The 54,834-nt window shown below is 32.3% G+C and overlaps 4 protein-coding genes, 1 long non-coding RNA gene and 1 other non-coding gene across 9 annotated transcripts; 1 reads left to right on the top strand and 5 right to left on the bottom strand.

The window, feature by feature from the left end:
• Positions 1-6,116: 6,116 nt before the first annotated feature.
• LOC116402556 lies at positions 6,117-7,580 on the top strand. Its single transcript, XR_004214993.1, has 2 exons — positions 6,117-7,056; positions 7,439-7,580. It is a non-coding gene; the product is annotated as an uncharacterized LOC116402556 (long non-coding RNA).
• A 451-nt stretch (positions 7,581-8,031) lies between these two features.
• LOC101207038 (auxin-induced protein AUX22-like) lies at positions 8,032-9,301 on the bottom strand. The gene is made up of 2 exons (NM_001288603.1): positions 8,818-9,301; positions 8,032-8,449 (listed from the first exon to the last, which is right to left on the bottom strand). Exons 1-2 carry the CDS (start codon positions 9,297-9,299, stop codon positions 8,365-8,367), a joined length of 567 nt encoding a protein of 188 aa, NP_001275532.1. The 5' UTR covers positions 9,300-9,301; the 3' UTR covers positions 8,032-8,364.
• Positions 9,302-14,048: 4,747 nt separating this feature from the next.
• LOC101209232 (auxin-induced protein 22A) lies at positions 14,049-14,721 on the bottom strand. Its single transcript, XM_004149803.3, has one exon. It carries the CDS (start codon positions 14,628-14,630, stop codon positions 14,067-14,069), a length of 564 nt encoding a protein of 187 aa, XP_004149851.2. The 5' UTR covers positions 14,631-14,721; the 3' UTR covers positions 14,049-14,066.
• An 11,211-nt stretch (positions 14,722-25,932) lies between these two features.
• On the bottom strand, positions 25,933-31,442 carry LOC101207532. Its single transcript, XM_011653219.2, has 5 exons — positions 31,227-31,442; positions 29,583-30,675; positions 27,327-28,216; positions 26,956-27,012; positions 25,933-26,346 (listed from the first exon to the last, which is right to left on the bottom strand). Exons 2-5 carry the CDS (start codon positions 30,559-30,561, stop codon positions 26,101-26,103), a joined length of 2,172 nt encoding a protein of 723 aa, XP_011651521.1. The 5' UTR covers positions 30,562-30,675; positions 31,227-31,442; the 3' UTR covers positions 25,933-26,100.
• Positions 31,443-31,588: 146 nt separating this feature from the next.
• TRNAQ-UUG lies at positions 31,589-31,660 on the bottom strand. Its single transcript has one exon. It is a non-coding gene; the product is annotated as a tRNA-Gln (tRNA).
• Positions 31,661-32,927: 1,267 nt separating this feature from the next.
• Positions 32,928-45,985, bottom strand: LOC101207279 (coatomer subunit beta'-2). Of its 4 annotated transcripts, none has more exons than XM_011653220.2 (25): positions 45,737-45,985; positions 45,160-45,180; positions 45,006-45,067; positions 43,944-43,998; positions 43,783-43,819; positions 43,337-43,662; positions 43,114-43,245; positions 42,875-43,023; positions 40,479-40,547; positions 40,049-40,199; positions 39,894-39,959; positions 38,786-38,974; positions 38,007-38,147; positions 37,843-37,917; positions 37,492-37,668; positions 37,302-37,393; positions 37,093-37,209; positions 36,332-36,446; positions 36,120-36,191; positions 35,842-36,038; positions 35,640-35,733; positions 34,498-34,604; positions 34,140-34,263; positions 33,612-33,765; positions 32,928-33,387 (listed from the first exon to the last, which is right to left on the bottom strand). In XM_011653220.2, exons 1-25 carry the CDS (start codon positions 45,737-45,739, stop codon positions 33,353-33,355), a joined length of 2,760 nt encoding a protein of 919 aa, XP_011651522.1. In that variant the 5' UTR covers positions 45,740-45,985; the 3' UTR covers positions 32,928-33,352. The 4 variants fall into 4 exon arrangements, with proteins under 4 accessions (XP_011651522.1, XP_011651524.1, XP_031739285.1 ...); XM_011653222.2 differs by having other exon boundaries at positions 32,928-33,368; positions 45,737-45,925; XM_031883425.1 differs by having other exon boundaries at positions 33,547-33,765; positions 45,737-45,924.
• Positions 45,986-54,834: the final 8,849 nt, after the last annotated feature.

Raw genomic sequence — 54,834 nt, 5'->3', positions numbered from 1 at the left:
CTACGTTTAGGTTTGGTATGACTATTTTTTTTATTATACAAATAATGATCCCTTATTTGATTAGTCACATAAATTTAATTAAACTTATTTAATAATGTATGCCTAAGTCAATTGATTAATATATTTTCATTAAAAGAGATTACAAAATATAGGAATACCAATTATTGAAAATTGGCACAAAGCTTGCAAATTTATATAGGTTTTTGGCCCTTAAACTTTTAGTTAGTTAGTTAATTCTGCTTAAAACGTGAAAAAAAATGCAAAAAAATGAGAAAATGAAAGGATATATTTGATCATGTTTGAAGACATGAACATAAAGAGAGAGTTGCGTAGTCTGGCTAAGAGTTCTAGTTTAAAATTAAGAAATCACCCATGCAAACTTCGATCATAGGGATTTTAATTCTTGACAATTGCAAGCACATAATTTGATCAATGGAGAAATACCGAATTAAGCCTCCTAAGTACTTAATTAAGACTTATCCTAATTAAACTCAGTGCCTACCAATTAGAGACTGTAGTGCATTCTTAATTAATTAAAAACTACAATTAAGATCTAAGAAAGTACTGCGAGGATCAATTAATAGGTAACACCTGTTTAATTAAGCAACTTGTTCTTTAGTCCCCAGTTCAGTTAAGTCAAATGAGTGCTTTCTCTAACGTCGTGTAGGACACACATCCGTTAGATTTTATGTAGGGTTTGCAATGAATATGTAGTAAATTATGTTCATTTAAGAACGGTAAGAGTTTATAGTAGATGAATAATGTTGGATGTTTTATGTTAATAACACCATGGATACGTTCCACTTAATAGTTACATGTGATGCAATCCAAATCATTCATAGGGAGACATGTTAGTAGAGATATATCCTATACAATGAGTTTACATCAGATTGGACCGCTAAATAATTATTCTCTTTTTTACTCTGTTAATCGATGAGATCAAGATGATCATATAGAACTTAATATTAATCTTAAATGAGTTATGAACTCTTTCGTATAAGGGTCATCCTTTAATTTGCATGGGCAAGAGTGACTAAAGTCATTGACTTAATAAACCTACCATTTTGAGGACTTGATGCAAGAGTGACTAAAGTCATTGACTTAATAAACCTACCATTTTGAGGACTTGATTGAATAGAGAGTTGAAAATGTAATTTCACAAGATAGAATTCACGTTACAAAAAAATGGACATCTTCTTACATGCAAAATCGTCGAGAAATGTTCAAAAGCGTGTTTGGATTATATCAACCTCTTACGAAGGAATTGTTGTTAGGAGCTTCGTCGGGGGAAGCTTGTTGTAGAAATTTTTTTGACGGTACAAGGGAAGTTGTCAAGAGTTACTAACTCTAGACGATGCACATACGCTATTGAGGGATATGAATTTTCGATGATGCATATACGTTGTTGAGGGATATGAACTTCCAACCTTGTATACACAAGAGACATTTCAATTGTTAACGCACTCATTAGGAGATATTTTGTAACGACTCAACTGTTTATACTAAGCTGAGGTCACTATCTTAAAGATAAATAACAATTTTGACAATTTCTTGAAAATAGGAAAACTAAATTTTCATTATGAATACCATGAAAACATGTTGTAGCGGGTTTTACAATTTTAAAGATAATAAAAATAAATACATAAAAATGTTTAAGCTAAAAACACTGAAACAAACAATAAAAAGCGGAAGCAGAACTAAGTCCCCATATGACATGTCACGGATCCTTCTTATTGCTTGCCAACTTTTCTCTACCCTTACCTTTACTTGAAATATTAAATATAGAAAAGAATGAGTATAAACATATACTTAGTAAGGGACCCACTACTAGTCTCGTTAGGTGTCTGTTAACTTTTCATTAAGGTTCTGTAAGAAAGTACCCCAAAACTATCGTGCTCCCGAACACGCACTATCCAGTGATCCCGTAGGGGCACATCTGGGCTCTTGGTGAATCGAAAGAAAATACCCTAAGAGAGTCGGGCTGTAAGTAACCCTATCAGACCACTCATAAAACATAATATGACAGACTAGTAAGTCCCATTAAACTTACACCAGTCATAAAAAGCTACATATCATGATAGTTTAGTGGTCCTGTCGAACTTACATCAGTCATAACATAACATGACAGACTAGTAAGTCCCGTCAAACTCACATAAGTCATAAAAAGGTGATGATTTCAAGGGACACTCATATGGGTACGCCCCTAATAGACAAAGCTAACCGAACACATATACATAACATGTAGCATATCATAAACATCATAACATAGCATGAATATCAATCATAGCGTCATTATCAGGTGATTAATATTTCATGCATCATAACATAGTCATATATTAGTCATATATGTCATATCATTCATAACATATCAGTCATCCATATTGGTCACATTATGCATCTTAGCTACATCAATTTATAATGGAAAATACATGCAAACTTTTAATTTTATTTTTGAAGGTTTATTAGTACAATCTCTTACGTTGAGATTAGCTAAAAGAAATGTAATTCTCTCGTAATAATGAATTTCCAATTAAAGCAGATCCTAAACAATAAGGATAAAACATCAAATATCTTAATTAATAAAATTAACAGTTGACTTTCATCCAAAATTTTTCCTAAATTAAATTACCCAAAATTGAAATTGAAACTGATGAAAAGAAAATAGACCCAAATAATAATATTTATCAATATTATTTCCTTTTCCTTTTAGGATATATATATATATATATATATATATATATATATAATACCAATATACATATATTTTTATTCTCATTATCTTTCCTTAATAAATTCCTTAAATGTAATATATAATAAACATATATATTTATTTTAACTATTATCCTCTCTCTTAATTAAATTTATCATATTTTCTCGTCCAATCAAATTAAATAGAGCACATTATTACAACATTTAAACATTCTAGGGCTCAATGAAACACACAAAAGTTTCATTCAAAACTCCAAATTAAAATAAGTAACACTAATTAAGTTCAACCCACCCCTCGTAACATTCAACTAAGTTCAACCCAAGCACATAAAATACAACCCGTCCCTCACAACATTCAAATAATTAAGCAAACCAGTCAATCAAACACACAAAAACCTCATTCAAGGCTCCAAAACAAGATTAGACAAATCTCAACTTGCCCCTCACAACACTCAACCATTCAAAGGTTCAATCGTACAAACAAACAACCAAATTAAAAAACAAAGTATTAACCTAGAGATGTTAAGCTAGAACCAACCTACTGACAAAGTAAGCAACACAATGTACGACACACTCCATCCCGAAGCACTTCCTTACTAGGTATGAGATGTGGCATGAAGTCGACCGACATCGTTCTTCTAACAATGCTTGTCCACCTTCCTTAGCTTGTAACTTTTATCTATATCTTTTTCCTTAAACTTAGACATAAAACGCGGAAAGAAAATTCTAACTTGAAAACAATAATTTAAATCTTTTACAAAACATCTTTAGGTTTACCTAACCTTTGGACAACCTGCTCAATAGACTTATATAGACAAAAAGAAGTTTAGTGTTCCAATCAGACAACATTATTTTCAGAATTCAAATAAAAGCTCTTATACTAGTTTATTACAAACAATGACAACTAAGTCTTCTATTAGCTTAATTACAAATCATCATGCATACATGAAATGAGTCGTACAAAAATCAAATCAAACTCCTATCAGAGTAGGTAGATGCTTTAATAGGTGCCGAAATTACGACCTCTACCTGTAAGGAAATTAAACATTAAAATAAAAGGATGAGCTATAAAGTCCTATGAGTGATAGCTTCTAAAAAAATATATATTTACTAAAATAAGTATGCAACACTTAAACCTTTATATAAATGCTTTTCTAGGTAAACATTTATGACAAATCAACTCATGACTTAGAATCAACTAGTTTGACTTTACTTTGTTGTGGTAGGGCATGCTCGATACCCCCAACGTCTTCCTTTCTAACCTTAACTCTACGATATAGTAGGCCACATCTAGTATTCCCATCATCTTACTTTCCAACTTTACTCTACAATGTAGTAGGGCACACCCTGTACTCCCATCGTCTTCCTTTCTAACTTTACTCTATGATGTAGTAGGACACGCCTAGTGCTCCCATCGTCTTTGTCATAGTGGGACACACTCGACACTCACAAGTGCATCGTTGTCTAATCTATAGTATATATAAAAGTATGGATGAGGAGAAACTTTTTGTTTCCAATTTTGTCCGTTTTCTTATCACATTTGTTTGTTTTCTAATTTGGTTTTATTGTAATTTGCTTTTTATTTATGTTTTAATTTGAAATTATTTATTAATAATTTTAACTTTTTCTCTCCAATTAATTATATCATTAACATTTCTCTAAAACCATTCATATCCACTCCATCTCCCATCTATTCACATTCTCTTATCTCATATTAATTATTTTGTATTTATTTCAACCTTTCAAATTCTTTCCCTTTTCAAATATTTAGCTATATATAAATATATCATTCTTTTTCTCTTCTATTCATGTTCAAAGTCATAACAAAAAGTTAGGGTATGAAGAAATTAGTCTTCCAACAAGTTCAAATGAAGATTATTGTGAGCCAAAGCTACAAGAGTTCACGAACCTTCGTCATATTTTTGCGATGTCTAGGAACAAACAATCAACCGAATAAAAAAGATGATGAGAATCCAAGGATGAGGGATGTAAAAGTGGAAGACTAAAGAGACAACAATCATAAGCTTCATTTTCAAAAAATAACAAAGTGGCATGAGGATGCCAAAGAATTAGGTTTTCCAATTTATCTAATTATTGCTTTTGTAATTAAGTACGCTTTTGATCATGTAAAATGTAGAATGTGTTTACCACAATAGTATATTATGGATCTTGTAATTGAGAGATCAAATGAAAAAAAATTGTCCCTCTATTTGTATTATTTCAATAATATATTTTCATTTAAATTTAATTATTCATTTCAAAATAATAACTAAATTATAATTCTGGAAAACTTTTTTAAATAATTATACTTCTGGAATACGATAGAAATACATAAAATATATTAGAATTAGCACAAATGTCCAAATAATAATCAAATTAATGTCAAAATTCCAATCCATTTAAATATTCGATATGTAATTGATACATATAAAAAAACTCTACTTATCAATCTAAAGTTTGTTGAATTGATTGTTTCATAGTCATATTGTCAAATTCATTATATCTTTTTGCTCATTCGATTTCTACACGCATATAACAAGTCTTGAGTAAGAGATCTCTCTAGAAATGAAGCTGAAAAATGTATTTCCAAAAATCATTTTAAAAAATCAGAAGTAAATAAATACAACTGTGTGAAAAATTAACGTGCACAACACGTGCTACCCACTAGTAGATATAAAAGTCACCAAAGGAAGAATGCAAAGTTGTCATGCCAACAAATAATAAAAACAAAAAAGAGCATTTAACAAGAACTTCCACAATGTGATTAGCTTTTTTAGTGAACTGAATAACCTATTAACAATACCTTTATCGACGATTATACAAAGGGAGGAAAAAGAGAAATTAAACAGAACAAAGACACGGAAAAAGAAAAAGGCATAAAACTCATAAGGAGAAATATCATCTCTCGATGAGATCGTTGAAAGATTCAACATAAAAGTCTTGATCAATTATGTGCATGCATATTTGCTAACGGTTGAAGAAAGCCATCGACGAATGCCTTATCTGTCGACTGTTTTATACTATTGTCATGAGATAACAACTGCGCAGGTCGTATTTGTAGCGTCGACAGTTATATGAATCTACCAAAGGCCTACTGTAACACCCCAAAACTTTTAAGTTAATTTTTAATTTTGATTATGTTGAATTTTGAGTGTTATTGGAGAAATTGTTTGAAATTGTGCAAATTAGGTATTTCTCAAGGTTATGTAATTAATTTTTGAAATTGGAATTTTATTGTTAAAGTTTGATTGTTGAATTGATTGGTATTGGTGAACTAAGTAGTTAAAGTTGAAAGTTTCATGGTTAATTATTTATATATTATATTAAGTTGTGGAGGAATAAGAATAATTATATTATGGAATAATACAATTATTAAGGAAAATGTGTCATATTGTTGGAAAAAGAGAAAGTTTAAAGGTTATGGAATGAGTTATTAATTGAGGAGAGAGAAGGAGTTATTATTTTATTTGGAAAAAGAAAAGGAAAAAAAAAATAATGATAACTTGGAGACTTAACCTCATTATCCTTCAGGTCACCATCTGCCATCACGTAGTCATCGTCGGAGACTCAACTTGTAGCTAGTCGTCGCTCGTTTAGTCGAAATCTTCTCGTTGATTGCTGAGTTGAGCATCTCTTCTTGTCTTCAAAATCACTTGAAATCGGTCGTCCCCTCCTTCATCAAAATCGTCGTCGCCCGTAGCCCCCTCCTCCGTCGAAACCGTCACCGATCGTGGTCTCCATTCGCACAGTGTCGCTAGCCATCGTCGCACTTGACGATCAAGGACGCAAGCCGAGTCGATCTTCTTTTTGTGAGCTACGCGTCCAAGCCGTGTTAGTCTGAGTTGCATCCCCTTCACCGAGCCGTGTTAGTCTGAGTCGTGTCCCCTTCACCGAGCCGTGTGAGCCACGATCTCTTATGCGAGTCGTCTCCGTTTTTTCGAGCCGCACGCATGCTTCCTCCTCCACAAGTTGTGCGCCTGAGTGCCCTGCCGAGTTGTCCCCTATCTTGGAGTCACGTTTGGTGAGTTTTTGCTTAGTATTGATTGAGTTTGGTACTTCCATTAAGTACCTATTTTGTCCTAAATGAGTTAAGTTATGGATTTATGTTGATTTATGTTTGGTTGAAGGTTAAGTATAATTTAAGAAAATGAGGCTATGAATTTTTCTAATTAAGGTTGAGTTGGATTCAACCTTAATCTTGGGGTAAGTTTTAATAAGCTTGGTTGTCTAGTTAAACAGTAGGGTGATAGTTGACAAAATTATTAATTTTAACTTTGTTCATCTTTAAGACCGAGTCTTGGGAAGAGTTGATTGACAACCAGTGAACAATCTTTAGCAAATCTTCAGGTAAGAGATTTCCTATTAGACCCCACTTTGAAGCTACATATATGTCTGTATTACTGTATTACTTAGTAGTGTACTAAGGAAGATATAATATGACTATTTGAGATGACCTTATAGGTGGTTACTTCGATAACCATATTATGATTGAGATACAATATGAGTGAGGCAACATGCTATGATTAAATGTGCTATGTTTAAGTTATGTCTAACATAGCTATGATATTGATGTTATGATATATATATGTATAGGCTACAGTGTTCTATTAAGTCTACCTGTTAGAGTCGTACCATATGGGTGTCCCTTAGGATCACCACTTATGTATGCCTATGTGGCTAGTTTTGATGTGTGTTCGACGAGATCACTTACAGGCTAATTCTCCTTTAGGGTGATTCCTTCGGGTTCATTGAGAGCCCAAATGTATTTCTATGGAACTACTGGATAGCGTGCATTCGGGAGCACAATAGTATGAGGTACTTTATTATAGGACTCTAACGGAATAACTTTTAAGAATAGATTTAAAAGATCACTTAAGATTTTTTTGTTTTCTAATTTTATATGATTATATGAAATTTTGAACAACAATGTAACATGAAAAAAATTAGAGAGAAAATGTATTTCTTCATTTAAAATTATTAAAAAAATACTATAGTGAATCTTTTGAACCTATTTTTCAAAATTAAAAAACAAATATATTTTTTAAAATTTGAGAGATAAAAAAAAACTTATTCTAAAAACCTTCCAAAATAAAAGATAGAAATATATATTTTGAAAATTGATGGACAACTTTTTTTTCTTTTTGAACAAAATTTGTATTAAGAGGTTAAAAATTCAATTGTATGAAGTTGAAAGAATATATTACACTCAACGTACATAATTCACAAAACATTCCACTAAACACATATTATTTCAAAACTCAGTACTCTGTAGAACTAAAAAGCTAATTTTTCAATAATCATTTGAAAAGTTAAAAATAAAACTTCCTCAAATTTACTAATATTATTATTCCATATATATTGGATTGATTGGGAATTTGAACTACCGTACAATTACAAAAAGTTAATAAGTACAAATTAAAAAAAAAAATAGAGTAGTTGAATCATTTGAGAGATACATCTCTTCTACATAAATTACCTTAGCTAGTTAAGGTATCTATCAACCATCAATCTGAAATCTGAAATATTTATGGCAAATGAACCAAAAAAAAAGAAAAACAATCAAATCAAATAAACACAAAGAAAGAAAGTGCTTCTTCCCATGAGGCTTTGTTATTCTATGTTTTGAGATATCCTCTCTTGAAGAAGCTCTTTAATTTATTGGCTCAATGAGTTCATCTCTGATCCCTTGCCTTCTGTTTTCTTCATTATCCTCAATCTCTTGCATGATTCAATGAACATCCTACAAATATAATCAATTAAATTCTAAGTATCACAACCCAGAGTTTACATGTAAAACTTCAAATATAAATATAAATCTATAAGACCATAGCCTTTTCATTTAGGCTTTTTCTTATGTTTTTTGTTTTTTAAATTAAACTTATAAACTACTTCAACTTATTGATTCCATCGATGTATTATATATTGTTCATCAAATTTTTTAAAACCATTTTTTTTATAAATTTTGCTAAGAATTTGAGTGTTCAAAGAAGTTGTAAGAGAAAACAAAATATATACAATTTAAAACGTATAGATCATGAGTTCAAATCCTTAAACCATTGAAATGAAAAGAGAATTATTATTAGGGTTCTGATCAAAAGAGAGACTTACTTCCAAGGCACATCCCCAACCAACATCCAATCTCCATCTCTATCTTCATAAGTGACAGTATATTCATAGCAACCAATTGGACTCCCAAACAGCTTCTCCATTGCTCCAACAAGATCTCCATATCCTTTCACCATTCCCAAATCAACCTTCCTTAAAAAAGGTGTTCCTTCAAAGCTCACTTTCACATACATCTGTTTCTTCATCCCCATATTCATTATTTCTTCACTCTCACACTGCTCTCCCTTTCCCTTGAAGCTATTCCTCCGTCGGTATGAGCACACTGGTGGCCACCCCACCACCTGCTTCCTCCGTCCCTCATCCTCACCTTTGCTCCGACTCTTGTCTTCTACTTCCACCTCAGAGAAAACCCTTTTCTTCTCATTGTTCTTACTCGTCGAAATTAAACTGCAACAGTCGCCTGGAAGTCCTAGCCGAAGCTCGGTGATCTCGAGGTCTAATCCCTTAGCTGCCACCTGGGTCATCCTTGAATTTGGATTTGGTGTAGTAAATATTATGAAGTGTGATGATGTTTTTGTATGAAACTGAAGAAGGGATATTGTTTATTTATACATATGGAGGAGAATGGGGAATTTGTGGAGAGGAGAAAGAGGGGAAACAATAGAAGTTGTAGGGTATAGATGGTTAGAGAGATGTGGAACAGATCGGAGGGCTGATAGTTGTTTGAGATTTTGGTGGGATTTGATCACTGCCGTTTGGTTAATTATGTCTTGCTTTTTTTTAGCAAACCCCATGTGATTTTGCCTTGTTGTGTTGGTATTGTCCACACGGTTTACTGTTTTCTTTAAATTATATATGTGTGTGTATTATGAACAATTTATTTTGTATCTTGCTCTCTCTTGTTTGTGTTTGTGTTTGGTATAGAATAATGGACCCTGTTGACAGAGAGGATGAGTTCCTCCTCTCTTGATCTGTCAAGAACAGAAACTCCCATCACATCAAGATTTTATATCTTCGATAGGTGTTGAAAAACTGTGTTCGTTATCTTCACAAGATACATGAGTTATTCCGTTTTCCTTTTTTTTTTATCTATATATAATCTAAGAAAGTGTCAGAGTCTATAAATCAAACAGGAATTCTGTAGAAGTTAAAATAAAATTTGAATAAAAAAAACGATTAAATTCTTTTGTATATATAATTTAGACTTCATGTTTGGAAAGTTTCTTTTCAATTTGGCGACCAATACTGATAATTTAGTCAAACCTCACCTATCATATTTACAGTTACCAACTTCACCTATTATATTTACACTTGCCATTTTTCATTAATTGATAGTGTGAATTATATTTATTAAAAATTTAGGCCCTGTACTGAGTAAAAAATTGGGGGAAAAGTGGGTAAGGAAGATATATGGGTTAGACACTGTTTGTGAAATTTAACTAAATTATAGAACCAAATAAAAATTAATTAGACCTCAATCTTGGAGACAAAAATGAAAAGCTTCCAAAACTTTCTGGACTTGTTGATTGTGAAGCAAAGTTATTATAGCTTAAATTACAAACTTCTAAATTACAGGGACTAAATTGAAACTTATTATAGGAACAAAATTTGACAAAATTGAAAAACTTTCAGAACTTTAGGGATTAGATTGTGAAGTTAAGTTATAGATTAAACTAAGACTTCTAAAATTTTGGGGCTAAATTGAAACTTATTATAGCTTTCATTTGATAAGAGATATTTGCTGTCTTATTGGTGGACTAATCTATTCATCTCAGTTGCTGGTTATATATTATTACAACTCATGCCAATTTGGTTACCCAATTAAGTTGATTGTATAGTAGGGACAAAAGATAATGAATATCTATAAAGTCATGGCTTTAAACCTTTGTGTCGTAATTTTTTAGTTCAGATTGTATAATTACTTAACCAGTTGAATTATATTAGTTAATAAAGTTTTAGTAAGGGTGTTATAGATATGGTTGAATTTGACCAAACTAATTTTCAACCGATAAATAAACTTTAAGATAAAGTATAACTATGTCGAGAGATTTACCTTATTCTAAGCTGACCATGAGATTGTCGGTCCTAAGTGAGTTCCTTTAAAATATATAAAAAAACAATTGGATTAGATGACCCAAATTGACTCACCTCGACTTCAAAGGTTGAGGTTGAGGCTGATGAGGTCTTATATGCAATAGTCCTTTATTTAGAACGACCCTATCTTTAGTCGCCCAATTCAGGTGATCTCAAGCATCCTATTTCCAAAATATTTCCAAACGAATAAAGGAGAATGAGTCCTAACCTTAAAAAGGATGATCATGAAGGCCCCTGACATAACTCTATTTAAGAACATGATAGTCCAAAATAAGGAAAGTCCTTCCCTCTACTCTTAGCCTTTGGTTAAATACTGACCTAAGTATTAAAAGTTTTGTGGTAAGCATCACATCGAAGTTTTTTCTTCTTCGTATTGTAAGTCGATCATCTTCACTCCAATTATAAATTTACTATTGGAGACGTGTGAGTCCTCTTGTCTGAATCTTATATGTGCCAATAATAGTTTATCTTATTTGCCATTTTACTTGGACTAGCAAATGATTATTTTACATCTATTCACATTATATGTTAAAGTGAGTTTTGTTAAGTGGTACATATGTATGACTTTAGACCTCACTCGCTCGTAGATGTGTAGATTTAGTAACCAACAAATATAAATATATAAATATGTATGTGTGCTCGTGGTGTGATCGCACACATTTTTCTGGTTTAAAAGTTATTTTTTATTTGGTCCCAAAGTTTTTAAAATGTTACCAATAAACTATAATATATTGCTATATTTGTAAAAATATTTAAAACAATTTCGTTTCGTACTAGTATGCAATTGGAAATACCAAAATAAGATGAGGAAGAAAAGAACTGGTTGTAATAAAAACAACAAATTTTAAACCACTCATTCCTAATAGATATGCTACAGCTAACTCAATTAAAATCTTGATAGATCAATGTGATCTTCTTAAAATAATTACTTTGATCACTTCTACAACATGAGAATCTTTATCTTTGTATTTTATATAAAATATTTCATACGATCTATACTTTGCAATTCTCCATATATTAATTAATTATATAATCTGCTAGCATGTGCTTGTGGAATATTTGCAATTGATATTAAGAACCTAATTAATTAGTTCCTTATATATAAATGACATATCTAGATTCTTCAGTTCTAGGAACTTGACCAAATATATTATTGAATTTTAATATATCCCTGCTTCTGTTTTGAACTTTGGTATATATAATAAATTAAGATTTTCTGTTTCTGTGATATAGCACCTTATCATTTGTTGCCTAATCTCCATGTTATGTCGTGCTTGCCTTATCACATTGCTATCATTTCAATCCTATGGAATAAAATTATTACGTACTTCTGTGGATTAGCCAACATGCCACTAATGTACTACATATAAATCTATGTATACGTTGATTTCTTCTTTATTTGATTTCTCTCTGTTTGTCCATTGTTTCTTTTGTAACAAATAATTTTATCCCATACTCTCATAACTTTTTAGCTAAAGAAACTTAAAAGAAGAGATACATGCAATTAAAAAAAACAAATAAAATAAAAAATTTAAGAACCAAAATTTAAAAGTAGATGGACAGAAAGTTGGTGACTAATGCTATGAAGTTCAATGGGTAGATCAAATCTTCAACCTACGGATGGAACTTTTAGCTAAAGGATATTTATATACGAACGTGAAGATTAATTATTTTTTCAAAAAAAAAATTAGACTAGTCAAAGTAATAACCATCTATCTTATAAAAATTGTGAGGTGTTTTTATCTTTTCAATATAAGATCTTCAACATGTCCCACAAAATAGTGCCCTTTCGGTTCTTAATTCTTGGGTCGAGTTTTATTTAAAGTGTGTTTCGTTTGGGTCGAATTTTATTTAAAGTGTGTTTCGTTTCTTCTTTGTCATACCTTCAACTTTCAATCGGTTTATGATAAATTGTATAAGCTATATCATATCTACTATCAAACTGATATGTAAACTGATATGTAGTACTATATGTATTCTAGTTTTAGTTTACTATCATATTATTCGATTTAGGTAGATGTCAATTTGTTTTTTTAACTAAATATTCGTTTAGCCTTTGGATTGCAACTAATACCATATTAAAAAACATGACATTTTTCCATTAATTATTGAGTAGGGAGGAATAGTCTATTTATCTCAAAGATTCACGAAAAGTTTTCTTCATCTTTATAACAAGGGACACTAAGCACATGTATTAAAATAGTACTGGACTATAACCCTCGAGGCAGATGACCATTTTACTTAAAATATTGTAGCCATTGCTTAACTTTTTATTCAAGGTAGATCACAAATAACAAACCACAAATTCCGTCTTAGAAAATAAAAATAAGTTTTTCTTCCTTTCCTCTTGATGATCATGACTTTCATTCAAGTATATATTGATTTAACTTTCTTGAGATTTAATTTATTATCTAGAGTTTTTGGATTTATAATTAGCTTTCCAAAAAAAAAAAAAAAAATTGTATTTATAATTTATTCTTACTGTGAATTTATTCAGGGGGGGCACCAATGAATAATGAAGTTATTGGTAGGCATATAAATGAAGGTAGTTTTAGATCTTTTTCACTTTTTGTTAAAGGCCATATTGGACCATCTTAATTAGTTGCTTGTTTGGAAAGAAAAAACAGCTTATGGAAACATCCATTACTTTGGCAATTACTCTTTTTCTAGTAAGGAAGGATATAGTGTTGTATTATCTAATTATGAGGGTGTTAACCAATTTCCATTAAATCAAATTGTCTATTCTTTAAAAGATTTAAATTAAAACCAAATTAATTATCAAACAACATCAATTTTTATTAAATTGATGAAGTATTGATTTAATTAGCTAGTTTTTGAGATGCAAAGAATTTCAAGACCAAAAATATTGGCAGCAAGATAGCTAATTAATTCAAAACCCTTTTTTTTATTATTGATTATTGTCAATAATTAAAACAGTTTACTTGAAATCTCAAGATTATGTAAGCTATAAATGTATAAATTGTATAAGAGAACTTCATTGACTACATTAATATTAGTGAATTGCAAAATTAGACAAGAACACACATCAACATTTCCTTTTTGAAGTTAGGGTATCATCAATCTGTTTTGATATATAGATATATATATATATATATATATATATATATATATATATATATATTATATGTGTATACATTTTAATTTCCATCAAAAGAACAAAAATAAAAATAAAATTTTTATAGTTCCTTTGAAGAACTACTACTTAGGGTTTCAGATGGGACATGAATCTCAAATCCTTTAACTTCCGTTCTCTTCATTATTCTCAATCTCTTGCAAGATTCAACAAACATATTCCATGGTACATCACCGACGAGCATCCAATCGCCATCCCGATCTTCGTAGATCAGCACAAAGTCGGAGCATCCGAGTGCCGAGCCGAACAAATTCTCCATCGCCACCACAAGATCTGAATACCCTTTATGACTTCCAAGATCAACTTTTCTAAGATAAGGAGCACCATCCATACTTATCTTCACATAAATCTTGGGAGTTTCGGTTTCAGATAGATCTTTATTGTTACCGCTACCACTACTCCTTCTTCGATGAGAGCAAACCGGCGGCCACCCAACAACCTGATTCCTTTTTGGGAATGGTTGGTCACCGCCATCATTGTTGGTACTGCTACTCTCACAGAAAACCCTTTTCTTCTCATTTTTTGAACTTGAGGTACGGCAACCGCCACTCCCCGGAAGCCCTAATCGGAGCTCAGTGATTTCAAGTTCAACTCCATTGGATGCCATTTTTGTTCTGTGAAGATGAGATTAAGTGTATGTGAGAGTTTTTGTTAATGGTGTAAGAACCAAAATGAGAGGTTATATTTATATATATATATAAATAGATGGAAGAGAAATTATATGGGGGAATGGGGATAATAATGAGATATGGAAAATGAATAGCATTGTGGTCGCCGGCCGGTCGGAGACAAGAGGAACAAAAGTGGGACTTTGTGTTTGATTTAATTAAAAAAAAGAGAGAGATAGAGATGGTCGGGTTTCTGATTTGGTGGGATTCTCCAACACCAACATGTGAATCCCCATTTTCTCTGTCCACCTTTGGATTATGGTTCTTTTACACCAATTTATTTCATTCTAAACACTCTTTATTTCTTTTATACTTTACTTCCTTCTCTTCTTATCATCTTCTGCCTCTTCTCTAAACCATTATCATATATTATGCTACTCAACTCAACTCAACTGATTGAGGTTAGAGGGCAACATCTTCAAATTTTCAATTATTTTTGCTTTTTCTTATTATAAGCTTTTCCCAATAACACATTTCTATTTTACTAATTTCTTCTCTAATAATAAATTTCTCTCTTCCTACTCCTGTTCGTAAACATATCTAACCTATGTTGTTAGTAGTCCACCCTAAATCTCAATATCCATTTTCGGTTGCTTTACTTTTGTTTGATATTCTATAACAAAGTAGTATAGCATTTCAGTTCTTGGATAGAGTGGTATATATACTTAATTATTTGAACTTCTACCACTTATTTTAATTTCTTCCCTTGTATTATAAATATTTGTTTTGGTTAGGTTAAGAGAATGTGGGCGCGTTTTTTAAAATTCAACAGTGATGGGGGACAAAACATTGTTTTTTTGAAAAATATAGTAAGATTATATAAATATAAATATATATTGGAAAAAGTGTTTGATTTAATAGAGGATATAATGTCAAGCACACAATGTATCTGGTGGAAGAAACTTTACTATATAAAGATTTTAGCAACTACAATCGAAATACTTATCTAAGAAATTCTCTCTTCTACAACTTCATGTATCCCTTGTTTTTCAAAGTTTCAACTTAGACTTTCTCTAAGTTTGAGTTTAATTCTAAAAATTGTTTCTTCAAATTTTATATAAGATTCTCTGAATACAATATGTTTACGCTTCCCCTAAGAGTGAGATCTTCTCACATTCACCATATTAGGCTCTCCCTAAATACTCTATCAAAATAAACTCCTTTTGAGTTTTACAATGATTACCATGTCATCAAACAGTCTCAATGACAAGTACAAGATTTTTTGTACCTCTTTTGAGACCTACTACAATGACTATCAAAATCTCAACCTTAACAAAGAACACAGCAACACTTGACAGCAATACATGAAGATTGAGGCTTACGCAAACCGTAAACTTAAAACATTCAATGTAGAGAGAATAAACATGATCTGCAGGAGAATAAAAGCTAAAGTTATGTTGGCCGTGAATAAACGCTTCGCGAATCTGCAAATGAATCTTTCATATATGAAAAAAATATGTTGTTGAAATAATGGTTCCAATCATGTTCTTCAAATTTTGCGTTTAACAAAATCAATCAACCAGTGCAATAATATGATTATAATTTAATTCAATTATATCACTAAACGTTTAAATATTTCATTTTAAGTTTTGATGTTTGAAGTTAATATTATGTGTGTATATATATATATATATAAAGACACATGGTGCAATGCATCATATGAACATCAAATAGACGTCGTTGTTGTCTTTCTTCTTTCAACCCCACCTCCCAATTTTTTATTCTTTCGTTTATTTGACTTTTCTTTAATTGCAAATTCATGTATTTAGATTTGTTCACTTTGTTAGCAACACAGAAGCGGATATAAATCTTTTTTGTGTCCATCAATTTAGTGGCAAAACGCCCCTCAATTACTTTGTGCATTGTTTTTTCCGTTTTTTAATATTAAACTTCAAAAGTTAAAATGAAGCTTTTCAAACAAAATCAACCCATACTTCAAAAATATAATGTTTTAATGAATCGAGTTATATTTGAAATAAACCATACTCGAAAGTACTTACAAATTGTTCGTGTTTGTGTTTTTTTTATTGTGTGATGGCAACATTCATTATCTTATAGATTACTGTAATGTTCTTTTTAGTGTATAGGTAATATCGATGAATCTACATAGAGGTCGAGGGTTAGGTGGTATATGTCTCCTTGCAACTTTTGTAATTTTAATATAAATTTTGATCACAATTTAAGTAAGGGGTTTTTTTCAAATATATATATATATAACAAACTGGTAGAACAATTTTGAAAACGAAAAAAATCCACATGCTACAATAAGAAATATAAAAAGTACCCCAATCAACACGTGATTAATCGACTACACATGCGCGCGAAGTAACACTCTCCTAAATTATTGTGTACTATAGTCTAAATGAATGATCTACGATCATTTAGATAGTCATGATACATGATTGTGTAGTTCTTTTTAACGATAGAAAAAAAGATTTCAAATTTAAACGATCATGTTGATCATGAAGAACAATCGTGTTTAAATTTGAAATATTTTTCCTTAATGATCGTGTTGATTATGATAAGTGATTGCGCAATCTAATGTAAATTATCATTAAAAACTTCATACCTAATGATCATGTTGTCCATGTTAAACAATCATGTTGACTATGGTAAGTAATCGTTTAGATTATTTCAACATTATTCTGTAGTTTGTTTTAAATGATGAGAATTAAAAAACTTGAAATTTAAACGATTGTATTGATAATGGTAAACAACGAAAATGAGAAAAGTGAAAGAAGAATATTGAAACAATCATTAAATAGGTTTTAAAGAAAAAGAATAAATTAATTTTAAATAGAAAGAGAAAATGTAATTCAAAATTAGGAATGTGATCCAAGGGGCTCACGGTTACTTAGTTGGCGACAGGTTTTAATTCGTATTCCTACCCTTTTTAAAATCTATTTCTTTCAAAATCGTGTGCACCATTTTGGTGGGTCTAACTAACCATATTTTAAAATAAATAAATAAAAGGGGTTTTGTAAAAAATATAACAAAACATAAAATGTTTATTCAAAATGGAAAACCCCAACCATTAATTGGCATCCACCCCTTGATATATATTTCGAAATCCATACTTTATATTTAACTATTCTTTTCTACACGATACATTACATTTTGGGTATTCTTTCTATATCATCAAATTTAAACAATTTTTTTCAAGTTTTTTTTTGTACGATCGTTTATATTTGATTGTTTAAATTTGGGTAGATAAATCTAATATCGTTTATATTTGAAAAACGATCATTTAAATTTAGTACATGATCATTAATCTTTAAATTTGGCTACCCAAATCGTTTAAATTTGACTTTTTTTTTTTTACACAATCGTTTAAATTTGTCTAATTTTTGTACGGGATCGTTTAGATTTGGCTATAAATATTCCAACAATTGTTTTTCACGATCTTTTTATTTTTGGAACAACCAAATAACAATTTTAAAATACATATTTTATATATTTGGTACACGATCTTGAACTAAAACAATAATTTGAAAAAAAAAATAAAAGAAAAACTATAGAAGAATAAAAAAAGATTACATAAACATTATTTGTAGGGCGCAAGTTGTAAAAACCACTTCTAGCAATACTATCCCTCAAACGTTCAGTGCATAACATTTGAGCTCTTAAAATTCTAAAAGTATTAAAATTAAATTTTGAAGCTTATTATAATAGTAAAAATTGAAGAAATTTGAATTCTCAAACTTACACAATCAATATAATATATATAATAATGTAAGTTTGGTGGTCTAATTTTAAATTTTGAATAAGTTTGAAGGCACAATTTTTTATTTTGAAAATTCAAGGGTATAATTGCATCTACAAAACCATATTTTAGGTTTTTTTCTTTTTCTTTTTTTGCAATTTGTCCTTTTTAATTGAGTGAGAGATATAAGATTAAAAAACTACAAATATCTTGGTACCTAATTAACATGTTCACGTCTTAGTGACCTAATGGTCATTTTGGCAATATTAGACGATTCAAATATTTATTAATTTGACATGTCTAAAATTACATTAGTGTGAATTTGTCTCGTTGCACTTAGAAGATATTATTGTCTCCCGAGATTTTCAATGTCAAATATGTTTGGTTGATACTCCTATTTCTCTTAGGCAAAAATTATTATAACTTTTTGGTATGTTTCTCATATATAGTACTCTTTGGATAAAAGTATATATCTCTCTTCATAGAAAAATATAATATAAGCGAATTACTTTTTATACATTTTAGTAGACAAAAAAAGAACATGGTATAAAAAACAACGAATGTACCATTGATTTCTTTGTTAACTCTCTTGTTTGTGTTGTACTTCAATGGGAAAAAAAGGATAAGAATGTGTAGTTCATATATGCTGGATTTGATGAATGTGCTTTAGAAGAAGAAGAAGAGGAAGAAGAAGAGGAGGAGGAGAATCAACACACAAATTTATTTTATTCGCTAACAATATATTGGTAAATACGTCAACCACAGGCTAGAGAGAACAATTTCATTAAAGAAAATGTTACAAAATACAAAATGATGGCGTTTGATCTAGATTTAGAGAGTTTATATAGTGTACTTCTCTAAACTCTAGAGTCATAATTATAAACAAATCAAGGTACTTCAAAGAAAGAATGAGATATAAATAAATTACTCATTTTGGTTGGAAATGATTTTAGATCGCAAGGATAAGTTACAATATATAAAAAAAAAAAGATAGAAAAAGAGATACTAAATTTACCATTTACCATTGGTCCAATTTACCATTGTAATCGTCCTAGTGAGGCCAAGAAGTTCAACTTTTGCATAACCATGTGGTGGGGCTAATCATGTTACGTATGATTCAACTAGATTATAAGAATACTAAATTTCAATACTAAATTTTATTCTTCATTTTATGATTCTACTCTCAACTTTCACATTTTTTTACTCTCTGACTTAAACACATTAAAAGCAAATGAAAGTGTGCGTATAAAAACTTATTAATGATTTTCACATAATACAAATGAAATAAAGAAAATGTGAAGGCAAAAATAGACTTTTTTGACGAACTTTATTTTAACTTAATTCCAAAAAATTACCAAATTTTTACCTATAAACAAGTGTACGTGTAAATGACTTGAGAGGAAAAATCTCTATGGAATGGAAAACATAAATGGAGGTAAATAATGAAGGAGAGATTGATGGCTTTCATTATTGGTGGTTATACGACTTTCACACTGTAAAAGACAACAAATCAATATTGTTTTATTCATATTTGTTGCAATCAACCAGAATTCTTTTTGCTTGATTTCATCCATGTGTTTTGTACTGATCAATATCTCAATTGTGACCAGATTAATTGATGAATCATGTATGTTATCATGATTATTGATATATGTTTGATTTTCTTTTACAAGAATTCATCTATTTACAGGTTTTTTTAAAAAAATTTACTGATATTGGTCACGCAAAGATTAAGTGCATTTTCATGTCCAAGTCTTTTGCATCAACATACTTCTCATATTTCTAGTTGATTTTTAAATTAAATTCATGTGTATTTAACATGATAATACAAGTGATCTTCCAATTAATATAGGAAGAATGTTGAATAATACTAATTACTAGTCACATTTATCTTCCATCAACTTAAACTTTTGAGGCCGTTAATGAATTAACATATATTATTAAATATGAGGATGGTTTGTAATCTTTAATATATATCCGTAGATCATATCATATAATGATCAATTTGTGTTCATATATTTGAAGACAAAATATACTAGACAAAATACACCAGATTTTGATTATCAAAATAAGAAAAGTGCCTTAGTACAGTCTTACTGTCGTGCTAAAGATATATTCTAAACATAAATAATTAAGGTGTATTATGTATATCACTTTATATTCATACATATATCTAACACATTAAATACAAATAATGCAATATTCCCTTAATCACATGCAAACTGATTAATCATTTGACAAGTTCTATATTAACTGTTTAATATCAGACTTTGGAACAAAATCAAATTAATAATGATCTCATTAATCTACCTTAGAATAAGATAACAAAAATAGATCTTTTGAAAGATTTGATTTAAGATGATATATATGATTGATCATCATTAATCGGAGTTTATGCATCTCTTTCAAATATTGATACAAATTAATTGAGCAAATTAAATGGAGTCAATGGAGCGCAACAAATAATAATAGACTTCTCACTAACTATGCCTAATTACAAAAATATTATCATTGAAATGAACTGTATAATATAAGATATTATTATTATGATTATATACGTGTATTTAATTGATAATTATAAATGTATTTAAAATATTTGATGATCTTGACTTATAGTTTTCTTTGGAGACATATGTATATCCATTATTAAGTAAGCACTTTATACTGTTGCCCAATAATTTTCTGTCGACCTATGATCGAATATAATTATATGATTATATATATATATATATATTATATATATATATCAAAGTTAGTTTGATATTTGATGATTAATAATTAACTTCATTCTTTTCTTACATAAAATAAAGATTTGACATATGATTTGATCCATAGATACTAAAATATGTACCATTTCACACTTTTGCACTCCATATTTTTTTAAAAAAAATTATATTGTCCCTTGTGTTAAATTTGGGTAACAAATTAAATTTTTTATGTCACACTTTAACCTTATATTTATTGATCACTCTCCCAATTAATTAACCCTATCTCAACCAACCCAACATATATTCTTATTGTTATTTTTTATTTTAACAATACCTAACAATGCACTACTTAAAATACTATATATAATGTGACAATACATCATTAATTTCATATAATATTACGAGTAGAAATTTTAACTTAGATAGACTCAAAATCTAAAACATCAACAACAAATTATATGTAAACCTTTAAATTATATTATTTAACGCTCTTGATAAATTTTTGGATGAAGATTTAAAAAAATTATATGTTATAGATAAAAGTTCGAGACATCATTTTTCATTTCTCTTTGATACATCCAACAATATAAAACTGTTAGTCACATTGTGACTGCCTCTTCTAATAATATCTTTTAATGTTTTTTCATTGATTTTTCTCATTATTTGTAGTGTACGCACACGCATACATGTAAACATAAAAGTATATGTGAAAGGGACGTAGGTGACCAAAATTTTAATTTTATAAAAAAAAATATAAAAAATAATAAACCAATGTTTCTTCCCAACCCAACACATGGTTTCATTAGTTTGAAAAAGTGTAATAAAAAATGGAGACAATAGACATGTCAAACTCCAAGGCTCACGTGGTAGATTTTTGTTTGAGAGAAGAGACCATAGGGTTGTTCCTTGTCTTTTGGGTTGTGATAAAACATAGACAAAAATAATTCTGAAAGTACTTCTGATCAACACACATTGGCAATGCCAATTCCCACAATGGCATCCGTCATTGAAACCTTTAAGTCGGTGGACTTTTTCTTCTCACTGTGTCGTTTGAATTCAAAGGGACATTTGGTAATTTAGTGGTTTTTTCATTTTGTTTCTCATTCAGATTCTTGTTTTCTTCGTTTATAGTTTCCAAAACCTTAATCTTTCTAAGAAGTAATATTATGAACAAGTTTGAAACAAAAGAGTTACACATGCCTCAACTTAATAATTACACAATATATTATTGTAACTTAATTATAATTGCAAAATATGTGTTCTTCACATCAAATTTCTAGATTAACCAAGCTAATTAAAACTATAAATTAGATTGCATATATATAACGGATAAAACATTGTTTTAGACTAAGTTTATAGAAATTGTGTGGAGGCCATCTTTAATTTTGTTCTAACTTTTAGACTTTAAAATATCATTATTTTTAGATTAAGGTTGATTCTCTTATAACTAACCATCTCTAAAAGAAATTGAAAACTAGAGAGCATTAATGTTCTCTAGTTTTAAAATATTTTATTGTTCTTTTACTTCTAAGATTAAATTAGAAAAGACATGTGGGAAGATGTTTAGGATCATTTGAAAATTAGTAGAGAAATGATTCACATATTTAAAACGGAATGATTTGGTGCTATTGTTTGAATAATTAACGTTGTGAAATCTCTTTTGAAAATGCACTATTAATTCTCTCAAAGAAGTGTGACTTAGAGCATTTGGAGATGTGGCTAGAAATGAAAATTTTCTTATTTCTTTAGGCACTTGTTTGGAGGATAAATGAAAAGGCACACTTGTTAAACTTTAAAACTTTCCTTTGAAATTTAGAATCATGAAAGCTTTTTTTTATTTATTTTACTTTTTTTACTTTTAAGTTAGAATCATTTTCTGAAAATACCTTCTTAACCACCTTTTTCAAAATATTAAAATTTATTTTTAATGATTAAAAGCAGTTTTTGACTGGTAAAAGTAGAAATAATATATAGAATATCTAATGTCTAAAGTTCATATATGTTTGAAGAGTTTATATGCAAGTTTGGAGTGCAAAATTGTTTTGTTTGAACTTATTTGTCAGTGTTTGAGTGTAGATCTTTGAGTTCATATGTTATAAAGGTAACGTTTGAAGTTTGTTTAACAAATCTTCCTAATTATTTGTGTTTTATGGTTACTATATTTTTGTTTTAAACTTTTTTTATTCAATAATTATACTCTCGTGTGAATAAAACATGATAACAATCTTTTTCATTTATTTTTAATCTTATTTTTAGCATTACTCTGTATTTTTATTTTCTTATTTTATTTTTTTTGTCATTAATTATTTTAATTGAATCTCCCTTTCAAATTCTTCAAATTTGGAGGATTAGCCAATAACAAATCATTATTTTTTATAAAAAAATTTCTGGCTAGAAAATGCTATCTATAGAAAACAAATATATAATTTATGGATCTTTTTTCTTCCTTTTTTTGCGTTATTTGTTGCTTTTATTTTGAGTTTTTGTTTTTGTTTGTTTTTTGTTCGTCTTTTGTAAAACTATTCTATTCGATAAATAATTTTTCAAATTCTTGACACTCATTTCACATGTGATTCATTCTACATATAGTTGTTGACTTAAAGTAGACAAAGTAGAATTATTTATCTAATTATCAACCTTACACTCTAACAATCATAGAACGTACGAGTGTTGAATGTGCACAAAGAAAAGGGTTGTATTTAGGGTTTATTTATATGTTCACAAATAATAGAGACCGAAATTGACCGTCTGGAGATTGGCACATGAAGATGGTTGTCAAATTGGTTGTCAGAGAGTTGTTATTAGAAGTGGTTGTCGAGCTGGAAATTGATCATCAGATCAATTGGTTGCGCGAAAGTGGTCGTCAAAGATGGATGTTGAAGCCCATAATCAGTTGTTGTAGTTGGTCGTGTGAAGGGGGTTAGTGGAGTTGGTCGTCGAAAGGTGGTCATTAAAGGTGCAAAATTGGTCGTTGAAGTTGTTCATGCAAAAGTGGTCACTGGAATTATCATCGAAGTGATTGTAGGAGCCTGAAATTGGTTGCCAAAGTTGGACACCAGAGGTGATTGTCGGAGCTCAAAGTTGATAGTTGGAATTGGGAGTACTGTGAAAGTGGTTGTCGAAGTTGGTTCTGAAAGTGTCACAATGGTAGTGGCCAAACAATGAGTTGATATACTATATCAACACATTTGTACTCATGTTAGTGAGTCAAATACACTTTTGGTGATTAAAAAAAAAGCGACATACATTAATTATTAATAGTTAGTAATAGTCTTCTATCACTTTTTTTATCGATGATAGGATTACCTATAAATTAGTCTACCATTAATCGTAGTCTACCACTAATCGTAGTCAATGATAGTCACAAATATCATTGTTTATCAATGATAAAAGTGATATACTTTTATGATTGACTATCATCAATTCATGTATACCTTCAAAATTGTATTTATTGTCAATTTTCTTAATTAGTTTATCTTTTTAAAATCAATCTACCATTCGTAATCAATAATGATATATTTTATGATTGTCTATTGGTTATAGTAAATAATAATCTTTTATTATTAACTATGGATAATAAGAAAAATGGATGTACATTTTGGTGATAGTTATTGAAATTGTAAAACAATCTTAAATATTTGATGACAGAATTAATTGTATATCTGTCCTTTTTTTTTCTTCTATTTCATCATTTCATATAAATGTTGTTTCAATAATTTTAAGTTTGACATGTGGGGGAAGTGTCAAATCAAATCATATATGTTTGATTAAGACATAAGAAAACAAAAATTACACGCAAAGCCATTAGGGCCATACCATCACGTGAACAAAATTAAACATGGAACGATCTTCCATAGCGACAATGAAGCATGATTTTGCTCAAGCTTTTGTTCGTTGAAGAAGAGCCCCCCCCACCCCCCCCCCCCCCCCCCAGTCTCTCTCTCTTTAAATTATTAGGCCTTTCAATTCCCTTCAACCATACAAACAAATGGTTGGATTCAAAAACAATATCCTTCTCCATGAACAAGACTATGATAATAGGGTTTAATTTTTTATGGTCCTCTCCCACATGGGTCCTAATAATTGTTTGTTATCAAATAGTGTGGGAAGTTGGTGATGATCATAAGGTAAATAATGAGATAAAACCTATGAACAATCTGTATTTTATGTTCAAAGCTCTTGCTATAATTATAGAACCATTGATGATCATGAACAAGAAGTCCCTACTATGGCCCGTTTTTGGTGGAGAAAATAAATTCAATTGAGAAAATATCTAGCTACGGCACAAGCAGTAATCAAAATCTTAATCTATGATCTTAGTCCTATAAATAGGAGTTGTATCCCAATTTGTAAGTCAGCAAACTAGAGTTTGCTAAAATAATAATAATAATAATGTCTCTAATCCTTTTGAGTTGACTTTCTTTCGCATAAACGTCTTATTGAAATATAAATTTATATATTATATGATGATACCAAAAATTTGATATGCAGAATGTGATATTAGATATGTGGCACATAAAATAGTTAATATTCACATTAACTATTTTCATAGTGAGATAAATTATTTTCTTTTTTTCAATTTTTCTAATTTTTCAATTATAGTCAATATTTTGTCTTAGTCCTTCAACTTCCCCAAAACCCCAACTGATATTCTTTCACCAAACCTAACTGAAATCAGATGTGCATCAGTCAGTCCTTTTGGTTTCATTTTTTCCATCAAACTAACATATCTTCTATAAATTTAGAATTTTCAATACAAGAAGCTCTCTACGTAACCAGAGTGTCACAAGTAAATGGAAGTATAAAAGACACATCAAATCTCTAAAGAATCAATGAAAAGAAACTGACTGAAGCTGAAAAACAACCTGCCAGTAACAACAATCTTTGGAGAAATTAAAGATATTATTCTATATATTTCTCACAGTAAACAACGGTAGCCAATGTGTTGCTCAAATTCTTCAATTTTACCAGCAATGAAAGAATGAGAAATCTCAAATTTTACTTTGTTCTCATACATTTGACAATGACCTCAACAAATTTTTTGTACATGTGCCGTTTTAAGTAAATTTTCTTTACCTTCTTTCTTCCTTCAGCTCCCATTTTCTCCCTTACCTGTGGATTTTTTAGTAGAAACTCCAAGTTTTGTGCAAGAACCTGAGTACCTGGACGTCCCAAAGGATGAAGAAGACCTGTCACATTGTGCTCAACAATCTCCTTTGTTCCACCAGCATCAGTTCCAAGGACCTGTCCCATGAATCGAATGATGTGTTGTTAAATTAGGCATTTTTTTTTCAGTCTAATGATAGGTAATGGAAGGAGAATGGTAACAGAATTATCTGAAACACGAACTCTATAGGCAAGGCTCCAAATTCAACATTACCAACCACACAAGCCTTTGAATCAAAGTTAAAACTTCATGGAAACTTCTACTTCTCCAGCCACATTTTGCAGATGATTATCTTAATGGGCATTAAGCATGATAAATTTAGGCTTCCTTTCACAAGAGATGACATAATAAAATGGGGGAGTCGGACAATTTGAGGGAAATAAACTGAATATGAAACTAGTGAAAAAGCTTCCGCCAATGTTTAATTGAAGGGGTGCTTTCATGTATGGGTGTAGGGCAATATCCTCAGGAAGTGTATTGCTAGAACGCTTAATATGGTTTCAAATTCAATTGTCAGTGATCATCATCTTTATTTTCTTTTATTATAGTTTGTTTTCGGGTGAGGTTGTTCTAGCAATGAATTGATGCGAACGCAGTTGGAATGCAACAAGAGAAACAGCAGAGAAAAGTTTTTCTATATAAAGATGAGCTTAAATAGAAATGACCAGTCAAGTAGAATCTCATACCGGAAGACCAAAAGCCATTGCTTCAATAGTTACTCGTCCAAATGTTTCACCTATCCCCTGCAACATTTTTAAGATCAGTACACGAGATACAACCAGTGTGCTTGAATTTGTATATGCCAAAAATTTCTACATCAAGGAAAGATCCATTTTATTTGCTAATAGAGTGAGAATGTTTAGCCAGCTTATTTGACCCGCAATGGGATTTCTGCCTATATTGCCAAATAATTAAATCAATTTTTTTACATGCTCTATATTTCATGAAGAGGGATAATTTCCAAACATTCTAAGATGCACAATTTAAGTTCAATGGACTTTATGGACAATGCAACTACTACTGCTTTTACATGAGCAAGTCTTCAAAAGTAGATCACCTGAGAATTTATAACATAAATGTCTGCAGCAGAGTAAAGTGATGCTACACGAGTAGTTGCAGGAGTCCACAGCACTGACTGTGACAAGTTTGAATGTTGTGACAAGAACCTTAGAAGTCTTTTCACATAAACGACCTTATTGCTCTTGGATCCAACAGACCCGATTAGAAGTTTGAAAGACGTTTCCGGTAGTTCTCCACCATCAGCCAGCAATCTCCTTCCTGTTACCCTGGTCATGTCATTAACAGGACCCTGTAGATAAAGTTTCTCGATGCTATTTTTGCTTGACTCATTCAAGTTTATAACCGCCTCATTCGAGATGGATACTTTCAAGGGCAATCCACTATCATTCAATTTTTGAAGCAAAGCTCTCATATAACGCCTTCTGGCCAATTTTGGCCGCGATGGACTTGAATCATCTGGATTTCTAATTTTAGGATCATCTCTCTTAAGTCCCCGGTCAATCAACAAGTTGCTTGATTCAAGAAGCAAGAAATGGCCCTTTCCAGGATTTATGCTGCTTAGAGTCATTACTACTACATCATTATCACCCACTCCCATCTCCTTACGAGTTGTATTACGCAGTAACTGTTTTTTCTCCAACATCTTCTCGGGGCTGGAAGACTCAGTATTGAGAGAACATGAAATTCCAGCTACGAATGCTAGTTCATCGTTAACAGAGAGTGGTACAATTGCAGGTTGAGATCTCAATTTTATATTTTCTTCTTGACTCCAATTTAGCCACTGCTTTGATTGCAACTCTGATATGAAAATTAGCATCTTTACTCTGTCAAGAACAACTTTAGACCGATTGAAGTACTCCCTACGGTTTTCCATGATCCACCAAGCAACTTGACTTGCACCAGCTGGAAAATGCTCAATATAGCCATCTGAATAAATGATAGAAGCACTTCAGATGCTGGGGTTAAAAATTAACATTTAAAGAAAACTTTGCTCTTTCTACCAATCTTCAAAGGAAGTTTGACAAGCCTTTCATGCCACGAGACAGAAGAAGCAAGAAAATGAATTATACACACCCACACACACATAAAGGCAGAAATAAATTAGTAACAAAATAATTTGGACTGGCAGAGAGGGCCTCCAACAAAGACCATCATGGGGCATTCTTATCATTAAGGAGCAAACACTATACATTGATTGCCCTGGACATTTAAACACAGTTACTTTCATAGGCTAATAAAAAAGGAATCAAGCAATTCATTTCAAGGAACAGGCCTTCAACCATACATACAAGTGTCTCCAATCAACTTTGATTCCTCCTTAAAAACATTTACTTCAATAGAGTACTTAGTTACTTACACTTGGTTTCAATAGAGAAATTGTTGGATTATAACTCAAAAGATACTGTATAATTCACATCAAATAAAGAATACAAGCCTATCGATTATAGTCTATACGCGCTCAACCGGTACACTGAATGAGAGTGCCCAACAGTTAAAAAGTTTGAAGGAACGAAGTAAAAAAAGAAAGCAGCGGAACTGTCTAATTACGATCTGGGAAAGAAACCAGTCAGCCTGTAAAACCAAACAACTTCAATATTACAACAAAAACATTGTCAACTTTGATAAACAAGTTGATATTTTAATCAAAATTCATACTCATATAGGAATTATCAGTTTACCAATTGGTCAGAGTAGATGCACAACATTCCATACCGAGCTGAGAATTATTTACCACAAAGAATCAATAGGACAAGAACAAATATATATTGATTGTAGACAACTGAGGTTAGAATACAACTGTGTACACATTTGGACAATGAACACAGGTAATGTAGTTGAGAGTCTTGAGACAAGTGTTGCATGAAGGAAACAGAAAAATCAACTTGAATGCCATCAATGAAATGTCTAAATTATCAATTTCATGCACTCTTTCCTCTTAACTCTTCCAATTGTAAAACCTTAGCTCTCTTTCTTATCCTTTCACTTTCGTGGGTATAAATGTGGTTTTAGTTTATATATATATAGACACACACACACACATGTAGGGAACGGGAAAAGGGGTAATGAAAATCCCTATTCCTTCATCACTTCTTCCAAAATTAAGAACCATCTTTTATTTTAGGTCAGATCCTCCACTGAACAAAGATTCCCATATTTTGATAACCCATTGTGAGAGCAAATAAAGAGAAACTTTTACATTCACATTTTCATTTTTAACTAATAAATGGTGCTAGCTAAGACCAACCGGCAACCGTATTTCATATGCAATAGATAAATTAGAAAAGGCTCCTACCAATCCATGATGCACACACAGCGGATCCAGCAATCACCAGATCTGCCTTCATGGCTGTTTTAAAGCTGAGGTCAGCTTTGTCATCAAGCACTTTGATCCGCCTTCTTGAAAGCTCTGACATTAAGCCACCCTTCTTGCTAAGAGCTACAGCAGAAACTGAGGCCCCACAACTCAAGAGCTCTGTTGCCAGCTCCATCATTGAAATAGGTGCTCCCGTCATTGACAGCTCATGGAATATCAACACAAATCTTCTAGACCAAACAAGACGCGCAAAATCCCCTTTCCTATCACAGGTGCCAGAACGCTTCTCAGGACTCCACTCCAAAATTCTGTCCTCTGTTGAACCAAATGGGCCAACGAGCATTCCATAAGAAGAATTTTTCAAAGGAATTTCTGGCTCCTGCTCTTCTATGTCATGATTTGTGACTTCTGCAGGGATTTTCCCCTTGTGCACTTTATCACGCTTTGATCTCTTACTTCTTTTCCTTGGTTTTGTTTTCTTAGAAGCAGAAACACCATTTGCCTTTTTAGCCAAAACCACATTTACCACTCCTCCATCACTCCTATCATTCTCACCAGATCTATTTTCAACTACTAAACGATTGTTAGTTGAAATCAGACTGAGGGACTGATTCTGTTCAGAGTCTAACTTCTGATTACTTTGTTGACCGCCAAATCCCAAAAACTCATCCTTATTTTCTCCATGAGCCCACCTTGATTGAACATAAAACCCAAGATAAGCCCACAAAGTAATCAGCAATAGCCAAAACAAGACTTTATTATTTCGAATCCAATGCAAACTAAAACCAGTACTCCTAGCTTCTCTTCTTGGTGTTCGACTTGAATGTAATCTCCTAAATGAAGGGGAACCCCTAGGCGTTGATTTTCCAGATACTGAAGGCTTAAAACTGCCACTAGGCCTTAAAGAAGATGGCTTGACTACATTTCCAAGAAAATCTCCTCTGTTGTTCCCTTCCATCTGTTACTTCAATTTTCTACATTACCAAGTATCATTGCGCGTTAGAACCTTGGACCACTCACGAACAGCCAAATGCCGTAAACCAGATCCTTTGCAGCAGTTTAGTATAGAATTCTACACAAAATAAAAACAAGAAGATGATCAGTCTCACTTGAATACAAACCTACAAATAACTAAATTCCACATTGGCGCCGTTAGCTGCTAAAGGAAAATGAAAGGAAAAATGCATTCACAAGTTCTCAAACAAGGGCCGGTATTTCCTGATAAAAAAATGTTCAAGAAACAAAAAGGGAAAAAAACCCATCTACACAATTAGTAAGGAAACTAAAAAGTAAATGATAATTCACCTGAATTACAAGTTCTCTGAAGGCATCAGTAACAAAGAACCATAACTAAAAGGTCATTTCTTTACCTAAGGTAAGCAAGAAGCATGCAATAAACAGAAATGTAACATTTCCTAATCAAACTACAAAATACATTAACTAAACATCCCCCAATCAATCAACCCCAATCACTAAGGATCAGCCGCAAACTCTTTGAAGCTACTTCACAACAACTTGGGAAACAAAAAAAAAAAATTCACATCAAGGCATGAAATCAAGGAAGAAAAGAAGCAAAATTAAGGAAATGAAAAGGACATAATGTGAATTGAGTAAGATTATAACATGGATCTTGTTGAGTGGGAAGTAGAATCAAGATCTGAGCTCCGAGACTGTTGAATGTGGGATTGGAAGGTGAAGGGAAGTAGAAGAAGAGTGAGAAATGGGTTGTGATGTAGTTCTTGAAGGGAATTGGATGAGAGAGAATGAGAGGTTTGCGAGAGAGAGCGATGGAGGAAATTTGGAGAGTGAGCAGTAGCAAAGCTGAGAAGAAAAAGGTATGAAAACGAATGAAGTAAGCATATGAAAATTCAACGAGAAACGATCATACGTGCGACAATTGGCGCGTGAAACTTCTTACGTTTTTTTCATTATTATTTTATCTATTTGTTTTGGATTTAGTGGTACAAAAATTTTAAAAAATAAAAAGGTCCTACCGGGAGTCGAACCCAGGTCGCTGGATTCAAAGTCCAGAGTGCTAACCACTACACCATAGAACCACTTGATTGATAATAATTATTTAATTATATCCTTATTTATACTTCAATTCTTGTGGTGTTTTTCCATCTATGTTTAATTTGATAAATATATTTTTAGATTAAGTAGGACTAATATTATATCTTTATGTGTAAAAGTAGTATAATTTTTTGAACTTGACTATCTGTATATTTATATAATGGAGGGATGTTCGGTATACTACGCAAAGTTAATAAATCTGATATTAATAGGTTGGAATTAATAAGTTTGTATTTGAGGGGTAGAGTTATCAAATTGAGTTCCTCACTAATTATAAAAAATTGGATTAAGAAAATAAAAGATAATTATTGGTTAAATGTGAAAAATAGAGTACTAATGGAAGATTGAGTTCTTGGTAAATTATTAAATTTGAAAAGGCATCAAATAAGGAAAAATGAAATTAATTGATAAATGTGTAACTTCATTCAGTTAGACAGTGTGAAATGAAAAATTATGAAATTAATTGATAAATGTGTAACTTCATTAAGTTAGACACAGTGTGAAATGAAAAATTAGGATGAGCAATTAACATTTTTGGTATACATATTTGTACATTGTACTACTCTTATATTATCTCTTCTTTAAACATTAATCACTTATCTGGTAAAATATTTTATAAAAAAAATTGTTGAAAATAGTTATAAATATAGTAAAATATTTTATAAAAAAAATTGTTGAAAATAGTTATAAATATAGTAAAATTGTAGAATGTGTTTCCAAATGGAAAAATTGTTGAAAATAGTTACAAATATAGTAAAATTGTATAATGTATTTCCAAATACCAAATTGATTTGTAGATGGAACCAATTTTGCATTTTGAATTACCACACCGTGAAGTATTACTCATATTGCTCGTGTACATGTTCACAAGTGTTTTGTTGAACTATATTCATTTTAGTCATGAAAACTGATATTAATTCAAGAAAAAACTAGCACTATAAAATTAGTTAAAGGGAAAAAAATAACATCCAAAGAATTTGAATAGACAAAAATGAGAAATAAATTTGAGAAATGTAAACGAGTATTGTCCATCAACTCATAATTTACAAAGATATTTCTATATAGGAGAGGAAAACAAGAGTATATTAATCAATTTGTAAAACCAGCTTGGCAAATACATGTAATATAAAACTAATTGTAAGTACACATTTGACTCACATTTTGAGTCAAATGAACATATCACCAACAATAAAACAATAAAATCTGAAGAAAAGACAGAATCAATCAAACAAACGAAATTAGAGTTATTGGTTTTTGGGTAGAGAAAATTGCATCAGTAGAATTCTCATTTCAATAAAATGTTGGGTGCAAAATGTATACAACAAAACTTCACAGAGAAAAGTAAGAAACTTCTTCAGTGCCGATGATGCACAAAGACAATCCCTAAAGAACAAGGCCAGAGGACGATGATAATGAATTTGTTGTATTAAACTAACATGATTTTTAAGGCCACATCTAAATCACAATAACATATGAGAAGTAGTAGTTTGCAAAGAATCTCAAGGGCTTTTCGAACGCTGTTTCCCAACATGATGAAAGAAAACTTGTGTCCTCCAATGCCGTTTATCATGGTGCCAAAGCTCCCCCCTCTTCATGCTAAATATTTCCTTTCTCTCAACTCAAGTTAGGTGTTTCCATGCAGCAGCCAGGAACCAATCATCTTGCACGACCTCTACTTATGTGCCGTAATCACTACAATCAAAAGGATGACCTACAGAAGTTATAAACCAAAACGAATACAATAATTCTTCGTTAGCTTGGGTGTGTTTGTGTTTGTGTTTGTGTGCGTTAGCATGTCTCTATGGTCGGCAAACATATAGGTCATTGAAAAATGAAGTTCTAAAATGGCATTTTGGGATCAACTAATCACCAGAGACAAAATTGGATTTCGCACTCGCCCAACCAATTGCTTTTAGGCTGATGGGGTATTCTTACCCCACTCTTCATCAGCCTCACTACCATTAACAAGAACTGCACCATCCGTTGAATCTGCATCAACCACAATACCCTCACCCTCCTCTTGGCTCTCATTACCATTGGGTTCTTCTATATGCTTCTCTTGCTCTTCTTCTCCATTCTGTTCGGCATCCTGTTGTAAAAAACAGTTGAAAGGATAAAGAGAGGGATGGAGAAAGTGATAACAACAGCATAATATATAATGCTAGATTCTATAACACTGAGTTGAACAAAACTATGGGGATGCGAGTTTATTTGGGATAAAATTAAACAAATATGGAACTCATATTTTGTAACAGAGATGTTCTCTTCTAAGTTCTATACATATTCGAATTTGCATTCATTGGGTATAGATGAAAACCTCCCACTACTTGGAATAGACACTTCAAACTATGCTCTTCATATCAACAGGTTCGTCGCTAAGATTCAAATCCTAAAGTAACAAAACCAAAAACAGCATCTACAGCTGAGATCTTAATTCATTTTCACTCGAGCAAAGGCCCATACCTCATGATCAATGTCTCCATTTTCAAGATGCCCTTCTGTTTGCATACTTCTAAATGCCTCCACAAGTGTCGTGTATGGCTTATCAGCAAGATTACTATACTCCTCTGCAGGGTTAAAAACTCCCCTGAAAAACACATACCAAAGAGAAAAGAGACCATTTATTATATTTATAGTAGAAGTCAGGTATCAGCAAACTATATAGAGGCAACAAAACAGAAAAACATTGTAATCCAAACTTCGAATGGATTATGAGTTCGCTGTTTTGTTTTGCACATGCATTTGTGCACTTCCGCTGGCAGGTGCACAAAATGATGGAAAAACAAATCCAACCCTAAACAGAAAAAAACAAAACTTTTACCTGTCTTGTGCAGCTCTAGATTCAACAGAAAGTGCAACTTGCCAGTCATCAAACAAATTAGGATACTCCTCAGGATCAGCCAATGACTCGGCAGCTTTTGGGTTAACCTGAGTTACGGCCAATGTTTATCAAGATGTCCTAGGATCGTAAAAGAAATGCTAATACAGCCCCATTAAATGCAGTTCCTTTCTACAAATCATAACTTCATAACTACATGAGCACAAATGAGAAGTTTTCGCATGTTATACTATCAGTGTCCACAATTTCGAAAAACTTTACCGCCATACGTTTATTTACAATGTCACTAAAAACTATAAACTTTATGTTCCACAATGTTAATAGTAGGCATTGTCAAAAATGCTTCCTTCACCGATTCATCTATATCTATACTATCTATCCTATAAAGATTAAAAATAATAATAATAGAAAAGCTATGAAGGAAGAACCTATACATTTCCATTTTGTAATTATTTTTTTATTAAGTTCATTTTCTTCACTTCACTAATGGGAACTTGAGAAGCAGTTGTTTGTAAAGTGTTTTTTAGTCCAATAAGCGTAATTAATGCTAATAGGAGGCAAATATCCAAGTAAAGGTAAGCTTTACATTAAATTGGTGAATCCATTCACATATTACGGTTGCGATCCATATATAAAAAATAATTTAAAATCATTGTCAATACATATACGGTCCTTTTCAAGCTATCAAGATGTAAGTGATACCATAAATTAGAACACTCAAAGTTCTATAAACAATGAAGATTAAAATGTTTTGTTTTTCATAAAGGAGCTACGGAACCATGTCATAGTGAAGCTTTGAAAAATTAAGAACATATTTTAGACAATGAAGAGGAATTGTTATATATCCTTGTACTTAATTATGCATAGTATACTATTGTGTTACAATATTGGTCCAGTGTTCGAAAATTTAGTTTACAGTTAGTACAAATCATGTATAAAATGAAAGGATTCAAAATTCTTATTCCTGTTTTATAAATGGGGTTGTGGAAAATAATGTTTTCCTATTTCGCTCTTAAAATTTTCATAATTTTCATAAACTATAAATTTTACATACATCTCACAACATGTTATGGACTAGTTTTAAATAAATAGAACATCAACAGAAAGGTAACCATTTAGCTTACCTTACTCAGGTCTTTCCTCCAAATTGCAACTATCTCTGATACCTTGCTTGGAAGATAAGATCGAGCCATCAAAGCAGCTTCAGGAATCCTATTACTGTAAAAAAATTATATATACACATTGTACGTATTTTTAGTTATATGATACAAAATTAAGTATTATTTGACATGAGGATGGTGTGCAAGAAGATTTTTCTTGTTTTACCTTTCTACTAACAACTGAAGGCAGTCTTCCAATTTACCCAACATAAATAAACATAGGAATGCAACGTTGTTCTTTCCTTGCTCCTTGGCAAGGGTTGCAAGTTGTGATATCCCTTGAGCGTCTCCTAGGGAAGAGTACAGCAATAACAAACCACTATAATCTACAGCATACTTCAAACATTCCTCGGCCATGTCTAACTGCAAATGAAACAGAGGAACAAATGTCAATCGACATACACAAGAAATGAGCGCTTGCAAAAGTTCAAAATGAGAAGGAACCTTTCCGATGGACATAGCCAATTCTCCAAGCTGCTTCCACTTGGATTCACTCTGTACTTCAACTGCAATTTCCTGCAAGTAGGCCAGTGAATTTTTTAATGCGCATGAGAAATGAAAATTTTAATTCTACGTTTCGCACAGTTAACTCTATTCAGTAAAATTAAACAAAATACATATAAATAAATAAAAATACATATAAAAGTTAATTATACCTTTGCAATTTCTAATCTACCGAGCTGTATTGCAAGATCAAATCTATAATCCAGATCAGTAGCTACTTCCAGAGCTTCCTCTGTCATACCTCGTGCTTCCAAGAAACGGGCCACACTAGCAACGAACAGGATCAATTATCATACACTAAACTTTACCAGAAAGACAGTATCGAAAAGTTTAAATCCATCGGGCACAACCAAGAACAAACTAGCAAAAGATACAGAAATCCCCAAGAAGCAAAATGTTTGAGTATGACAACAAGAGCCCTTCGATATTCAGAATATTTTGGCACGTAAGGAAATAGCATATCCAAGAAGCAAAAAAAAACAGAAACAAGAAAGACTAAACAAAATAAGTCTATCTTTTAAAAGACAACACAGGGTATGACAATAAGGGCCCACCGATTCAAAATATTTCAGGTACAGATACCCATAAGTTTCCATATGGTTAAATACTATCAAATTTGCCATTTGAAATATTATCAAATGTTGGGTGTCGAAGTAAATATTCAAGGTGGGAACTGAAGAAACAAAACACAGAAAGGGAAAAAGAAACAAACAACTCAAATGAATCTCAGACTGTATCAGAAGTTGCAGGACAGGAACCATCCACAACCATGGAAACAAATAATGGGGCAGTACCTTCATATCCAAACAAACCTAGCTTATCATGTACAAGCTAGGCTAGAAACCAAATAGTATTGAACAGCAAAATATTCTCAACACTTCAATCAAAAACTTTAAACTCTTTGATCTATTACCTGTTATGATGCTCCTTGGGAATTGAAGGTAAGATTTCATTGGCTCTTTCATAGTCCCCACGCATTACAAGGGTCTTGTACTCAATCAAGCTAAGAAGTAATGTGTATCCAACGACACTGCATCACAATAAATAACATCAAATTTCTGAATGCAGCTCATATCGAATCAAGATTCCATGACTCCATGAAAAGGACTAAAGTTTCCATACTTGAACTCTTTGTCTATCAAATAGACCCGACTTTGGCTGGCAAGATATCCAAGCAAATACATGGGTCGATCCAAATGAAACATTGTGGTTACCTGAAATTATGATGTTATTTATCAAGTTAGATTTTGACTCGTAAATATATCTGCAAGTTGACAAAAATTAACAACCAAATGTTGATCATTCACAGTACCTCGCCACCAACACAGTAGTTCAGTCTCCAGGAAGAGTTGTTGTAAATGAAGCAATCCCCAACCCAAAGGCCAGTCCTTGCACGTTCATTCACTTCATGCAGGAGCTCAAATGCATCTTCAACCCCTTGTTCATCAACAGGCCTTCCACTATCTAAATAGGAAGAGACTGCATCACGCTGCAATATTCACTTCTGTTAGCTGAGAAACGACTTTCAAGGCAATGCTTCAATCCATACATATACAAATACATCAAAACAATGATGCAGTGAGAAGCAAGATTCAGATTCATATTGTGTAAGGAAAACAATTGAACATCATCGACTTTTTAACGACATAACAAGTATTCTTACATTGTACTTCAGGATATAAAATGATGTATCACTGGCTATTGCCAGCAAATCACCGCTATCAGCCCAATAAAGGTTCTGGAAATAGTCAATTAATCATAAAAGGAATTAGAACCATATTACAAAAGAAATGGAAAACCAGTTAACAAATGCAAGTGTGTACCAACCTTCACAGTTACATCAATACGGCGGATCAGTCTGCACTCTGCCCAATCATAGAAACATATAAAATCATTGGAACACATGGCTAACAGAGTTCCTCCATAGATGTGCTCGGCTGAAAAGGTAGGTCGAATACTCCTCTTTTCCTGAAAAGTTAGTTCTAGTTAACTCCACTGTCTAACAATGGAACAACATAAAATAATGACAGTAGTTTTTATAAAAACAATAATACTTATTTTTACTGAGTAATTTAGTATCCTTGCACTTGAATGCTATAAACTCAGATGTTGCAGTAAAACTCTATAGTGAGTTTCTAACCACATTCTCCAAGAACTCTCTTACTCCTCCAACACCAACTCATGAACTTACCATAGAAGGCACAAGTACCAGTGACAAGTAGTTTTATATACACAACAGCTCATGATATTCATATTCATCTATTCCATGTTACATCGTGTAATATGATTATTTTTAATAAAAGACCAACTTTGCATATATGATATAGATCACATGTAATTAACTATCCTAGCTGTACATATCCATGAGGCTGTTGTAAAACACCCAAGTTCCAACAAGTTCTTCAAAGCACTTGGTGCAAGAACAATAATTATAATTTCCAATCTGTAACTATGCTCTTCAGCACCTAAGAGTGTGCATCCATATGCATGCGTATAGCCAAAAGGATCAGGAAATTCATTTTCCAAATAGAAAATCACATTAATATCTTTCACCACTAAAGCAACAAATAAAAAAGTGAAGTCCTATGATGAAAATAAACATAAACCTGGAAATTTTTACTGAAAATTTTGATCTTCGATGTACTTTCTCTCACAGCATATTCTCCATCAGCCGACCAAACGAACTCCAAAGCTGAACCAAATGACCTGTTTCTCCATGCGAGAGCAGTATATATAATATACTCACCATCTCCACAGACAACAACAAATCTCCCATTGGGATTGTGCTTCAAGTTCTGTAAGACATGAACCAGAGAGTTTAAAATATAAATATAAGAAATGAGACTCTAGTTATACTATTTAAATGAAAAGGGTTGGTCAGCCATGCAAGGAGCAATAATAACTATAAGTAATAAATTTCTGCAAAGACTGCAATCAAAAGGTCCCACCACGACCATGCAAAACAAACTTAAACTAAATGTTCTCTAAGATGTGTCTCCTCACGATGATATTGATATTTAGATAACCAAAAGTTCCCAAAGGAAAATACACAATCCTCTCCTCCACGGAGAATTTACTTCAAAAACAAGCTAGCGAACAAACAATTATTTATGTACTCACTATGTGGAGAACAGCTAACTCCCTCACCCAAATGGTCCCCACAAATATTCTCTCATCTCACTCAACACTTCCCTCCCCAGCAGCAATGGTTTCACCTCCATTGACCTTTTTGCCCCTTCTTTGATATGTAACTTGAATTGGTAGCCAAAAATATTCTACCCATGGTATATGAATTAGTGTAACTATCAAGTAACTACAACTCTACAAGAAACTATAATTGGAAATTGAACTCAGAATCAACAACTTCATTGACTTAGAATAAAACATAACAGCAGAAACAGGGGCCAAGAACCTAAGAAAAGTTCTCGAGAGGTTCTGAACTAAAATTCAGTAAAGACAGGAAAAGCGGTGTTCATGGAAAGTGTGCATGTGTATATTAAAAATATTGACATACACATCACCTACATTATATATATTGAAAATATTAAAATTCAGATCTCCTATAAATGGCAGTATATTGCCAGAATAAGCATGCAAAAGTATAAACATCACTATAGGCTACAATCGAAGGTTTTCATAAAATAAAGGAATAGCTCGAGCCAATTCATGATAAAATATACAGAGAATTCAAATGCAGATGTAAAAGTAACTTACTTGAGGATAGAGATCACAAGTTCCCATCTCCTTAACAGCTAAAGGCAATCTCTCTCCATCAGTAACCTATGAAGCAAAAAAAGCACACAACACTAAGGCCACACCAGAAACAAGTTAATGATCAATAAAAAGTTATAGATAAAAACATTCCAGACCTCAAAGTCTGCTCCCACACTTTTGATGTTTACAGTTTGAATTTCATTATGCTTAGCCCATATTATCTTTCCACTGTTGTCCATACTTGCAATAGGTACTTCCCGGCCAAGTTTTACCATAATGGTTCCTTCATCATAACCAATCACAACCCTGTAGAGAGTAGTATTTTAGCCAGGTTCAAGTCATTGTAAATTTTATGAATCATAGAAATTTTTGGTTGAAACCCCAATGGAATTCTTCTTGACCATAACATCATGCTAATTGAACCAATACTGTGGGAGGGTGGGTATGGTACAGTAGGGATCTCAAGTTAATGTTTTAAGAAAATAGAAATAATGGTATAGCATTCAAAAATCCTACATCAGGACACGAAAGAAATGTAACTGAGATTTTAACATAAGCAAGGAAATTGAAAATTGATCAACTTACCGGCGTGAGCTCTTCATGTATCCAATTGCCCAAACTCGCTCAAGGCCATAATTTAATGTATTTTCAAGCCTGTAAATCAGAAATAATTAAAACTAGTGGAAATGCCAATGAAGCAGACGCAATTCCACAAAATCTAGATACAAAAAGTAACAAAATATAGTAATGAAAAGCAACTGACAGCCCATAACAAACCAAGTTGTCTGTCTCAAAAAGAAAAACAAGCAAACAAACCAAGTGATCATACTTCGTCATAGTCTCTTCTTCTTCTTCCTTTTTTTTATAGAAACTTTTCCATGAAAGACGTGAAACAAATAAAAGAGGGAGAAAGCCTCAACCCAAGAGAAGAACTACAAATAGCCTTTCAATTAGGGCAAAGAGAAGACAGTCTATCGTTACAAAGAGAACAGTATAATCCAACAAAAGAAAATGAAAAAAGATCCCTCATCGCTCTGGAAAATTATGTGGTTCCAATCAGCCCAAAAGGTAGCTCTAATAAAATTCATCCATTCCAATAGTGTTGGCCTTAATCAACATTAAAACAACAATAAAAACAGACATGCAGCATGCAGCATACTAATGATATCACTGAGAAAAACAAAGCCCCCGTCGGAAAAATCAAAAACAATATTTCAAAAAGACCAGTAAAAAGATAAGCGAATAGAGAATAAATGAAAAAATATAAGGGGAAAATGAAACGAACACAACAAGGGGAGCCCAGTTAACACAAGAAAGTGCTCCAATAAATCAAAACAAGGCTTCGAGAAAAATTACAAAAAACTTTACACATAAAAACTCAAATAGAAGCGTGAGATCAAATAAAAGACCACAATTCCCCTACAGATCTTTCAACCCCTCTAAAAAATTTATTTTTCCTTTCCTCTAAAGACCTCTAATAGCAGAAAACAAGCAAACCAAAGCGCTACCCTTGTCCCAAATTGGGGGCAAAGACACCCTCAGCTCAAGTAAATCTCCAATCAAAGAAAGGAGGGCAACAACATCATTAGCCTCCCTGTCAAAAAGGGGACGATTGAGACCAAGTGAAATAGAGGAAGAGTTCCAAAAAAAAAGGAAAGACAAAAGCAAGAAATCAGAATTTTGAATTGGATAAATGGTAGAGACGAGAAAACAAAGCGTAAAGAGGGCTAACCCCCAACCATTGGTCTTCCCAATAACAATTCTCATATTGTGAACAAATGGCAAAAAGAAAGGGAGCCAATCCAAAATAGCTTTCCGAAGATTTTTTGGGTGATACCTCTCAAAACCCTCTTCAAGAGACAAGCGAAGGGGTGAATACTTTTTTTTTTAATAAAACAACTTTAATTGAGATTAAAAATGAGAGGTACAAGGACAGAAGAGCCCCATAAAGACGAACCTCAAGTTATGAAAGGGGTCCAATTAAGCAAAATGTGACCAATCATATGATTACAAAACTGCTTCAAAACTGAAACCTAAAGAGAACCATGAAATCTAACCAATGACCAGACATCACTAAGATCCCACTCTCTTCCTCTAAAAATTCTAGCATTCTCTCACCCCAAACATCCGACAAAATCATACCACCCCAGCTAACCACAATAACAGCTTTTTCAAGAGACAAGTGAAGGGGTGAGGACCATATCTACTTGCAATAACATTATGTCACAAATGGTCAAACTCGAGAGAGAAGCAACACAACCACTTAGCCAACAAGGCCCAACCTAAGAATCCCTATACCCAAACTCCTAGCCCCATCGGGTTAGCGTTGCCACAAACTTCTAACTAACCAAATGTGAACCTTTCCCTTCCTCCACCCCTTCCCATAAAAAAGTACCTATAAGCTTTTCTAGGGTATTGTGGACCCTTACAAGGATTCTAAATACAAATAAGGATAAATCGAGATGCCACTAAGGACTGATTGAATCAGGGTAAGTCTATCTCTCAGAGAATAAACTTCTATTCCCAGACGATAATTGTTTTTGAATCTTTTCCACAACGGGTCCCAAGTAGAAGTCGTGTGGAAGGATATGGATACCCAAGTTCCAATTTGTGGCTAAAAAGGAAGACATTGGGTCGGGGAGAATCATGTCAAATGAAACTTAAAAATAACCAAAACAAGCCTAGACCTAAAGCTAAACATGCCAAAAGGTTTGAAGTTCTAGAATTCATGAACAAAGAAAACAAAACAAAATAAAAGAACAAAAGGTTTGGAGTTCTCGAATTCATGTAGACTACAACAAAGAAAAATAATTCTTTTTGGAGGGTCACTGAAATTCCTAAAAGATGCATAACTGATGTGGTTTCTCAATCTGCTCCAATTATACTATTAAAAATAATGCATCGTATAAGCATTGATCCAAATAACTGCCAACATATGCATGCTCTTATAAATTATAACAACGATTAGTGACAAAACTTACCTATAAGTTGTTGAATGCCATATGCGAACCGTTCCATCTTCTGAACCTGTAATTATAATTGGAAGGTCTGGATGAAAACAGACTGCGGAGACATTGTGTGTGTGACCTTCAAGTGTCTGAACACAACTCTTCGTTTGGTAGTCCCATACCTGTGTTTGTAAGATTACACACTCATTAGCCACACTAACATGTGTCCATTAAAACATCTACACTTGAGAAACTCGTTAACCAATAAGGACCTTAGCAGTGTGATCGTCAGAACCAGTAATGAGGTAAGGTTTGTCACCTCCTGTGAAATAATCAACGCAATTCACTCCTTTCTGATGGGCATCTAACGTAAAATTAGGATCAGGTGATCCAAGGTTCCAAATCTGCAAAGAGGAGGCCAAAAAGTTACCAGAGGGTAATTAGAGTAAATAAAAGAAAATTGGACAAAATGCACCCACATGGTAATTATTATACCTTTATTGTCCGATCAAGGGATGCACTAGCAAAGGTGTTGGTGTCTTTGGGATTAAATGTTACTTGCATCACATAATGAGAATGCCCCTCAAAAATCTGAGTACACACCCAACCCTTATCCCAATCCCAAAGCTTTATAAGCATATCATCAGATGAAGACAAAACATAAGGAAGGTTAGGATGAACAGCCACACATCTGATGTAGTCTGTGTGTGCCTCAAAAACTTTTATCTTGTCCATTGTATTATAGTTGTATACACGAATAAACATGTCATCAGCTCCAGCAACAACCCACTGCTTCCGTGGTATAAATTTGGCCGACCTGACTGCAAAAATACCATTAACATTGAAAAGTAAAATGAGGTCCGATCAGGAGAGCGTGAAAGAAAAGTGCTGCTTGGGAGGATACAATCTCAAATAGACCAGAGAGAAGGAATATATATTACCTGGTAACTCAGTGACCTCAAAAGATTTAACCATAGTCTGTGACGTCATTAAAAGGCTAGAGTTAATTTTAAATGTCTAAAACTTGGGACTAGACAAAAAATTCAAGTCAATTGAATGTCTACGCTACTTTTAACCTTGTCCAATAAACAGATCTACATACCTGAGATTGGTAGTTCCAGATACAGACAGTTCCTGAATACAGACTTGCCAGTATCCTGCAGTAATGATAAACTGTTGGCCATCGTTCTTTCCATTGTCCATTCTCAATAACTAACTACATTAGAATCCTCCAGGAAAACAACAAGACGGCAAGTGACATAACCGACACTATCATTCATAATGCCCTTTTTTGGTGCAAAGATATACAGCCATACATAGTCATAACTTCTTTTTCCTTATTGCAAATTGGTAACACCTTTTGTAAACCCTCTGATTGGGTTCGTTTTGTAATCTCATTTGATTGGGTTCCTCTTGTACCATTGGATATATTTGGACATTTCGTTTAATTAATGATATTGTTTCTTATCCAAAAAAAAAAAAAAAAAAAACTACATTGTAAGTTTGGTACCTTTTGATAACTTTAAAAAAATAATAATAAAATAAAATGCTCCTCCTAATTTTCTTGTAATGGTTTTTTTTTATTATAAGAAACAATTCCATTGATTAAATGAAATATCCAAAGAGATACAAAAAGGACCTCTTTTACAACGAGTTCAAAAGATCTCTCCAAGTAGCTACAACAAAATTTTTAACTATGACCATTAAGGTGCTTCATACTATGAAGATTCTCATAAAAATTTAAATTATCAGTCAGTCAAAAAAAAAAAAAAAAAACGAGTTTCAAACTTGAGCTTGGTAGGAAGTAGATAACAAAAACGTAAACTTATAGATGGGAGTAGGGTAGTGTTCATAAGCTTAATTTTCCTTTTTTGGTAAGAATTTATAAGCTTAATCTTCAAAAATTAAAAACTAAAAGGTACATGCTTGTCAAATGGAGCTTTGATAATTACAACACAAGAGCACGAAACTCATGTACCCAAACACCTCGTGTTGCTATAATCCAACATAAAGACTATTATCTTCAATTAAAGTACCAAAACTAATGTACTCAATCCAACTGAAGCAGTTTCCTCTCCACAACATATTTTACTAACCCTTCCAAGCAGTTTCTAAAATACTAGACTCCTTGAAGGGTGTAATATATCTAGAAAATAGAACTTACCATGGCTCTGTTGGGTGCAAGTCCACAGACTTTACTCTTTCCGACCTTTGAGCAAGTTTCCTCTAAAAATAAAGAAAAATAAAAGAATTAAATCATAATCAACATATAAACCCAGTAAGAAATCTGATTAATTAAAATAGTTTGTAAAGTGTACCTTGATTGCGAGTCTGAGAGGCTGTGGTCACATAAGAAAAAGAAAATAAAAAAACCAATTAATTTTCATATGTAGATATAGTGTAATTTTCAATTTAGAGTCTAAAAATCTCAAAAAAGGGAGGAATAGGAATAAGCACTAATAAAGAAAATCATAAACAATGATCGTGTATCTCAGACAAGAAGGTCCAAATCCAACTAATCCACTACCTACCCATCTCCATATCGGCAAAAGAAGGTACAGGACCTATATTTCAACTCGGTATTCCACCTAATTCATGATAACACACTCTTAACTGTAACAACTCAATCATCAGATCACAGGCAGCAATTCAAGTAATGATTTCACACGAAGGCATAACAGAGCAAAATTCCAAGCCAATTACCAAACCGTAAGCGAGTAATTGGATTCCAAATTATGAATAGAAAGCAAAGCAAGTTGAAATTTAAGAGAAGAAACTAGGAAGTAAACAAACAACAGAGCAAGAAACAGTAAAAGCGAAGCAGATTTAAGTCAGATCTAAGGTTCAGTAGAAGGGGGAAAGCGAATTGGAAATGAAAGAAGATCGTAAACTCACCATTTTTGCACTGAGAGAGAAAGTGTTATAAGAGATTCGAACACCGAAACCGTGAGGATCCGAACGATTCGAACACGAAGAGGGAGAGAGAAATGAGAGGGGATGGGATTCGAACCTTGTGATGTGTTGTGTTTGTCTAAGAGGAGATCCCTCTGGAAATATGAAAAACCAAAAGAAGTGATCGATAGATCGATGGATCGATGGATCGATGGTTTGCAGTTGACACAGAATTACAAAAATGCCACTGCCTTAGTTACGATATGTCGGCATGTTACTTTTGTAAGGAACGTCGAGATTTTAGACAGGATTTTAGCTAACAAGGTTATGAATTACATTATACTTTGCTTTTTTGCTAAATTAGCATCAACAGTTATAAATGTTTTGATAAATCAATTAATTTGCCAACCTTAACCTGTCTTTTTCTTTCTTTTTACTCTTCCTTTTTTTCATGAGAAACAAATTCAAACACAACCAAATCTCATGCCAAACATTCTTAATCCCACAATTTTAGAGGCCAATCGAGAAAGTTACATGTCCATCAAATAAAAGTACAAATTAGAATAAGCATTACCATCTAAATTATGGATCACTTTGTTATAGATTCTAAGATCCTTGATATTCAACCTATAAATCAAGGACAAGGCTTCAACATAGATCACATCAAAAGAAGATAAGGAGAAGTTCATTGAATAAAACTTATTAACAACGACCTTAACATCTAATTCAAGCCACACGTTCTCACAACTTAACCTCTCAACAAGCTTTAGGGCAAAAAAAAAATAGTCATCGACTCATACAAATTGCCGGTCCGATGCAAAGCTTGAGCGGCCACCATGTACCTATTCTCATTTATAATCATGAAACCAAATATAGCTCCTCCCAACTGGAAATGGTGACGAGCAGCATCACTCTTGAGGTCATAATACACATAAATAGAGGGAGCCACTGTGACACCACTCCAATCGATACGAATCTCCTTCTTTACAACTAAAACAGGAGAACACTTTAGACTGCTCGATCTTCAAGTTGTTTGAATGCTTTCCAAGCCTAATCAATATACCTCCTCAAGCTAGTCAATAGGTGAGCACGATAGACTGAAAAACCAAGTTGACCAACCAAATCAAAGATAGTCAGTTGAAGATAAGGGGAGGTTCAGTCGATGTCCATTTGAGAAAAAATCAAACCAAAACATTTTTTTAAAAATTTCAAAGGCGACCTAAACCGACCAACAACCAGTTTGTACTCCTTTGTGGTCGGGATTGGTTTGAATATTTATTAAACCAACTATAGTCGATTCAATGTTGTTTGGTCCAAAAACCGACTCCAATCGTCTTATGCTTTTCCCTAACAGTCAATCTTGAGGTCGATTTGAGTAACAAAAGAAGGGAGGTGGGTCTTGTTCATGTCTTCCCACATAGACCAACAAATAACACCAAATCAGATGAACTTAAGGAAGCTCAACTTCACAACCAAAGCAACCAATTTATCAGAAAATGGAGCACAAAACACCAACAAATCTTAAAGCCAAGTAATATTTTTTCTTGGCTGATTTTATTAAAGAATTTTTATTTTTGAGCAACATGTCAACGACATTGTCAAGAACTACTTTAACAAAATTATTATTTCCATAAATGAAATATTAATTGATTTGCAGATTTGTGGATTATTTATTCTCCCGCATATCTTCTACCTTTATTCTCGTGCAAATAATGTATATTCTCTTCAAAAGTATATTTCAAAAGCTAGTCATATTTATTTTGAATTATTATTCTTTTTAGGGTTAACCGCCTCATGAGAAAAATGTGTACAACTTGAATGTTTTGAGTTTAGGGTTTGTCAAGCCTCAACCATCATGTATTGATATTGAAAATTCTTGTACTTGTCATTGAAACTTTTGGCTCTTTAATCATTGTAGGACTTGGAAGGAGTTCGATATTGATATTGTATTTAGAGAAAGTCTAAATATAGTGAATGCGAGAGGATCTCACTTTTAGGGAAAAACTAAGCATATTGTATTGAAGGAATCTTATACAAAGGTTAACGAAGCATTTTTGTGGAAGTGAGGGGAGCTCAAACTTAGTGGAGCCTAAGTTTCAACGTTGAAGAACAATCTATATGGAAGCCACTGAATGAGTAGTCTATCATATAAGTATTTTCATTATAATTGCTTAAAGATATATTGAAGTTTCATTCTACCAGGTATAATGTCTCCAGTCACAAATGATTTTGCACCGAACTGGATTATCAATCTTTGTATCGTTACTTTTTCTACTTGTTTTCACGAGTCTTTTTTATTGGATATATTGTTATAACACTGTGCTTGATAGAATATCCTTTGTTAGATAGTTTTCACAAAATGTTAGAAGTCAAATTACATTGGAACAAACACATGGCTTTCTAATTCAAGGTGGGTTCCACATCACGCACACCATTTCACACAAAAACAAACCAAACTATAATATGTTGTTAAATGGTTTGATAGAGGATTGAGGTATCAATCAGAATGTGATCAAATGTACGGTTAAAATGGACAAATATTTATCATAGATCATTGTCTCTTTGTACAAATATGAATATTTATCATAGATCATTGTCTCTTTGTACAAATATGATAATGCACTCTAACTATTTTTCTTTTTCTTCCAAATTAATATTGATTTCCACTTGTAAAGTATTTTACATATTTCATGATCAAGTGATTGATCATAAATTTGTTAATGTGTTAAATTTACCACAACCCATTAGTTTAAGTTTCTTGATTAATCATCGATTATATGAGTATAGTTCAATAGACATAAACATCTATTACCAATCTTTATGTCTAAGATTTGATTCCTTTATCCCATGTTATATTGTTTTTTCTTTTTTTAAAAAAAGCTCTTAACCATACAACATTAGAGATGTAATTGTTGATGCTATTTTTAAGTGGTGTGATATCTATTATCTATATACACCCTCAAATCCAACAACAATTAAGTTAGTTGGTCTGTAAGGATAATCTAAGATAGAATTGAGATTGTTTATCAAGTAACAATTTTAAATATATTGTATTGATACATATTTCATGATACAATATATTTTAAATTGTATTGATCAATAAACTTCACATTATCCATGTGTTTTTGGTCAATTAGTTAAAAGTTTGGATTCTTTTGTTTCATATAGTTGATTAGGGGGTTTCCTTCTTATACAATGTGTAAATTGATTTTTTTAAAATATAATGAAAGATTGATTAAACTATTGATGACATTTTCTCTAAGTAAATTTGATTTAGTTTATATTATATTATTTGAGCGAACAAGAAACATATTTCCATCTCAAAACCAGATATTAATCATAATTTTTTAGAATTTTAAAAGAGAACTGATTTTTTTTTAAAAAAAAACTTTTCAAAACGATGTTCTTGGGGGAATTGGAAAATGAGGTGAATTTTGAAAGAAAAAAATAAAGATAAAAATAAAGGAATTGTTTTTAAACAAATTAGATAAACAGAGTGATTTCTTTTGTAGCTGAGTCCCTCTATCTCTCTCTTCTCTTCTTCTTCTTCTTCCTCTTCCTCTTCCTCTTCCTCTTCTTCTTTACCTATTATCAATCACATCTTACTTATTGCTTTTTTCTTTATATTATTTGTACTTCTCAACAAAATTTATTTTAATTTAAAAAATCCTAATTTTAGAATTAGAGTCGGTCTAGAATACATGTTCCAACGTTTAATTTAAAAATGAGTCATTTTAATAAAGTTAGACTTAAACATGCAAGTTTAGTAAACACCCACCCCACTTAAATTACCTTCACTTAAGCTTTGTTCGTCCCGTACAAAGAAAGCCACTTTTATCTGTCATTCAAGCAACAAGTATGAGATTCATACAAAAACTTAAGGGAAGAATCACTCAACCATGCAGGTAGATATTGATGATAATCTTGCAAGTCAATCGAGCTACAAACTCAATGCCTTAACCGTAAATCTTAATCGAGACTAGACATCATTCAAATGATCAAAGAGAATGCAAGTAATCAATTGAGGTTAAGTTTTAACTAGATTTATTCGACGAAATCATGTTCAGATAAACTCGAGGTCTAGCTACTTCAACATCTAGACATGCTCTGAAAGGATTAAAAGTTTCTTATGCTTGCTTTCCCTCTATTGTGGAGCGAGAAGGATCCCTCCTTAAATCTAAGCCCTTAGTCAAGACTTGAAGCTAGGCAACGAACTCTAAGATTAAGTAGTACTGGTTTTGCTTAAGGCAAAGGGAAGGCTTCCTCCATAGGGGTTCATGCCTCACTAACATCGAGCAACCCTAACTGATCACAGAGGAATTTCCTACCGTTTGGCTTACCCATACTAAATATACTCTTGGGTTATTATTATTATTATTTTGTGAGCTTTTCTTTTTCCTTTGTTTGTTTGTAGCTATTAACCTCACCTTTTATGCTAGCTTTTGCTTAGCCACTCTTTTGTTTGGATTATATTTTACAATAGCAAGCATTTTGCTTTGCATCGGGTGGACTATCCTAATCTATGGTTCTCTACTTAGTTTCTAACTCGACTGCCCATTCGAGGTGATAACAAGCGAATTTAAACACCTACCCTTTCTAAAGGATTCTAGATTCGTTATGGCTTAACAAGAAGTATTTTAATTCCTGATTTGACTAGACAAAAATGTTAAGATCACCTCAATGTCAAAGAAAGCAACTCTAATTCTATTTAAAGTCAATCTAGACTAGATTTGAAAAAAGGTGTATCATAGGCATGTCATAATAGACAACCTAGAAAACTAGCAAGAAGCATCCATGCAACGTAATAAGCATACACTAGCTCAAACATTCATTGCACTCATACCGTTGACAATCAAGCATTCAATAGGAAAATTATTGGTATGGCCAAGAAAGGGTATTAAATATAAAAGCTAAGCACATATTCATTAGTTATATCACAAATATATCCAAAAACCCAAGCTCTGTGCTCAAGAGTTCACAATCATGCTTTTTATGCAAGATGTAATTAAGTAAGCTAAGAAGCTATAATGCTTAATATTTTAAGAATTTTTTTGATTTTTTTTAAAATTTGGGCAAAATTTGAAATTCTCCAAGTTTAGACTAAACAGGCAAGCTAAATAAGTTATTACCCCAACTTAAAAAAAGTTACTTTGTCCTCAAAGCTTTGAAAATCAAAGTAAAAGGAGAGAGAAATAAGGGGGAGTAGTGGCCTCCCCTAAAAAGATTGACATCCTTGACTTTGATTTGAAATTTGCATGGATAAAGCACTTGATTTCTTTTTCATTGATTTTCATTGATAAAATGAAATTGTATATAGGAAATTGCAATTGATGACCATTTTAGGAATAATAATTAAGGATATAACAACATTTTTTAAAAATTGCAAATATAGCAAAACTATCACTGATAGACTTGTATCGTTGATAGACTTCGTATGGTCTATCAGTGATAGACCAATATTTGCAACATAATCTATCAGTGATAGACTTATATCATTGATAGAATTTGACAAATTTTGCTATATTTGCATTTTTTAAAAAATATTGCTATATACTTAATTATTTTGAATCTAATTGCTAAATTTGCAACTATCCCTATATATATATATGAATGATCACAAGTTTTCCTTATTTGAACCCAAATGTAAGTTCAAATAAAGTTGCTTGGTGAGTCTAGAGTCGAACATGAGGACTTATACTAAAAATATATTTATATTTTAAAATGTTCTTAAGGTGATGAATATAAGTGATGCATAAGAGAAATGTGTGTACAACTAAAATAATTTTTTAATTACAAATGATGGTGAAGGTGGAGGTGGAGGTGGAGGTGGAGGTGGATGATGGGGTCGTGGAACTAACCTCTCAATGTTTAAAGCCACATTTACCTTACCACTAAGACGCTTGCACAAGTTGACTTTAAATGAAAGATTAACTTTTATCTCTATAGTTATTTCTATCCTTATCTATGGAAGTTCCACAATCTCTTATTCTCTCAAGCGTCGATTACTTCTACTTAATCGATTTATCAAATGTATTGAAGTAATAAGTTAAATACACATTAATTCAGATGAACTTTTACTTATGCAACACTTGTAGGTCAATCTTCTCAACCTCAGTATGAATTTAACTACTCATAATGGAAAGAAAAGAAGGCGTGATTAGACCAAGAACAGTTAAAACCATATTTATATTAAGCATTAATGAGGTCTCAATCTATATCTATTTCAAGTCTTTGATGACATAAATGCTCAATTTATATGAAGGGACAAATAACTTATTCTCATATCCTACATAAGTTTTATGTAACATAAATTAGATAAAATGTCATAGGGATTCAACTTTCATTTCAAATTCAACACAAGAACAATTGAGCGAAATTAGGATAAATATATAGTTTACAAAATCTAATGGGAAGGCAATGAAAAATGAATCAAATAAATATTAGTTTCATTCCTGAAAATGAAGAAACCTAATGAAAATGAACAACCAAATAAGATGATAAGAGGGAAGAGATAAACAATCTACTATTGGAAAATTAAACAAATTACAACTATTTACACAATTTTGTAGTTAGTTATCGATTTATCCAATATTATAACAAAAAATGGATAATATTCTTCATAAATATTCATGCAAGATCCAAGTAAAATAGAGCCCCGTAGAGTGCCTTGATAGGTGGTATGTTCAGGTATCGTCCTCCAAAATTCTAGCCTAGATTCAAGTCTGAAGTTTCAGTTACAAGGTTGCGAAGAAGAAAGCAGCTAACAACAAGAGTAAGAAATGCTTCTCTGGATCTTGCACAGATCCAAGACTAATAATGAGTACCAATTATCTAGATGGATCTTCTCATTTAGGCCTTATGTACCCTAAAGTGATAAGCTTTTGCACTAATACCTTTTTAGCAGCCGACTAAAATGATCAAACAAAAATAACAACTAAGTAGGAATCCATGATCAAACAAAAATAACAACTAAGTAGGAATCCAAAACTTGAAATTGTGATAATGATTAAACTCTACTTCATAACCATTTAGTTTTTTAGTTCTCATTTATGTAATATTTAAAATTTAAGTCATTATAATTTGTATAGAATTTATAAAACAAAACTCAAGTTTTAGTAGACTATTTTATGTTCAGCTAGTCAAAATTAACTTACATTTTTAAAACGTTTTTATGAAGCAGATAACAAACCAAACATAGTGATGAAAAAAGGACGAGTGATTATCAATCGAACAAAAAATTTATGGCATGATTATGTCATAGGCCAATTATCTCCCGCCTAATTTGTCTTGAGGAAGATGAGGGTAATCGAACCTCGATCATGGGGTTGTTTTTTGAAATATTGCTAGCCAAGATGATATTTAGACCGGTTTTTAACACAAGGAAAAAAGGAAACAAGTGTATCAGTAAGATCAAGAGAAGACATGACATCTTAAATATTCAAAGGTTAAAACTAGATTCACATATTACCTAATAGATGTACCATGCTAGATCCTGAATTCTCGGATGAACCTCCGAGTATGGAAGTAACACTCACTCACTGAATTATTCTGCAAGATTTCAGTGGCAAAATATTAATGACTGTGAGCTAGGATTATGAATTGATAATATTGAAAGGAAAAGTTGAGGAACATGCATTGTTTTTTAATGTTCAAGGCGCAATATGATGCACCGGGTTTTTGGGGCTTAAGCATATGACCCAAGGAAAAAACAAAGTGTGGATTCAAGGCAAGGATGCGCCTAATACCTAGGCACATGCTCAAGAGGGCATTTTTTTAACACCAAAAGTGAAACAGAAAATACATAAGATTAACAAAATGAATTAGCCTTTGGAATGGTTGAAAGCATTTTTAGTCGATTATACCCACTAGTTAAACTTTATGGTGCTTCCAAGAGAAACAGTTAACCAGTGTTTCCTTCTTCAAAAAAAAGTGTAGAAGGGCTCAATTCATAGGTCATGTGGGGGAAGCTACATACAAATTTCCAAATTTTATAGAATTGCAACCAATCCATACATATATCTACACATTAAAAATAAACACAATTGTAAACTTCCATCCTTTTGCTTCTAGAAAAGGACTCAGGCCACATACATAGCTTTTGGAGGTCTAATAAATCTTGCCCTCAATAACTCTTTCAATTGCTTCCAAAGTTCAACTAACTCTAATGGCGCCATATGATAGACATTTTTCGTAGGCGATTTTGCCTCTGGTAGCAATTCGATCTTGTGGTCAATCATTCTTGGCGGTGGTAGAGATTTGGGCAAACTATCAGGCATCACATCACTATACTTCTCTAAGACTCACATAATGTTTTTGGGACTGTCTCCTCTAGGTTTTCCAACGACTCAAGTGGGATGGTCATAAACGTTGGTTCATCTCGAGTGAGTCCCTTCTTCAGTTGCATGGTCAAAATCAATTTTAACCCTTTAGGCTGGTGAATGTCTATTTGTACCAACGGTGGGGGCAAATCTAGTGATTACTAGACATTTGGCTAAAGGCATTGGTATCACCTGATGTTCAAGTATAAATTTCATTCCAAGTACCACATCAAAGTCACTACTTTACAACCACAAAGTCTACGGGGTCGTTCCATCCTTCCTACTTTATCGTCGTTTGTTTCACTAGTCCAACAATAGGTAGGGCAACATAATTTCCAACCTTTGATTTTTTTGTATCCTTCTCCCAACGTAGACTTAGTCGTCTGGCTTCTGCCTCTGTTACAAAATTGTGAGTTGCATCAGAATCAACCATAGTGTTCTTAGTTAGTGTTTGGTTGATCCATGTGTTAACATACATTAGACCCCTTTCCATCGTCCCACTTGTCTTCCTTATCTTCTTCTGAAGAGACAATAAGAATTTTAAGGCCCTCATTCTAGGATTATCAACTTCCTCTGTCTAGTCAATTTCACCTTCCGCTTGACTCGATTTATCATCTGAATCTAAGGTAAAGAGGCCTAAAAAGCATCGAAGGTGGTTCAATTCAGACATTCTCTTGCGAGATGTGGTCCCTTACAAATGAAACAACTAAGATGAGGATTTTATGAGTGCTAATTATTGGGTCCTCGCCATGCGTTCCCTGTATTTGGTTGGAAGGACTTGCG

This window comes from Cucumis sativus, chromosome 3 (genome assembly GCF_000004075.3).
Source record: "Cucumis sativus cultivar 9930 chromosome 3, Cucumber_9930_V3, whole genome shotgun sequence".
NCBI lineage: Eukaryota > Viridiplantae > Streptophyta > Magnoliopsida > Cucurbitales > Cucurbitaceae > Cucumis > Cucumis sativus.
This window is presented reverse-complemented; position numbering and strand designations above follow the sequence as displayed.

Coding starts and splice junctions, on each gene's coding strand:
- LOC101207038 (NM_001288603.1), bottom strand. CDS start 9,299: ATGACCCAGGTGGCAGCTAAGGGATTAGACCTCGAGATCACCGAGCTT. Junction 8,450..8,817: donor GTTGGGGATGTGCCTTGGAA/GTAAGTCTCTCT, acceptor TTATATTTGTAG/GATGTTCATTGAATCATGCA.
- LOC101209232 (XM_004149803.3), bottom strand. CDS start 14,630: ATGGCATCCAATGGAGTTGAACTTGAAATCACTGAGCTCCGATTAGGG.
- LOC101207532 (XM_011653219.2), bottom strand. CDS start 30,561: ATGGAAGGGAACAACAGAGGAGATTTTCTTGGAAATGTAGTCAAGCCA. Junction 28,217..29,582: donor TGTGTGTGCATCATGGATTG/GTAGGAGCCTTT, acceptor TCATTTATTCAG/ATGGCTATATTGAGCATTTT. Junction 26,347..26,955: donor CAATGGCTTTTGGTCTTCCG/GTATGAGATTCT, acceptor TTCATGGGACAG/GTCCTTGGAACTGATGCTGG.
- LOC101207279 (XM_011653220.2), bottom strand. Junction 36,039..36,119: donor TGGCTATGTCCATCGGAAAG/GTTCCTTCTCAT, acceptor TTTCATTTGCAG/TTAGACATGGCCGAGGAATG. Junction 34,264..34,497: donor TCTAGAGCTGCACAAGACAG/GTAAAAGTTTTG, acceptor TGTGTTTTTCAG/GGGAGTTTTTAACCCTGCAG.